The 68,564-nt window shown below is 45.3% G+C and overlaps 2 protein-coding genes across 5 annotated transcripts; both read right to left on the bottom strand.

The window, feature by feature from the left end:
- Window positions 1-11,238: 11,238 nt before the first annotated feature.
- On the bottom strand, window positions 11,239-20,865 carry LOC138446866 (3 beta-hydroxysteroid dehydrogenase/Delta 5-->4-isomerase). The gene is made up of 4 exons (XM_069602241.1): window positions 20,816-20,865; window positions 20,459-20,679; window positions 15,866-16,030; window positions 11,239-12,461 (listed from the first exon to the last, which is right to left on the bottom strand). The coding sequence occupies exons 2-4, from the start codon at window positions 20,601-20,603 to the stop codon at window positions 11,650-11,652; spliced, it is 1,122 nt and encodes a 373-aa protein (XP_069458342.1). The 5' UTR covers window positions 20,604-20,679; window positions 20,816-20,865; the 3' UTR covers window positions 11,239-11,649.
- A 16,752-nt stretch (window positions 20,866-37,617) lies between these two features.
- On the bottom strand, window positions 37,618-67,885 carry HAO2 (hydroxyacid oxidase 2). Of its 4 annotated transcripts, none has more exons than XM_069602200.1 (9): window positions 67,538-67,763; window positions 55,489-55,571; window positions 54,036-54,174; window positions 51,907-52,058; window positions 49,772-50,055; window positions 48,109-48,318; window positions 43,374-43,532; window positions 42,733-42,802; window positions 37,618-38,969 (listed from the first exon to the last, which is right to left on the bottom strand). In XM_069602200.1, exons 3-9 carry the CDS (start codon window positions 54,164-54,166, stop codon window positions 38,914-38,916), a joined length of 1,062 nt encoding a protein of 353 aa, XP_069458301.1. In that variant the 5' UTR covers window positions 54,167-54,174; window positions 55,489-55,571; window positions 67,538-67,763; the 3' UTR covers window positions 37,618-38,913. The 4 variants fall into 4 exon arrangements, with proteins under 4 accessions (XP_069458301.1, XP_069458292.1, XP_069458311.1 ...); XM_069602191.1 differs by having other exon boundaries at window positions 67,515-67,731; XM_069602210.1 differs by lacking the exon at window positions 55,489-55,571 and having other exon boundaries at window positions 67,538-67,885.
- Window positions 67,886-68,564: the final 679 nt, after the last annotated feature.

Here is a 68,564-nt window from a genome sequence, read left to right as displayed (position 1 = left end):
GCGATGTGACCCACGATCCCAAGATATCTACCATCTGAATCTTTACAGAAAATGTTTGTGCACTCCTGATTTAGAATGTCTAGGTGGACCCTAGATCATTCTGGAATTGGCTGATGTCTAAGTAGTCTGCCCATTCTAACCAATAATTCAGAGCAACATTTCTGCACTAACGTGGCTTTGGGCTGTTAGGAATGTGTTAATGTTATACTGTTGTTGCAGTTTCCACAGATTTGTCTTCATTCCTTGTAAGAAGCAATCTGTGGGGGATTTTGGCAGTAGGCAAGAGGACTACAGTGATGGAGGAGGGAAACAGCTTCAGGTCCAGCTTCCGACCTGTAAAAAGTGTATTCCTGAATCACACAACAAAGTATTTACTTCCACCCAGTTTTCAAAAATATAGCTTAATGACTCCAGATAATATGGAATGCAGCTTATCAGCTCGACTGAACTTTTGCTGAAAGTATTTTCTAGTTAGTCTCTGCCCGTGAAAACAATGACACAGCAGTTTGAAAAGAAGGGGTTCTCAAGTAATAGAAAAGAGCATGAAAGGCAGCCTAATTTCTTTTAGTGATCGCAACTGCCTCCTCAAGTGAATATCCACAGCCCTTGGGCTGCTGAGCAGGGCCAACAACTGCTGGGTTCTAGTCCCGTAAGGAGGCAGTCAGTTCTGTGACTGCAGCGTTTCTCACTGAGCCTGACTATTCCGGCTCGAAGCAACCACCAGTCTAACTTCTAGTCCCTGGGAAGCTATGTTAAACCAAGCATTTGAAGTACCTCTTCAGTGCCCTATGGGAACACAGCAGTAAACCTGGCCTTAGGTGCTGCCTGGTGAGGGGTGCTCAACCTGGACTTCAATTAGGGTAGCCTCTATCCATGTTCCAGTTAGAGAAAGTATGTCTAATCAACTTGGAATTCTCCAGGTTTGATTCATTTCAGACAGATTTTCTTAATACAACATTAACTGCACAGTAGGATTACCTTGTTAGTTGCTAAGTCATGTCTGACTCTCTGTGACCCCATGGACTACAGCATGCCAGGCTTCCCTGCCCTTCAGTATCTCCTGAAGTTTGCTCAAACTCATATTCATTGAATTGGTGATGCCACCCAACCATCTCATCCTCTGTCACCTCCTTCTCCTCCTGTTGTCCCTCTTTCCCAGCAGCAGGGTCTTTTCCAGTGAGTCAGCTCTTCCTATCAGGTGGCCAAAGTATTGGAGCTTCAGCTTCAGCATCAGTTCTTCCAATGAATATTTAGGGTTGATTTCCTTTAGAACTGACAGGTTTGATCTGGAGAGTTTTAAAAACAACCCTCTCCCAAACAAACAAAACTGTTCAAGGTACTGGTTAACTGGTCTGGGGTGATGTCCAAGTACCCATGATTTTATAAAGGCTTCCCAGGTGATTTTAATGGGTATTTCATGGAAACTGAGCCAGGATTGAGAGGTCTGTAGGATGAATTAAGCACCTCCTTTCTTCCTTGGGGATTATGGTTAGGTAAGACTCCTAAGCCACAAATCCTTTTGTCTGCCAGGGTGTACAGAGGGGACCGGTCAGATGCAAAGGGTGTTGTCAGATATAGCAGGCTCTGCCGCCTGTCTACTCTTGGTAGGCTTCTGTTTCACACATGCCTTCCCCAAATAGTTAAAGATAATAAGTCAGAATCAGGAAGAATGCCTGTCTTTGCTGTTCCTCAGATAATGCCCCAGGGGCATCGCTGGCTGCCACCAGCCCTCCTCTGTATTTGCCAGCTGCAGAAAGCCTGCCTTCCCTTCTTTCTGACCTTCATCCCTTGTCTCAGCTCACTTAACAAAGAAAAATTCCACACATTTCTCTTTTTCTCAGCTGCACTTGGCAGTCAAATTGCTTCCTAAATTTTGCCGCTGGAGGGAAAGAGGAGGAGGTCCCAGCTTGAGCAGATGAGTGTCGTGCTCGTCTTTCCCGGCCAGAGCTCGTGTCTGTAGTTCCCTGCTGCCTGCCTGTGTTTCAAGGTCACTTCTGCTAACCCCAGACACATTCCATTGGTTTTCAATTTCCAGCTTCCCCGATGGGATCCAAGTCACACTGTTCACAGCCCTCTGTAGCCTCATCACAGTGACCAAGATGCTCAGCTTTGAAAACCAAAGAGGTGGGTGGCAAAGTGTCCCACATACCAAGTTGTCCTATGCTTAAGAAGGTTGACAAAAAGGTATCAGTGTGTGTGCAGTGCTCAGGCTGGCATTCCCACATATGTATTTGGAGGGATTTCATCCTGACTGAAAGGTTCCAGGCCCCCCAAGTTGCTGGAGACTAGGCATTCAATGGAAGCAGTTCAGAACAGACATCTGCAGAAGATGCTCCTTTGATTTCCCCTGCAGGAGACAGCCTTTCCTGTATACCTATGATTAAGCAAGAGCTGTTTTGCCCACTGCTGAAAGACACGCTCCTAATCAGGGCTGGCTGTGTAATTTTCAGGGCTCTGCAAAATCAAAGGGGGGCCCTTGAGGCAGAGCATGAAGTCAAACACAGGTCACCTCGCAATCCACATGCTGGTGAAGATGCCCTGCTCATAACTACCAGTGACTTCACACTCCAGCTGGTAGGGGGAGGAATCTAGATCTCCGGCCGTGAGTAGGCTCTCCCTACCTTAAGGGCCAGGGTCTGTGCCAGGAGGGCCAGTAGTCTACCTCATGCCCACCCCTTGTCTCCAGCATCTATTGTGGAAGAAGGGCTGACTTTGCTGATACAGTTTCTTCTGTTTATGGTGGAAAGACTGCGTATGAGAAGCTTCAGTTTTCTAGGACAGACTGGTGACTGTACCCCAGTTTGTGACTAACCTTAGGGCCCCCTGGGCATCCCTTATGGCTCAGATGGTAAAGCATCTGCCTGCAATGCGGGATTCCTGGGTTCGATCCCTGGGTTGGGAAGATCCCCTGGAGAAGGAAATGGCAACCCACTCCAGTACTCTTGCCTGGAAAATTCCATGGACGCAGGAACCTGGTAGGGTTTAGCTCATGGAATCGCAGAGTCAGACACGACTGAGCAACTTCGCTTATCTCTTATCAGGGGCCCCTGCCCTTGGGAACAGAGTGATCAATCCACTTTTTCTTGGATTCCATCCCAACAGAGCCTCCATTCTGTCATAATGAACCTCTTTCCTGCCTTGAAATACCAGGTTCCCTCCCTGCTCAAGACCCCTGGGATCTTGGGCCGCAACAAAGGAAAAGGACTCCCCCATGAACTTGTCCCAGACACCCCCAGTGCTTTTTAAAATGACTCATTTATGGCTGCCCTGGGTCTTCGTTGCCACATGCGGCCTTTCTCTAGTCGGAGCGCGAGGGCTGCTCACTGTGGTGGTTTCTTTTGTGGAGCTCAGGCTGTAGGGGCCTGGGCTTTAGTAGCTGTGGGGCACGGGTTTAGTTGTCCCTTGGCATGTGGGATCTTTCCAAACCAGGGGTTGAACCCATGTTTCCTGCCTTGGCAGGTGGATTCTTAACCACTTGGACCACCAGGGAAGCCCCCTCGCTTTAGGAAGCACTTACTATAGCTTGAGGGATTGAGCTGTCCTCACCCTGAGTCACCTGGGCTTCCCGAGTGGCTCTGTGGTAAAGAATCCAGCTGCAATGCAGGAGACGCAGGTTTGACCCCTGAGTCAGGAAGATCCCATGGCAGAGGGCATGACCACCCACTGCGTATTCTTGCCTGGGAAATCCTATAGACAGAGGAGGCTGGTGGGCTACGGTCCTTGGGGTCGAAAAGAGTCACATGACTGAGCATGCACACATTCCAAGTCACTTAAGGGAATGGGAGATTTTCTTGTGAGTTCAGCTTTTCAGTAAAAGGATCCCCTTTTTTTCTGTAGCTCAAAAACTCTCTGGGCATGAGGGTGTTTCAGGTTGTGTGTCTAATGTCTAGAACCCTCAAAATCTTGGCAGCTGTTTTGCCTTCACAAAAGCCTCTTTCCTCTCATATTCTCTTCACTCATCACTCACTCACTCTTCATGTTTCTACCCCTAACCCCCCGAGAAGTGTGGCTTCTTCTCTTTTTCCTGATTCTCTAATGAAGGTCCAGCTTCTTCAGGTTCATTAATACCCTGACGTGTTCGCTGAATTCTTTCTAGAATTGTCATTTCTTCTGCCTCCCTGCCTCCCTTCGCTCCCCACCTCAGCAATTCAGTTGTTTGTGTGCGTTTTGTCTATTCATCCACCTGTCATCTGTCCATCGTGTGACTGTTTTGTGACAGACACAGGACCAGGCATAGGGGACACAGAGATGAAATGGTGAGTTCTCACCCTCAAGAATATAACTGTGTAGTGAGGGAGGCAGAATACGTGAATAGCAATTAGATACCCACACAGTGCAGAGGTGATAAAATGGGAAGCACTGGATGTTAAATAAGGAGTTGAGAAGGATGTGGCAGGAGTGGTGGGCGAACCCAAAGCAGAAGGAGCACCACACCATGGTACAGGAATATGCAAAAGATGATACATGCCAGCAGCTCCCAATTTGGGCCTGTTATTGGAGCATAAAGTTGGAGAATCTGGAGACAGGGCAGAGATTGGTGGGAATTTAGTCTGGAGAGGTAGGCAAGGGCTAGCTCTTAAGATTTTTTTCAAAAAAAAAAAAAAAAGATTTTTTTCTTTTAAAATTGAGGTGTAAAAAAAAAATAAATAAATAAAATAAAATTGAGGTGTAGTTGATTTATAAAGTTGTGTTAATTACTGCTATAGAGAAGTGATTCAGTTATGCACACATACATATATATCTGTGTATGTATATATATATGTATACATATACATACATACATATATCCCTGAAGGAGGAAATGGCAACCCACTCCAGTACTCTTGCCTGGAAAATCCCATGGACAAAGGAGCCTAGTGGGCTACAGTCCATGGGGTTGCAAACAGCTGGACACAACTGAGCGACTTAAGACTACTAATACATACATATATATATTTGCATGTATATATATATATAGGAGAAGGAAATGACAACCCACTCCAGTACTCTTGCCTAGAGAATCCCATGGATGGAGGAGCCTGGTAGGCTACAGTCCATGGGGTCGCAAAGAGTCGGACACGACTGAGTGACTTCACTTTCACTTTTCATATATATATATACCCACATAGAAATGTATATATGTATGTGTGCATAACTGAACCACTTCTATACAGCAGCCATTAACACAATGTTGTGTTAATATATCTATATATATATACACACACAGTCATCTTGAGACAAGCCTGGGACCTGGGACACTTTACTTCACTGTGGCAATGCTTGCACCTGGATACACCTCTCCTCAAGAAATAAAATAGAAAGGAACTATACAGGACTAGGGACTAAAAATAACTGTGGTTCAGTTGGGGCAAATTCTGGATCCAAAAGATACAAAGAAATAAAAAAAAACCTGCCACTTTTGAAGAGCCTGGAGGAAAAGTTGGGGGTGGGGAGCATGCCCCCTGCATGCAATACCACCAAAAGGGTGGGCAAAGCACCTAAGCCACCCCTTAAACCCGACCCCTGGACACACCCTACCCTCACCCCATAGAAGGAACAAGCTTGCCCTCCCAGCAGGGGAATGAGCAAGCAAGGGAACACGTTGTTTGTTCTTGTTCCCCTTTGCCGCAGCAGGGACCCCAATAAAGCCTTGCTTGAATTTCTCATCTGGCCTCTAGTCAATTTCTATTGATTGGGAAAGGCCAAGAACCCTGTTTGGTAGCAACAGGATATTGAATATAGTTCTCTGTGCTCTACAATAGGACCGTGTTGCTTATCCTTTCTATATATAAAGGCTTACATCTGCTAACCAGTTATCCTCCCCCTCCTCCTTCCATCTTGGCAACCACCAGTCTGTTGAGCAGCTTTCTATGTTGTCTTAAGACACTCAGGATTATCCTCAGAGTCCTGAGGCTCCTCCACTGGATGGTTTCACGGAAGAGAGTGACATGGTCAGTTTTTATGTTGGACGGATAACTCTGGCAAAACTACTGAGGATGAATTTCATACATAATGACTGAGGCAGGGAGGCCTGAACCAGGCTGGGTTACTAGGCAGACAACACCTCCGGGAGGTGTCTGGGAGGTGAAACCCATAAGACTGAATGATAGGCTGGAGGGAGAGTAAGGGAAGGACATCGAGGTCTCTGGCTTCAGGAAGTGGGTACATGGGGTGCTCTCACTCAGGCCTTGCCCAAAGTAGTGTCTGTTCTGCCTCAGGCTGGCCTCAGCTGCCCTGTGTGTTCCCTTTGTTAACACTACATAAATCAAGCCTTTATTTCTTGCCTACATTCTTGAAGTAGCCTTTTAATCTTTTCCAATCCATCCTACACATCACTGCCAAAGTAATCTTCCAGGGACAGCTGAACAAGAATCTTCAGTGGTTTCCCATTGCATATTGAATAATCTCTACATTCTATAGTCTGATTACTGATATTTGTTGTTGAGGGGCGTGGGGAGAGGGGGTAAGTATGGAGACAAGCTCCTTGTTCCTAAAAGAGCCTAATTTTCCAGAGATCGTGAGGCACGTGACATGTAGTTAAATGTCAAATGGTCTCTGGAAGGGGAAAGAAGGCAGTCTCCTACAGGTGACCCAAGGTAACCCATCAAGTTTTTCCAGGTGTGTTCTCCATTCTCTCCTGCATCTGGTCTTTCCATATTGGTCTCTTCGCTGCCTGAAAATGACTCCGCTTCTCACCTCTGTATCTTTCCTGTCTCTATCACCTCTGCCTGGCATACATTACCCCACATTTCTGCCTGTTGAAGTCCTACCCATCTGTCAACATTAAGCCCCAGTACAAGGGCTCTGTGGAGTACCCTACCCAGAGAGGACCCTCCAAAAACATTTTACCTTTCTAAGGGCACTTGGTACATTTTACTGTGCACAGAACTCACCATGCCTCATATTTTATTGCTTCCACTAGACTGAGAGCAGAGATGCAAAACCAGAAGCCTTAGGTGTCAGTCCAGCCCAGAGATGTGTTTTATTATTTTGAACTCTTTTTAAAAATCAAAATTAATGTATTAAAAATTATAACCTATATCAAACATACAGAAAAGTACAGAAGATAATGTTATGTATACTTGAGACCTAGCGCCAAAAAGGAACAGATTGCCTTCAACCCCTCACTGCCCATTTTTAAAGAAATAAGCTATTACACATAAAATTTGAGCACTAACCCACACTGGTCCCATTCCCAGAACTGGTCTTCACACTGTTTTTAAAATTTAGAATTACTTGACAGTATTTAGAAATCAAAAGATTTCACATAAAAAATTAGGAAACTTTGCTTTCCTTGTCAGAGAAGGCAATGGCGACCTACTCCAGTACTCTTGCCTGGAAAATCCCATGGGTGGAGGAGCCTGATAGGCTGTAGTCCATGGGGTCGCTAAGAGTCAGACACGACTGAGCAACTTCACTTTCACTCTTCACTTTCATGCATTGGAGAAGGACATGGCAACCCACTCCAGTGTTCTTGCCTGGAGAATCCCAGGGACAGAGGAACCTGGTGGGCTGCCGTCTATGGGGTCACACAGAGTCGGACACGACTGAAGAGACTTACCAGCAGCAGCAAGGAGACTTACCTTCTCCTTGAAGAGTCAGAAGGTCTGGTGACTTGGGGTATATTCCCACTTGAGTCATGGGAAGGGGGCTCTGTGACTGCTGCCCCCCAAGATGAAGTATGTGCTCCCCTGCACACCACACTCCCCACCATTCCCTGAGGCCTCTTAGCTCTTGCCTGCCTCATTTACACATGGTACCTGGCTCCTGCAGGCATGTGAGTTTGCCATCTTTATGAAAGATCTTTGAAGTCAAAAGCTTTTTATTACTGGAACTGAACCACAACTTGCTGGATGACTCTGAGCAAGTTATTGACCTCTCTGTCTCCATTTCCTTGAGTATCAGGCTAGGATAATAAGCGTACCTACTTTTGGATGTTGACTGAGTATTATTATATATACATGGGACTTCCCAGGTGGCACTGGTGGTAAAGAACCTGCCTGACAATGCAGGAGATGAAAGAGATGCAGGTTCGATCCCTGAGCTGGGAAGATTCACTGGAGGAGGGAATGGCAAGCCACCTCAGTGTTTTTGCTTGGAGAATCCTATGGGCAGAGAAGCCTGGTGTGCTATGGTTCATAGGTCCACACAGAGTCCAACATGACTGAAGCGACTCAGCAGGCACAGGCGGTGCTAGTGGTACAGGACCTGCCTGGCAATGCAGGAGACATAGGAGATGTGGTTTGATCCCCGGCTTGGGAAGATTCCCTGGAGGAGGAAGTGGCAACCCACTCCAGTATTCTTGCCTGGGAAATCCCACAGACAGAGGAGCCTGGCGGGCTGCAGTTCACGGGTCTGCAAAGAGTCAGACAGGACTGAACGACTGAGCACACACACACTCACAAAGTGTGTTAGAACCATCCTTCGTTCATAATTTTGCTGGTTGAGGTCCACCTTCTTTTCTCCAAAACCCTCAGGGCTGGATACATTTTGGAATTCAGATTTCTTTTGGATTTTAACAAGGTAATAAGGGTATGTATCATATATTACAGTACACCCCAGCAAGATCCAGGTTAGCCCCTTGTCATTAAACACACTGAAATTTCTGCAGAAAAAAACCTAGAGTACACATGAAGTGTGATCCAGACTTAAATTGCTCCATCCATTCTGGGGTGGGCCAGGCTGCCTACAAACATTCAGGCCTTCGGGGAGAAGGTAGGTCTCGATCCCAGAGCTCCCAGACTTGGACTCTTTTGGGGATATTTGGGATTTCTTAGCAGAAATTGTGAGGTTGGGTTTTGTCACTGTCCTCATCTGTTTGTTAATAAAGTAACAGAATATTGTAGCTGTCCTGCAGCTGCGGGGTCTGCCTTCCTCCAGCCCCTTTAGGTCCTTTGTCGCTTTTCTGCCCCTCCTTCCCCGGGCCAGCCACCCTCCTGCCAGCTCCACCTCGGCCCTCTGAGGCGTGCCTCCTCCAGCTTGGGGGGCAGTCTAAACTACCTAATCTCCCCGGGCAAACCCTTCTCACCTGGCGGACCTGTGTCCTCTCTGCTCTCCCCGCTCCTCCTCTCTCCCAGCCCCGCCCCCGCCTGGCCCCCACCACTGCTCAGCTTCTTCCCGCTGCCTGGACCCGCTCACTCACTTCCTGCCTAAGTCCCATCTCCCTCCTCCAAGACCTAGCTGCGGTCCCACCTCGTCCTTGAGGCTTTTCCCAATAGCTTCTGTTCAGCTCCGTTCTCCAGACTCAGTACCCAGAGCACTTAACCGGTGGCTGAGCACGTGCCTGGCTTTCGCTGACTCATTCAGCCGTACCCCACGCGGTCACCCAGGTGTGTGTGGCGGGGGGCGGGGGCGGGGGCGGGGAGGGGAGAGGCGCTGCGGGGCGGTTTCCTTCTTCCCTCCGGGTCTCTGCTGCCCCCGTGCGGTGCTTTCCCTGTAGTGCACCTGGGGCTCCTGTGCACGAGCTCGGACCACCCCGCGCGGGAGTCAGGGAGCATAGTGTCAGTAAGGACGCGGCTTCGTTGGTCAAAGCATTCCCAGGTCTTTATGCTTATTCAGTAGAGACCAACAGTCGGGCAGATCCGCTCTCCTCTTTCTTCTCTCACATCAACCCCCGCTTGCCCTTTGGTGACAACGCCACCTCCCTCCCCTGGGAGAACAGCTCTGAAGGGTTTATGTTTGTGGGATTTCACTAGACTAAAAACGGCTGGAGGGAACTTTTGTCTCAGCCTCCACCACCCTCCTTTCCTTCCTTCCTTATCGGCATAAACATATGAGGGTTTGCACATCACCAGGCTGGACAGAGGCTGCCTCTTGTGTTTTGTGTACTGGAGGAAGCGGGTGTTCCATCTCTCACTTTGTCTCACCCCTGGGACCATTTACTGATCTCCCAGGGCTGATCCTCTGTCCCTTGTCCCCCCCACCCCCATCCCCCTTTGGGGTTTTGAAGGTGATGGAAACCTGTTCCTCCGGGCCAGAGTGCTTTTTCCCTTTTCTCCTTAAGAGTGAATACTTAAACAATCTCCTTTGCATCAAATTCAACTGAATTCATAATCTGTAAATTCCCTGGGTAAGAGAGAGGCCATCTTGGTGTTGCGTACGACTCTTGTTGTGGCCGTGGCTCACAAAGACAGGCGACTCCCTGGTGTAGAAGAGACAGCCGCACCTCCCCTCCAACGACCCCTTCCCCGCCCCGCCCCCCCAACCTCACCCCGGGCTTCGGTTGCACGGTCCTGGTTGATCTGACAGTGTCTCTTTTGAATGCTTGTCCTCCACTCAGTTAATGGACGTGTCATCATTTAAGTCCCCAAACATGTCTCAATTGGTCTCCCTTCCTTGAAGACACTGAGAAGGATGAGAGGGCTAGTGGTTAGGGAGCGATGGAGGGAAGGGAAAGAGGCTGAGAAGGAGAGAGGGAAGGGAAGAGAGGGGGCGGGGTGAGGGAGAGATGGGAGGAGGAAGGAGGAGGAGGAGGAGCAGGAGCTAAATCTGGAGGAGCTAAATCTCTACTTTTGCACCGAGTGGGAGAGACATTTCAGGGACGTTCACATCTGTTCCCTTTACTTGCCTAGGAACCCATCATGTGGCTTCACCGAGATTTGAAAGAACGTTGAATTACTGGCTTCTGAGTTACCGGAGGGGCCAACGCGCACATCCATCCAAGTGTGTTCTAGGGACCTTCGAGGGCACTGGTACTGGCAGCGGGGCTGGCTGCAGCTCTGCTTCTCCCTCTCCTCTCGGCTGGCGAGGGTAGGAGAACCTCCCAGATTCCGTGAGGGGCTCTCCTCAGTCCTGGGGTGTTTCCTGCCCAGGAGCGGGCAAGGAGGAGGTGACCCAAGAGATCTGGGCTCTCTCAAGAATCAATACCCTATGTCCAGTTCTCCCGCCGCACCCTGGCAGCTCATTCACCAGCAGCAGACGCAATTCAGTGGCAGATAAGGGTTTTCAAGTTTATCTGGGTTAAATGTCCCGGTCTCTCACTAGTTAGTGTGATTGTGAACATGTTTCCTTATTCATAAAAGGGAATAGTCAGTCATCCCTACCTCGTAGGTTTCTGGTGAGGGTTAAATAAGTGTTATATGTGAGTCATTCAGTGGGTTCCTGAAACATAGTAAGTCCTAGTCAATCCCATTGTCCACCTCCCCAGCACTCTGCCCAACCCGGTCCCATGCTGCTTCTCTGAATAGAAAAGGCTGATATCTGGAAATGGAGGGGAAAACACAAGAGACTGTATTCACGTAAACCACAGCTTCCTCCAGATTAGTCATGAAAACGATCATTTTTATTGAGCTACATGAAGGAATATGAACTTTTAAAAGAAATGCTTCCACATTTAACAAAGAAAGTGGAACTAAGAGGCAAAACTCAAAGTTACAAGAAGCCCAAATAACTCAGAATCTGCCACTGAGATTTTGGTACCAGCAGCTGCAGCAAATCACCTTGTCTGTCCCCTGGAGGCAGGTAGGGAAGAAAGCTTCCACTTGGGCCAGTGACCGACACGGTTTCTGGTAGCAGAAGGCAGATAGTAAGATGAGCATCTTCTAAAAGGGAGGCAGGAGGACCCAGGCTTGTGTCTATGTTACTTTCTGTATGAAGCCTCAAGGGAAGTGCTTGATCGACATTTACTAACTATACCCACATGTCCACGTCCCCATCATTGTCACTCCTAGGTCAGTGAATCTTTGTTTTCAGGGTCTCTTTGTGCTGTTTCACCAGGGAGCCAATCCATTCCTTGGTTTTCTGCTTGGCTTCCTCCCAAGTGTAGAGGGGCTCATACCCCAGATCTTGCTGAGCTTTCTTATAGGAGAAGGTGAACACACTGTTGCAAAGAGTCACTAGGTGGCGGTTGAAGCAGGGGTGGTATTTGTAAATTGGACTGAGCAGGAAGCTCACTATTTCCAGCAGGAAGGCAAGCCAGTACTGCAGAGAAATAGGAAGGCTCATCCGGGAATCCAGGCAGAAGCCCCATTCTTTGCTCAAAGTGTAATTGAGGTCATCGTAGCTTTGGTGTGGTGTGTCATCTGAGATGTAGTAGAACTGTCCTTGGATGTTCGGGACCTTTTTGGGGTCCCGCAGGGCCCTCAAGGCCAGAATGTGGGCCCAGGCCACATTGCCAACATAGACTGGGTTGACTCTGGAAAACTTGCAGTAATTGGTCAGGATGCCGTTGTTCTTCAAGGCTCCATGCATGTAGGCAGAAAGGAATGGGCTCCCCTCCCCGTAGATGTACATGGGCCTCAAGGCACAAGTGTACAAGGTGCTGCCATTCTTCAGAGCCCACCCATTAGCTTCCAGCACAGCCTTCTCGGCAAGCTTCTTGCTGTATGGGTATGGAGAGAACCATGCCGATTCATGATGCTCTTCTTCATGGCCGTCTTGGATGATCTCCCTGTAGGAGTTGGGCCCAGCCACCTCTATGGTGCTGGTGTGGATAAAGACTGGCACGCTAGCCTGGACACAGGCCTCCAGCAGCAGCTGGGTACCTGCCCGAAGGAAGCACACCATCAGTGTCAGGACACAGCCCAGGGCCAGCCCGGCCATGGGCCGTGTCTGCGCCTCGTCCTGAAGTGCAGTGGCCATTACCTCTGAGCAGCGCATTGTCTCTCGCTAAGATTCAACCATGCTAAAGCCATAGGACAAGAGTGAAAATGAAGCAATGAAAGGGGAACGAGACTTGGGTTCTGGACTGCACGCATTTGGGTTCCATGGACTTTGGGGATTTACACGGAACATGTTTGCACTTTTAATGTTGGAAAAGAATGAGTTGCCACTTTATATTTTGCAGAGTAAAGAGATTTTAAAGTGATCATTTGTCATCTCCAGCACCTCATTAAAGGTGGGCTGAAATGAAAAAGTGAAAGTGTTAGTTGCTGAGTCGTGTCTGACTCTGAGACCCCATGGACTGTAGCCTACCGGGCTCCTCTGTCCATGGAATTCTCCAGGCAAGAATACTGGAGTGGGTGCCATTTCATTTTCCAGGGGATCTTCCCTTCCGGGGTTGAACCTGGGTTTCCTGCATTGCAGGCGGATTCTTTACCATCTGAGCCACCTGGGAAGTCCTGAAGACAGCTGTTGTAAACTTAAAAAATTAGGATGCCATACTTTAGAGTAGGGACAACTCTGGTCCATAGGAGGACAGTTGAAGGACTCACATCACACACACACACACACACACACACACAGAGTTGTATGTAAGTAATGCGAGCGTGCATGCTAAGTTGTTTCAGTTGTGTCCAGCTCTTTGTGATCCTATGGACTGTAGCCCACCAGCCTCCCTGTCCAGGGGATACTCCAGGGAAGATGCAAGTAATACTCTTAAATATACATTGAATTGTTGATATTATCTTTTTTTTTTGAAGACCAATAAAAAATTGTCACAAGGACTTTTTGTCACTGAGCAAATGAATGGTGGGTTCTGGGGAGAAGCTGGAGATCCGGACTGTGTCTCTGATTTTGCTTCTTGCAAAGACAACTCCTAATTCTGGTTATGACTCCTTTTACCGAAGTATGAAAAACGGGTGGTAAACCTTTTATCAATACTAGTCTTCTGGAGCCTGGCAATGGCCTTATATGTTGAGCCTGGTGAAGAACCAGAAAGGAGTGCGCCCTCTGCTGGTAATATCTGTCATGGAGGATCTCGTAGAATTCCTTAACCTGGGGAGAATTTTAGCTCCTAGAGGTAACCCAGAGTCTTCCCTACAGGAAAGAAGTGATTTCCTGGAAAAAACATCATTTTGGAGTGGTATTTTTTAAAAAAAAACCCTCATAATGTCTTTGTGCAATTTGATTTTCAGGAAAGACAGCCTTGTTAAAAAAATTTAAATCTAAAAGCAAAGATAATTCAGAGCTAATGGTAAAGAATCTCCTGCCAATGCAGGAGGTGAAGGAGACACAGATTTGATCCCTGGGTCAGGAAGATCCCCTGGAGAAGGAAATGGCAACCCACTCCAGTACTGTTGCCTGGAGAACCCCATGGACATAGGGGCCTGGTGGGCTGTGGTCCATGGGGCCAAAGAGTCAGACCTGACTGAGCCACTGAGCATGCGCTCAGGTAAACTGCACAAGAAGAAATGCCCGTGACTGTGAAGCGTTTTCTAAACCAGAGGGTGATGCAGTGATACTAGTTTTAGTCGATGGAGGCCTCTAACCCTTCCCAGGGAGCCGTGGAGAGTAGGAAATCATGAAGTCGAGGAGCTGAGAACTCAAGACCCCTTACTGCACTCTTGGCAGAGTGGGTGTAACCAGGGACATGGCTAAGGCAAAACTAGAAAGGGTCTTTTTTTGAGACTGTGATTTTAGGCCAGAGATGCAAAAACAAAGAGTTGCTTTAGAAAAAATTCTCTGTGTAGAGTAATTCTGGTGGGCAGGGTGTGGAAGGTAGATGCGCTGGGGGTTGGGATGCTGTGGTCCTAGAGAGACTGGCCTCCAGGAATCAGAGGAGGATACTACACAGCAAGCCAATAAGGGATTTAAGCTAATCCCTTGAGTGAAGTGTCTAGATTTAAAGTAGATTGGAAAGTCACAGTTCAGAGAGAGCCAGGAAGCATTTAAGTGATAAGGATCTTAAGATGCTATACTTTGGACACCTGACTAGGAGCTACTCTTCAATAATAGACCTGGTGGGACTTCCCTGGTGGTCCACTTCTAAAGCAGGAGGGCATGGGTTTGATCCCTGGATAGGGAACTAAGATTCCATATGCCATGTGGCACAGCCAAAAAAAATGAACGGAAAAAAAAAAAAAAAAGACCTGGTAGTGAACTGAAGCTGAAGCGCCAGTACTCTGGTGACCTGATGTGAAGAGGTAACTCACTGGAAAAGACCCTTATGCTGGAAAGATAGAGGGCAGGAGGAGAAGGGGGTGACAGAGGATGAGATGGTTGGACAGCATCATTGATTCAGTGGACATGAGTTCGAGCAAACTCTGGGAAATAGTGAAGGACAGGGAGACCTGGCGTGCTGCAGTCCAAGGGGTTGCAAAGAGTCAGACACGACTGAGCAACTGCATAACAAGTAAACTGAAGAGATGGTGTTACGGATAATGTGAACTAGTCTTGTTAAGAAGATATTACAGGAAGACCAGAGCTGGCTAATTCTGTACTGCCAGACCACTGTGAGCCAGCTTTGGTAGTTTTCTTGTGAGGAACTCTTCTCGGGGGTGAGCAGAAATTCTCTCAACATTCTCACTCCCCCTATGATCCTTCCTTTGCAGGAAGTCTTGCCTGAAGGAAACCAGCCCAGAGCTGTGGCCCATCACTCCTGACCTGGGGGCACCTCGTATCACAAAGCTGTTAGTTAGTTCTTGGCCGTACTGTGACTCCCACCTTGTAACCACACAGAAGAGCTAATGGGATGACTAAACACTTGTGAATTCTGGTTCCAATGCAGTGGAGGCAGGAGGTGGTCGGAGAACAAGAGTTTGAGGTTGGGGTTGAGTCAGCACTTGACTGGACCAGCAGAAAGGTTATTGTGGCCTTTGGACTTACAGAGGCGTGCATTTAAATTCTAGCCCTTTCACTCCTCTCCAAAGGGCCTTAGACAAGTTATTTAGCCTGTCTAAGCCCCAGTTTCCTCATCTAAAAAACTGAGGATGATGGCTGTGAATCTCGGCTGATTGGAAGAAAGTGTGAAAGCTTTAATCGTTCAGTCATATCTGACTGTTTGCGACCCCACAGGCTGTAGCCCACCAGGCTCCTCTGTCCACGGAATTCTCCAGGCAAGAATAGTGGAGTGGGTTGACCTGTCCTCCTCCAGGGGATCTTCCCGACCCAGGGATTGAACCCCGGTCTCCCAAGTTGCAGGCAGGTGTTCACCAGGTGCCCTCCCCCTTATCCTGGCCTCTGATCCTCACTGGCCCGCCTCCCTCCAGCTCCTCCCAGGATCCTGTACCTTTCACATTGACGTTCATGATGGTCTCTCGAGGGACAGCATTCCTGACGTCAATGACAGAGGCGGTGTGGATGACCACCGAGATGCCCTGGAAGGCCCTCTTCAGGCACTGCTCATCCAGAATGTCTCCTTCCAGCAGGGTCAGCTTGATCTTGCTCTGGAGCTCTGTGTGAACAGGAGGCAGGTCACTGGAAAGCTCTCTGAATCTGAAAGTTTCCTGATAAAGGTGGCATTTTACGTAGGTCTTCAAGGACAGGTAGACTGAGGGGAAGGAGAGATAGGGAGGAGAGGTGAGCAGCCCATGGAAGAAGCAAGTCAACAAGGACATAGCAATCAATGTGCAGCATTTCTTGAGAAGGAGCAAACATCTCTTTTCATCCCATCTCCTTCCAAAAAAGATAAAAAAGAGAGTTTGAGCTATGAGGACTCAAGAGTGTCTGGAACACGAAATTGTGAAAGAGACTCATGGGGCCAGTATAAAATTCATTAAGGAAAGAATTTGCATTTAATTCAAATTAAATGCAATGGGGAATCAGGTATGGATTTGGAATTAAAAGAGAAATGTAAGCAAAAGTTGTGGTGTAGGAAGCAAACCCTGGCTGAAGTATTCTAAAGTGGATCAAGGTGGGGGGTGGCTAAGAGAAAGCAAGGTGATTGAGGGATTAATCAGGCTATGGCACCACAGTTCCTATGAGGAGGACTGGAACCAGGGATCCGGCAGAGGGAGCTGAGAAGAGAAGAAGTCCACAAGGTTTGACTTTCAGATCTTACCTTCCAGGTCCTGGTTCTTACTGGAGATAGGCTGAGAGGAAGAGTCAAAGGCGGCCTGGGTTTTTTCCACTTGAGTGATTAAGAGGATGGTGGTGCTTTTTAACAGGAATTTACAATGGGCCCCAATGGTTAACTGAACTGCACGAGCTCTTATTAGATATCATCAAAAGCAGATATCAGTGCTGAAAATGAGCCAGTCACCAAGGGACTAACATTCTGGCTATCTTAGCCAAGGGTCACAGAGATGTTATCAGGGTCTCTGGCTCCTCTGAAGCTCACTGGAGGCTGCACAGCATCATCACCTCAGATTAGTGTTGTTGCTCAGCTGTGTCCTACTCTGTGCGACCCCACAGACTGTAGCCTGCCAGGCTCCTCTGTCCATGGGATTCTCCAGGCAAGAATACTCCAGTGGGTAGCCTTCCCTTTCTCCAAGGAATCTTCCCAACCCGGGGGTCGAACCCGGGTCTCCTGCATTGCAGCCAGGTTCTTTACTGTCTGAACTACCAGGGAAGCCCCACCTTAGATTAGCCCATGAAATAAATGCCACACAAAGAGCTTGGCTAAGTACCCTGCACTTATTTTGTGCTATTTATTTCACACATGACTTTCAGCTTTCTAATTTTCTTTTCCAGCCATCTCATGAGACAGGGATTCCGATTTCCACTTTACAGGCAAGGACATCCAGGCTCAGAGGAATAGTCTTAAGTCATACTTCCAATGAAGGCTCCAGCCTGCCCACCTGCCTTCAAGCCTTGCTTGCTGTCCCATCACCCACTTGCAGGACTGCAGAGCAGTTTAGGATCAGTCAATTTAAATGAAATGGGCAGCGGAGGCCAGAGAACAGTGAGAGAGAAATCCAGAGTGAAAAATCTCCTGCATTGCAGTAGATTCTTTACCACTGAGCCACGAGGGGAGCCAGCCAGACAGCCTGGGTTCAAATCCAGTTTTGCCATTTTCCAGGTGTGGGACCTTGAACAAGTTAATTAACTTCTGCTACATCTGGTCCGTATGTTTGTGTCCCCTCAGATCCATTGTTGAAATCCTAATGTGATGTGTTAGGAGTTAGGGGCCTTTGGGAGGTTATTAGATCGTGAAGGTGGAGACCTCATAGACTGAATTTTCTTCTTAGGTTACAACTTGATAAAACCATCTGCGCTCCTTTAAGCCTCTTTGAGATTAGCTCCACCCCAGCCCCTTCCACTCCCAAAAGGCCACAGAGTGGGAGAAAGGCAGAGGAGTTAGCTGGAGGGCAGAATTTTCTGATTGTGTCTCCACCTCTGCCCTGCCTGTCCCTTCCACTTCCTCTCTTTCAAGGCTGACTTCAGCAGACTGGCTCAAAGGCCAAGTGAGGAAAGACCGCTCACCCGTTAGTCTGCAGGGATGCAGAGTGACGAGCAGAGGGCGCTGTAGATGCCTCAGCGGGATCCCCTAGCTCCCTCCCAGTGTTTTGCATAGACTGAATATGTGATGTAAGCTACCCGTTGTGAGCGGGGTTGGAGGGAGGCCCAGAGAGAAGCTACTAGACAGACTAGCAGTTGAGAGCACAGATACTGCAGCCAGACCCTGCGTGACTCTTTGTAACCCTATGGACTGTTGCCTCCAGGCTCCTATGTCCGTGAGATTCTCCGGGCAAGAATACTGGATTGGGTTGCCATGACCTCCTCCAGGGGGCCTCCCTGACCCAGGGATGGAACCAGTGTCTCCTGAGGTGGGACCCTGAACAAGTCAGTCAACCCCTGCTATGTCTGCATGTTTCTGTTGAAATCCTAGTGTGATGGTGTTAGGAGTTGGGGCATTTGGGAGCTTATTAGATCATGAAGGTAGAGCATGGAGAGGGTTAATGTTCTTATAGAAAAGACCCCAGAGAGACCCCTCATGCCTTCCACTGGGAGAGGGCACAGCAAGATGGTGCAGCCATGAACCAGGAAGAGACCTCTGACAAGAACTTGACCTTGCCTTGATTCTGGACTTCCAGACTTCAGATGGCTCAGTGGATAAATAATTCATCTACAGTGCAGGAGACACGGGGAGTGCAGGTTCGATCCCCAGGTTGGGAAGGTCCCCTGGAGGAGGAAATGGCAACCCACTCCAGTATTCTTGCCTGGAAAATCCCACGGGACAGAGAAGCCTGGTGGGCTACAGTCCATGGGGTCACAAAGAGTTGGACATGACTGAGAGACTAAGCACACACCCACACACAGACTTCAGAACTGTGACCCATACATTTCAAAGTATAAGATTCCCAGCCTGCAGCATTTTGTTATAGCAGCCCCGAATCGACTGGATTCTTCTATGCCTGTATTCTCATTAAAAAAAAAAAAAGAAGAAAATAAACTGCAGACACTGTTACCCATCCCAGAGAGAGGGTTGTGATGACGAGCGAATGAGTTGACACGCATAAAATGCTGGGCACAGCGCCTGGCACAAAAGGAACCTTGTGAGTATTCTCTATCATTATCTTGACGGAGGCCCCTGCCCACCCACAACAGCACCTGACTTATTCACCTTGGGAGCTGTTCTGCTAGGTTGAGCATCCCTCTCTCTGGGCATAAGTCATCAGCCTACATATATTGCTGGGATGTAGGGATTGGGATTGCCAAAGATTGGTGTTAATCATTTGTGAGTTTTGTGTTTTTTTTTTAATCAAAGACACTGTTGAAGCAGAGGGTAGAGGAAACAGGATGTTTGCAGAGGTCGGGTAGGGGAAAGGAGAAGAGAGTGATGGGCAGGGTCCAGGAGAGTGAGCTAGGGAGGGGGACTTTAAGTGGGGAGGGGGGTCCTGGGCAGGACCTTCCTCACAAGGTTATTTTGAGGATCCGGGAGCAAAGCAGGTTGGAAAATACACTATAAATCAAGCATTTGCCTTGGCACTATGGGCAGCAATCAGGAAAGAGAGCCATGAGCTGCTTTAGCAGATTCTGTAGTCACGTCCTTGTGATGTGAAAGTGAAGTCGCTCAGTTGTGCCCGACTCTTTGTGACCCCATGGATAGTAGCCTGCACCAAGCTCCTTCGTCCATGGGATTTTCAAGGCAAGAAGTACTGGAGTGGGTTGCCATTTCCTTCTCCAGGGAATCTTCCCAACCCAGGGATCGAACCCAGGTCTCTCACACTGTAGACAGATGCTTACCATCTGAGCCACCAGGGAAGTCCTGTGATGATGAGGAGAGAGGCAAATAGTACAAAGAGACGCACAGGGAATCCCCTCGAGGCGTGTCTCCATTCACGCTGCCTCTGGTCCTATTGCTGGCTCCCTTGTTGCATGCCTGTGCGTCCTCTCCTCCCCCCTCTTTCTGGCTCCTTCTCTAATTCCCTCTCTCTCATTCACACACACACACTCACAGACACACACACTCACACACTTCACCCTCTCTTCCTTCTATTTCACCTGCAACAGAGATGCTCAGTGAAGCCACAGAAAGATAAGGGCAATCAAGAAGCTCTGGAACTCACTGGTGGCATCTCCAGGCTAACAGCCCTGGCTCACTCTTTGCAGACAGTACACAACAAGTACCAAGCTGAAACACTGAAGACTCGTGGACAGGGAGAAAATGGAAACGTGAGTTTCTAGATGAGAAGGACAGACTCGAAGTGTTGGGGCCCCTGACCCATCTGGGACTGCACCATGTATTACCCTACCCCATCTTCTGACACTGTTTGTGATTACACCATGGTATTACCCCATCTGTGATCTTTCTTTCTGATAACAGGATTAGCCTTGATTTGGCTACAATTTTCCTTAAGCTGCTAGACAAGAACCCCCTCCCGCACACCCACATAGGTCTTCAAAGGGAGCTACACATCCATGACTCGAGCTTACTTACTAGAAAATTCCTCCCGAACTTCTGGTCTGAAGACTTTGTCTAGCACCCGGATTTCCTGCAGATCCTTCTCCTCCACCAACAGGCAGATGATCCTCCGGCCCAGAAATCCTCCTCCTCCAGTCACAAGGCAGCTCCACCCCGCCATGGCCAAATCTGAGCCCTGAGAAACGCTCACCAGGAACCAGAAAGCACTGGGGGGCAGATTGGGCGAGAGGACGATGCTGGAGAGAGCCACAAAGAGAGTTCAAGTGATTCCGTGCTCGTAAAGACACACTGTGTTCCTTCTATTCCATTTTTGCAAAAATCCCTTGTGCCCCCCTCCCAAGAATAGCAGAAAGAAAGTGAAAAAGCTCTAACCGGTCAGATTGTGGTAAGCCAGATGAAAGCTCCTGGGTTCTGATCTCCAGATCTCCAAAAGACGGGACTGGAGAGAGCTTTATAGAGCTGCTGCCTCTGACTCAGCCCACTCAGCCTTGAACTCTTACAGTGTACTCATTGCTCACATCTCCTCACTTCCCCTCCAAGCAATAGTGACCTTTACCTTGTAGCTCTCACTCCTCCAAGGCATAGGAAGAGAGAACAAGCTTCGAGGCCACAGCGCGATAAAGATTCTTGATTCTACCCTCAACAGGACTCCTGGCAGTCAGTGTCTGCTGCCTGGGATCCACAATCTGTGAACTTAAATTGGGCGGGGCGAAATCTCCAGCAATGGGAACTGTTTCCTCGTACAGCAAATACAGCTGGAGGGTGTGGGGGTGAGGTGGATCCACTGTAGCCCATTATCTCCTCTGTCAGAGTGTTTTTTGAAGTGTTGCTGTTTTGCAGAGTTTAGAGTTTAGAAATTTGCAGTGATGGAAGCTCCAATCACTAAATTCTGTGGAAGGCAATTTTCTTTCCCACCCAATATATCTGGATCCTCAGTTTCTTTCCCCCTGCAGAGGTCTGGGTTTCTGGAGGAAGAGCACCATTGAAGGGAAGCTATCTGGTGATAACTGTCTAGTTCTATGACCTGTACAACTTGAGTAGGTGTATGGCTGTTAGCATAACTGTCTCCACCTTGGTCCCTTGCAGTTTCTCCTGCCCTTTCACTAAGCCTACCCAGGACTGTACAGTGAATCACTTCTCTGTCATCAAGGGTTTCTTTAAAAGGTATTAGTTGTTGTTGTTATTTGGTCACTAAATGGTGTGCGACTCTTTGTGAACCCATGGACTGTAGTCCAACAGGCTCCTCAGTCGATGAGATTCTCCAAGCAAGAATGCTGGACTGGGTTGCCATTTTCTTCTCCAGGGGATCTTCCTGACCCAGGGATAGAACCTGAGTTTCTTGTGTCTCCTTCACTGGCAGGAGGATTCTTTACCACTGAGTCACCTGGGAGGTGCAATAGATATTGCTTAATAACTGTTAGGACCAAACAGCCTCTACGCTCTGTTAGTCCCAAACGACAATGAAACTATTTGTATTCTTGGCACCCATGAAACTAGTTACCCTTTCATAAATACTAATTTAGGAATGTATGTATGCAGGTGTTCCTAGCACCTAACCTCATACCCTAGGTTAGTTGTAAAATTGTCCCCAAGGCCCCTCAGCAATGCTGAGTACATGTGTGAATGCTTCTGGGTCATTATCCACCAAACCCTACTCTGTGAGTTACACTCTGATAAACTGATCCAATGATTACATGGAGCTACCTGCTTCATTTTTCCTTCCCAAGATGTCTTCTCAGTTTGATGGGCATGCCTCCAACAGTAGGGGTCTGAAGCTGTGGGCCATAGTAGCTTTTATTATGAATGTTTGCACTCAATCCACATTTTGTTTGCAAAAACACTCTCAGTAGATTCTTGAACAGAGGATGCTTATATGGTTCAGAAGCCTATACCCCAGGGATGTCCAAATACCACTGCCATCAGCATCTCAAGATACTGTCAAAAGATTGAGGTATAATTTATGTGCATTAAAATGTCCAGATCTTAAATGTTAGTTCAATGAACCATTGCAATTATGTACAGCTATGTAAGAAACCACTCAAAACAAGATCTAGAATTTTTTTCCCTGCAGAAAATTCTTTCGTGCCCATTTTCAGTCAATTCCCACCCTTCCAACCTACCCAGGAAACAGCTGCACTCTGATATTTAGTGGATAGATACTCTCCTAACTTTTCTTCTAAAGTCTTCATCATTCTGGATGTATATTTAAATATAGAATTCATCTAAAATCAAGTTTTATACACTGCAGACAGGAAATTTTACTATTGTATTCCTCTATTGTCTATCCATTTTCTCTCATTAATGTCTCTTGTTTTGATTATTTTCTTGCTTTTATGTACTTTGTGTTTAATTTATACTTTTCAAGTTTCTTGTGGTCAAAGATTAGATACTTGATTTCTTCTTTTTGACAATGGGCATTTGCATTTAAAGCTACATATTTCTGTCTAAGCACCATATTACCTGCAACCAGCAGTGTTTTTTTTGTGGGAGGGGGCGGTGGGGGCATATTGAAGGCATGTGGGATCTTAGTTCCCCGACCAGAGGCTGAACCTGCAGACTACAGTGGAAGCACAGGGTCTTACCCACTGGACCACCAGGGAAGTCCCTTAACAGTTTTGATACCATTCAGATAAAAATATTTTCTGACTCACCTGTGATTTCTTCCTTAATGCATGAGTTATTCATAAGCATGTTGTTAAATGTCAAAAACCAGAGGTTTTCTAGATAATGTCATCAATTTCTAATTTAACACTATAGTGGTCAGAGAATATAGTCTGTATGGTTTTGATTTTCAGATGTTTATTGAAAGTTGTTTGGTGGCTCAGTACAAATGGTCTGTCTTAGTGAAATGCCACATGCACTTGAAAAGGATTCTTTAAATTGCCAACAGTTGCTGAGAGTGATGCTTTATAAGAGTGGGTTTGACACCTTCCTTCAGGTCTCACCCTCCTCCTGTGTTGTGGAGGAGGGTGACTTGACTCTTGTCACTTGGGACTTGACTCCCAATTCCTCAAACGCCCTTGCTTGGGAAAGGCACTGAGCTACAGCATCTTGTTCTCTCAGCACTGACTAAAGGTCCTCGGTCTCACTGAGACCCATGGTGCCTATCTGAGATCATCAAAATGCATCGTACAGCTTTGCCTGCTGTAGGGATGCTGTAAGTGGGCATTTATACCTCCTATCCCCTCCAAGGCTGGGGTTGAAGAGCTAATTCCCCCAGCTCTTGGAAATGTTGGAGGCTGGTAGACTTTATCTAGTGTCTCTGAAGACTGCCTTCAGCCAAAGAAGTAGTAGAACAAGAGTTTAGAGTCGATGAGTGGAACTGATGAACCATGTAGACAGAGAAATAAAGGGGAAGGCAGATGGGGGCCAGAACATTACTTTTGTTTTATTTTCAAACATCTTTGCTGTAAAACAAATTTACGTGTCATAAAATTAACTTATTTTAAGTATACAATTCAACTATCTTAAGTAAAATTATGAACTTGTATAACCATCACCATAGTCCTATTTTGGAACATTTCTGTGTTTGTGTATGTACATGTGTGTTTGTGTTAAGTTCCTTCAATCGTGCCCAACTTTTTGCAACCCTGTGGTCTATAACCTGCCAGGCTCCTCTGTCCATGGGATTTCCCAGGAGAGAATGCTGGAGCGGGTTGTCTTGTCCTCTTCCAGGGGACCTTCCTGACCCAGGGATGGAAGGTGAGTTTCTTACATCCCCTGCATTGGCAGATGGGTTCTTTACCACTAGTGTTACCTGGGAAGCCCTGGGACATTTCCATTCCCACTAAAATATCTCCGGCACCCATTAGCAGCAACTCCTCATTCACGCTCGCCAGCTACGTCAAAGCCGCTCAGTCATGTCCAACTCTTTGTGACACCATGGACTATACGGTCCGTGGAATACATCAGTATTTCATTCCTTTTGGGTGTCGAATACTATTTCATTGTAGTGATCTCCCATTGTCTGTTTATTCTTTTACCAGCTGATAGTTGGGATGTTTCCACTTTTTGTACTATTGTGGATAAAGCTGTTAGGAAAATTCACATCCAAGTGTTCGTGTGGATGTATGTTTTCATTTCTTTTGGGTGGATAGCTAGGAGTGAAGCTGTTGGGTCATATGGTAAATTTATCTTTAACTTAAGAAATTGCCTAACTGTTTTCCAAAGTGGTTGTGCTCTCTACCAGTACTGAGTGAATATTTCAGTTTTCCCACATTATTGTTTCTTCATATTCTTCAACTGACATTCTCTATTTTTAAAAAAAATCATTTACTTTTGGTTGCGCTGGGTCTTCATTGCTCTGCACAGGCTTTTTCTGGTGGTGGCAAGTAGGGGTTACTCCTTCTGGTGCATGGGCATCTCGCTGCGGTGACTTCTCTTGTTGGAGAGCATGAGCTCTAGGCGCACAGGCTTCAGTAGTTGCAGCACGTGGGCTCCGAAGTTGGGGCTCATGGATTCTGGAGCATGGGCTCGGTAGCTGCAGACATGCGTTTCGTTGCTTCGCAGCACGCGGAATCTTCCTAGACCAGGGGCTGAACCCAGGTTCCCCGCATCGGCAGATGGGCTTTTATCCACTGCGCCACCAACGAAGTCCAATGTTATCTATTTTTAAAACCATAGCCATTCTTGTGGGTAAGAAGTCGTATCTCATCTTGGTTTTGATTTGTATTTCACTAATAATGAGTGATGCTAAGCATGTTTTCATATGCTTATTAAACATTCCTATAGCTTTTCGGTGAAAAAATCTATGTGGTTCTTTGACCATTTTAAAACTGGGTTATTTATCTTTTTGTTTTGATTTGTAAAGTGTTTTATATTCTGTATCAAGTTCTTTCATAGATACACGATTTGAAAATATTTTTCCAAGCCTATAACCTGTCTTACCATTTTATTGATAATGTCTTTTGTTTTAATACTTAAAACATTTTTTTACAATGTTGTGTTGGTTTCTGCCATACAACAGTGCAAATCATGCCTAATGACACATACACCCCTCCCCTCCCTGGCCTCCCTCCTCCCCCCTCCCATCCCTCCAGGTCGTCACAGAGTGTCAGCCTGGGCTCCCTGTGCTGTGCAGAAACTTCTCGCCAGTTGTCCATCTTACACCCCATAATGTGTATATGTTGATGCTGCTTTCTCCACTCTTCTTGCTCTCTCCCTCCCCGCTGTGTCCACAGCCCATTCTCTACACCTATGTCTCCTTTCCTTCCCTGCAAATGCTGGAGAGAATATGGGGGAAAGGGAACCCTTCTGCACTGTCAGTGGGGATGTAAACTGATACAGCCATTATGGAGAAATGTAAGGCGATTCCTTAAAAAACTAAGAATAAATCTACCGTATGACCCAGCAACTCCACTACTGGGCATATACTCTGATCCAAAAAGACACATGTGCCCCAGTGTTTACAGCAGCACTGTTTACAATAGCCAGGACACAGAAGCAACCTAGATGTCCACTGACTGATGAATGGATAAGGAAGATGTGGTGCATACATACAATGGAATATTACTCAGCCATAAAAAAGAATGCATTTGAGTCAGTTCTAGTGAGGTGGGTGAACCTAGAGCCTATAATTCAGAGTGAAGTAAGTCAGAAAGAGAAAAGCAAATATAGTATATTAATGCATATGTACGGAATCTAGAAAAATGATATTGATAATGTCTTTTGAAGAATAAATATTTTTAATTTAGTCTCATTTTTCAATTTTTTTTCTTTTACCACTTGTGTTTTTGTCTAACTCAATGTCAAGATGTCAGGAAGATTTTTACTTCTAAGGAAGTGTATGGTTTTAGCCTTTACATTTATGTCTATGATTGATTTTGAGGGGATTTTTGCATGTGGTGTGAGTTAATGGTCTAGTTCAGATGGCCAATTGAAAAGATGTTGAGTAACTTCAGTGGGAGAAAATGATAGCCTTTAAACAAATGCCAATGGGACAACTGGATTGTCCTCCGTCCCCTTCAAGACTGAGATTTGTACCTGTTCGGGGAAGGTCAGAGCATGTTAAGTAAGGCCGGGCCCATCTGGGTTACCACCTGTTGGCATTGGAGGTTGGGAAGAACTCCTCAATATGACACAGCATGGGCTGAATAATATGCTGCATCAGGGACACTCACAAAGGCCAAAGGTCAGCAAAGGAACAGAGGGCATGATTCCCCCATCCTTCTATCTTACACTGATTGATGCATAAATGTTCAGGAAACTGCTAGGCCTACCGTATGGGTCTGTATTCTAGTGTAGGGACACAAGCTTCCTTTATTCTTTTTTTTTTTTTTTTTTAATATCCTGTTAGTATAAGAAAGTCGGCTAATCAATAGAGGAACATGCATACTGTTGGTGCTAAGCAGTCTGGATTTGGAGTGCCAGCTATTTATAAGTTATATGAGGGGACTTCCCTGATGGTCCAGTGGCTAAGACTCTGTGCTCCCAATACAGGGGACCTGGGTTCGGTCCCTGATCAGGAAACTAGATCCCACATGCTGCAACTAAAGATCCTGCATGCCACAAGGAAGACAGAAGATCCCATATGCCGCAGCTAAGATATGGTGTAGACAAATAAATAAATATTTTTAAAATAAAAAGTACTAATTAAAAATAATTAATTTTGAAAAAGAGTTGTATGGGAAAGTCAACTGCCCGGCACCTAGAGTCCATGGGGCTCATAGGAAGTGTTTCTCTCTCTTCGGAAAGAAGCCACTGTTTCCATGGGATCTATTCATGGTACAGTCTCTCATGCTGGGAAGACCTTTGCTTGGATAAGTTGTGAAAGTCCTGGGCCACTTAGGACAATTAAGTTCCTTGTGCCACAGTTCTAGAGAGGCAAATTTGGAAAGAGAAAGCTGATGATAATTTTTTAAGCCACAGGATTAGGTGAGATGTTATACGGAAAGAAGGATAAAAGGAAAAGCCTCAGAACCGAAACCCAGGAAAAACTTAACAACATATAGAGGTTGAGCAGAGGAGGAAGAGCCAGCTACGGTGATTGAGCAGGAGTGGTGTAAGGCAGGAGGAAAATCAGGAGAGTATGACGTTAGGAAAATCACATGAGGGAAGTACTTGAAGAAGGAAAACATGGCCAACTGTTTTGGATGTTGCTGAAGCATCAAGTGCGATGAAGAAAATAATTGTCCATTGGTTTCGACAACATGGAGTTCATAAGTAACTTGGTAAGAGCAATTTCCATGGATTTCGAGATTCTAATTGGAGTATATTGAGGAATAGATGAAAAGAAATCAACGGAGTGACTACAAAAACACACTGGGTCTTGTTTTTTGACCCACTCTGACAGTCTCTGTTTTTTAAATCTTATTTGGTGTATTTAGACCATTGATGCTTAAAGGAAGTATTTATATAGCTGGGTTAATATCTATCATATCATAAGAAATAACAAGTGTTGGTAAGGATATGGAGAAGAGGGAACACCTCCATTGTGTATTATTTGTGGGCATGTAAATTGCACCCACTACAGAAAATAGTATGGAGGCTCCTTGAAAAAATAAAAATAGAACTACCATATGATCCATCAGTTCCACTTTTGAGTGTTTATCCAAAGAGAATGAAAACACTAACTTGAAAAGCTTTATGCATCTCCCATGTTCATTGCAGCATTCTATACAATAAACAAGACATGCAAATAACCTAAATGTCCATCAGTGGGTAAACAGAAAAAGAAATGGAGAGTTCGTATATACGGAGAGTTAGTTCAAGGAACTGAACAATACAAGTGTGTGTCTGAAACACAAGAATCTGGGAGAGGGTGGGATTAGATGAGGTTGTCAAGGTGAGCTGGGCCTTGACATGCATAGTCTTGAAGTCGTGATAATGATTTTGGCTTTCTCCTAAGAGCAATGTGAAGTCAAAGAATTTGAGTCATGCAGTGGCATGAGGAGAATTACATTTTTGAAAGATCACTTTGGCTCCTGTGTGTAGAACAGAGGAGTGAGAGCTAAGAAGACTCAGAGAAATCCACTGGGAAAGGAGCTTAGAAGTGTAAGACAAAGGATGGTAACTCACTCTCAAGTAGTGATATGGAGACAGAGAAAAGGTGACAGGCTCATTAGAAATAGAAGGGAACACTGCGGTCCTTCTAAAGCACATGCCAGGTACACATGTTATGGTCTGTCTGAGTACAGCCACCGGCTGGTATGTGATACTCCCTGGAAATCCACGATTATTAGCTTTAAGTAGAATGTGCTAGTTCAGATTCATACCCCATGTTCTATGCTGTGTTAGTTGATTTTGTAAGAGGCAGGAGATGGACAGTTTGTAATAATGTCACAAGGTATGTGTTTTGCCTCCTGGAGCCAGCAGATGACAGGCAGCGTAAGGGGTGTAAGCAGGTCAAGAATGCAGGGGAAAGGCTCACCCACTCCCTGCAGGCCCATTGATTTCAAAGGTTAAACGTCAGTCAAACCTGTAGCCTTATCTAGTCTAGCTGAGCCACTCTTTCTACTCACTTGACAGGACTGTTAACCGTCATTAAACATATTTGATTAGTGAAAACTTGCCTCTAAACAGTCCCATGAAATGTACCACATTATTGAAAGAATGCATTAATCCTTCTAAATTCAGTACCAATAGCTCAACACAGAACCCAGTGTAAATATACCCCAAGTATATGATAACAAGGAGGGTTACCAGATAGGCAAAAGGAGAAGCAGTATGAGAACAAACAGTTTGTCTGCTCTACTCAAGTCTGATGTCATAGCATGAAAGCTACGAGTATCAAAAATTAAGTAGATGCCACAGACTGTGTGGTCTGCAGTGCCTAAAATTTTACCGTCTGGCCCTTTAGAGAGAAAAGTGGTCTGTCTCGAAACAGAATCTGTTTAAGAGAGTAGTAGGCTTCTTTTTTATTAGTAGTTTATTTATTTTTGGCTGTGCTGGGTCTTCCTTCCTGCGCAGGCTTCTCATTGCAGTGGCTTCTCTTGTGGAACACAGGCTCTAGGGCACGTGGGTGTCTGTAGTTGTAAGACGGGGGCTCAGTAGTTTCGGCTCTAGGGCTTTACAGCACAGGCTTGGTAGTTGGGGCATATGGGCTTAGTTGCTCCGAGGCATGTGGAACCTTCCTGAACCTGGCATTAAACTGGCATCCCTTGCACTGCAAAGAAGATTCTTATCCATTGGACCACCAATGGGAAGCCCTGCAAGTTCTTGATGTCCATGCATATATGTAGTTACTACTGTTTACAGAAACCTTTGAATAGAAATTCTATTTGGCATTAGTGACAAATGGAAATGGAATTGTTCATTGTTATTGAAGTGTAAAGCCAGACATGATGTACTGGGTAAGAGGAACTCCAGTCAATAGGCCTGTAGTGATGTGGTGGTAAGGTCTGTGTTAGGGAAAGTGTTTTCTAGTCCTGTGGTTAGTCTTGGTCTTTTGATGAGCCTGTAACCATGGACTGTGAATTTTACCAGTGCTTCTTGGTCTCGCCTTGCCCCCTTAAGTGGGACCAGGTGACTAGAGGGGGCTGGAGTTGGGTATTTCCCATCTCCCAAGTTGGTTTCGAAAAACTAAGATCACGGCATCTGGTCCCATCACTTCATGGCAAATATATGAGAAAACAATGGAAACAGTGACACACTTTATTTTCTTGGGCTCCAAAATCACTGCAGATGGTGACTACAGCTATGAAATTAAGACACTTGCTCCTTGGAAGAAAAGCTATGGCAAACCTAGATAGCATATTAAAAAGCAGAGACATTACTTTGCCACTAAAGGTCCACCTTTAGTGGACCATAGTCAAAGCTATGGTTTTTCCAGTAATCCTGTATGGGTATGAGAGTTGGACCATAAAGAAGACTGAGGGCCAAAGAATTGATGCTTTTGAGCTGTGTTGTTGGAGAAGACTCTTGAGAGTCCCTTGCATTGCAAGGAGATCAAACCAGTTCATCCTAAAGGAGATCATCCCTGAATATTCATTGGAAGGACTGATGCTGAAGCTGAAGCTCCAATGATTTGGCCACCTGATGAGAAGAGCTGATTCATTAGAAAAGACCCTGATGCTGGGAAAGGTTGAAGGCAGGAGAAGAAGGGGATGACAGAGAATGAGATGGTTGGATGGTACCACCAATTCAATGGACATGAGTTTGAGCAAGCTCTGAGAGATGGTGATGGACAGGGAAGTCTGGTGTGCTGCAGTCCATGGGATCTCAAAGAATCAGACATGACCGAGAGACTGAACAATAACAAGTTGGTTCAGTTCAGTTCAGTCGCTCAGTCGTGTCTGACTCTTTGCGACCCCATGAATTGCAACACGTCAGGCCTCCCTGTCCATCACCAACTCCCAGAGTTCACTCAAACTCATGTCCATTGAGTCGGTGATGCCATTCAGCCATCTCATCCTCTGTCATCCCCTTCTCCTCCTGCCCCCAATCCCTCCCAGCATCAGAGTCTTTTCCAATGAGTCAGTTCTTTTCATGAGGTGGCCAAAGTACTGGAGCTTCAGCTTTAGCATCATTCCTTCCAAAGAATTCCCAGGGCTGATCTCCTTTAGAATGGACTGGTTGGATCTCCTTGCAGTCCAAGGGACTCTCATTAGTCTTCTCCAACACCACAGTTCAAAAGCATCAATTCTTTGGCGCTCAGCTTTCTTCACAGTCCAAATCTCACATCCATACATGACTACTGGAAAAACCATAGCCTTGACTAGATGGACCTTTGTTGGCAAAGTAATGTCTCTGCTTTTGAATATGCTATCTAGGTTGGTCATAACTTTCTAGGTTGTGATAAAATCCTAGTACGTGAGGGTCTGGTAAAGTGGTTTCTCTTGAGGGCATGCTCATGTTCAGTCACTCAGTCATGTCTGACTCTTTGCGACCCCCATGGACTATAGTCTGCCAGGCTCTTCTGTCCATGGGATTAAATCAGCAAGAATACTGGAGTGTCTTGCCATTTCCTCCTCCAGGGTATCTCCCTGACCTAGGGATCCAACTCGCATCTCCTGGGCTCCTGCATTGGCAGGCTCTTTACCACTGCACCATCCGGGAAGTCTCTCTTGAGGGCAGGCCTAGTTAAGAACAGAACATACTAGTGGGACTTCCCTGGTGGTCTAGTGGCTAAAACTCCAGGCTCCCAATGAAAGGGGTCCGGGTTTGATCCCTGGTCAGGGAACTAGATCCTACATGCTACAACTACAACCCACTGCAGCCAAATAAATAGATAATAAATATTTTTTTTAAAAAAGAACAGAATTCACTGGAGTGCTTCAAAATGGTTACTTTCCCCTCCCAGTGGAAGCTCTGTGGGATTTTTCTGATATTCACTGTGAGAACCTAGTAGAGCTCCTGTTGGTAAAACTAAAGTATGGGGCAGAGTCTCCCCTGACTGTTTCCTCCTGGAATTTTTAATTCTCAGATTTGTCCACACTGAGCCTCCAGCTATTCATCAGTTACAGTTAAGGTTTTCTAACGTCAGGGCTGGTTTTCATGGAGGCTTCTGCTCATGGATTTCTGCTCAGACAAATTATAGTTCTCTGTATCTACTAGTTCTTCCAATCTGAGGGGCAGTGGTGTGCCCCATGACCTCACTTTTCTGGAGGAACTAGAGGAGCTGTCGATTTTTCAGTTTGTTCAACATTTTGCTTGTTTTTGGGATGGACTGGCAACTTCCAGGCTCCCTATATCTTATATTGGGAATCAGAAGTCCCCTATAGTGTTTAATTTTCACAGTGAGAATCCAAGGAGATTGGTATTATTTAGTAGAAGAAGCAAAAGATGTTTTGGGTCTTGCTAAGTGTCTTGAAGATAGTGGAGTCAGAATCTGAATCCAGATAGCCTGACCCTGGAGTGACTCAAAAGCTGATCCTCTTTATCAGAACACATTTCTTTTACATACTCAGTGTTCTATTCAATTGTTGAAACTTTCTAGTGGGGAGGATTTCTCTGCCTTCTTTACAAATATATTCTAGTGGCGCTAGTGGGAAAGAACCCACGTGCAATGCAGGAGACATAAAAGCTGCAGATTCAGTCCCTGGGTTGGGAAGATCCCCTGAAGGAGGGCATGGCAACCCACTCCAATATTCTTGCCTGGAGAATCCCATGGACAGAGGAGTCTGCTGGGCTACGTCTGTAGGGTCACAAAGAGTTGGACACAACTGAAGAGAGTGAATATGGAGGCACATAGGACATCTTTAGAGGCCAAGAAGTCCCTTCTGATGTTTCATATGTATCCCTCCATGTAACTGAGGACGTTCTGTTTTCCACACTTTTGATTCATTGGACACTCTATAACATCTTTGCCCATTTCCCTTTGAATCTTAGATCCATCCCTCTGAGTCCAGAAGGAAAAGCAACTAAAAAAATAACACACACATGTGTCCAGGAACAAAAAAAAAAAAAAAAAAAAGAGTACGGTTATCACCCAAGTAGATGTGCCCAGGGAGAACTTATATCAGATTCTCTCCTAAAGTAAGCTAACTCCATTATCTGCACACCAAGTTACCTTCATGCCACATGCTATTATGATTTATTTCTCTTTTACCCCAAACCAGTCTGGACGACTCGGTCAAGATTTCAGCTGGTGATTTCAGGACTGAAGAGAATTCCTGGCCATCATGCCTACTTAGAAGGTGCAGTAGGCAGTGTACCCTGTAATAAGTACAGTTATTACAGAGAAACTTGGCCAATTTTACTGCATGTTCATCAGCCATCAAGATAATCTTAGTATGAAAATAAAAAACCTGATTTATGAGATTGTGGTGAGGTGGCTAGCGGCGTGGATGTTCTCCTACCAGTGATTTCTCTGGTTTCAAACCTTACTGTCAAGGCTGCCTATTTATTCTTTTGGACCACAAAGGACAATGTGGTACTGCGATACTCTCATCTGGTTTCTGACATAAGAGAATCATGAGACCAGAGTCACAGACTTAACACAAATTGGAAGAGACTTCAACAAGTGGTATTTGAGGCATAGTTCTGTGATCCAGAAGTGGAATTCTAGAGAGTGAATTTCTACAAAATGCACTAAGCCCCAGGGGATGCGATGCTGAGTTGTAATGGGCAACGGGGATATGGGGGCTGAGGAACAGGGCAGAGAAGAGCAAAGTCCATCTAGACATGATGTGGCTGGGCTATCCAGTTCTCTCAGGAGTCTGCCCAAAGCCTATCGACTGTCAGAGTCCATGTTCTTGGGGACCCCTGTGTAAGAGATTACTTTTTAGACTTTAATCTGTTTAGTTGGTTGAGCACTCTGTGGAGAAAGCCTACATCTATCCAGTAAAACTAAAATATGAGTGCAATAAAGGCCTCTCCTTTCTCATGTACTGGTCAAGAAGTGATGCCTGTGTGCATGCTCAGCTTCCCAGTCATGTGTGATACTTTGCAACCCCAGGTTCCTCTGTCCATGGGATTATCCCGGCAAGAATACTGCAGTGGGTTGCCATTTCCCCCTCCTGGGGATATTCCCAACCCAGGGATCTAACCCTCATCTCCTGCATTGGCAGGTGGATTCTTTACAACTGAGCCACCCCGGGAAGCTCTCCAAGGACTGATACAGTCAATTTTAATTTGTGTCCAGAGTCCCCGAAGCTCTTGTCTGAAAACTCCTTACTACCTCTCCTGGAGGTCAGTGTGCTACACAGAACAGGTATACTTAATGGGCCATTAGGTCCTGTAGCATCCTAGGTCACAAGCACAGATGTTTTATGCTTTCTCTTGCCTTTCTGTTCTCTCATGTGTTTGGCCTTGGCTCTGTGAACTAAAGTAAAAAACATTCTGGAAGATTCCCGCAGCAGTGTATGAATTAGTCTACACTGTGACCACCCCTGCATCATAACCCTTTTAGATCCTGTGAACCTTCCACGTGTTTCTTCTCCAGTCTGTGTGTTGAGGGCCTTCTTCAAACCCATGGTCATTTAGGCCTCCTGTCCCACAGCTGTGTAACTGTGATTGCAGTGTCAGCCAGGCGGGTGCCCTTGGACATGGCACTTCCTTGGTATGTCCGTAAGCTTTGGGCACAAGCACCTATTCTTGCTGCCAAATTAAGACCCCCTCCTTGGCTTCAAACTGACCATGAGCCTGACAATGAAGGAGCCAATTTTAACTTTTAATTGAATAAAAAGATAGGGTCTAGCACAAGGGTCACAGTCAATTACCTTTTTCCTTTTAAAACCCATTAACAGTGCCATCTAACTCACTCTCCTGGGCATCTTTTCAAAGACCACAATTCTATAAAGAGGCTACTGCTCTTTAAGTATTCTAGCTGCAGTAACTTTCCTTTCCTTCTTTCTTCTGGTTCATCTGTTCTGCCCTGTCTGATAGATAGGGAGTATGATTCTTGTTGGGGAATATTTTATGTGGATAGCTCTCTGTCCAGAGTCCAAATTTCCACAGTTACGTCATAAAGATATAGCAGATGTACAAAAAGTAGAGCTATTTCCGTCATTGCTGATCTGCCCTTTAAAGATCTTTTATTCAGAGAAGAATCAAAGGAATCGATGATTTGGGAGTCTGGGTGTTCACATCTCCTATATTCTGGGTTCTGAATACACCCCAGTATAGGCAAACAAGATTCTCTAATGCCACCATAGTTTAATTTCTCTTTACAAATATGTAGGTGGCATATACTCCATACCTTTGGGTAGGCAGATGGTTAGAGTGTTAAGAGTTATGATCAGGGAGGCTACCACAGGACTGCTTTCTCTTTCTGTCTTTCCCACGCTATCTAATGTTCCCTTGATCTTGGTTATATGCAATAAGCTGGGCAACAGAGTGAAGGGTTAATAGGGTAGCAGAGATGTGCCTGCAAACGGGTCTCTCTGCTCAGGCTGAGCGTCCTTGCATACGAGGCGTTCTGCCAAAGAGTCTGGACACAGCCTTGAGGTTAATGGTCCCTTGCAAACGAGGGAGCATTCCCTTCTTGAGATAAGAAGGAGATGAGGGCTTTGTGCAGACTCTTCAGTAGACAGAGATTTCACTCCCCTTTGCTGTACGATAACATGTATGCACCTGCACTGTGCTGAAAAGGCTTATTCTTACAGTCTGGAACTCTGCCTAAGGAGGGCTTTATAATAATAAACGGCAATTAGTTTGCCCAGTTGTTCCTCTGGCTAGAGTGGTGTACTGTCTGTCTTTTGTATGTCTTGTATGTTTTATGTCATTTCACTCGTAATCTCCAGAAATCTCCTACACAGAGGACCTTTGTTACAGCAGGAGTTCGTGCAGAAAAGTGTTGGCCTAGTGCTGATAGGAGACTTTCTGTGTCTATTGGCTTAGATAGTGATTGATCCAGCTTCTTTCTGTTGGGAACTAACTGTGTTCCCTCTGGGACCACTGTATTTCTCCATATGTGGCAACACAGTTTGATCCAGCTTTGTCTTTTTGGATTAATTCATTTAACACATATTTACTGAAAGCCTTCCATGGAGCTGGGCCTGGTTCATGCTCTGGGAATGAAGAGGTGACTACAGCTGATAAAGGGTGCTGTGCTAGTTCAGATGAGCAATAAATAAAGGATAAGTTAATTGCCAATGTATTAAGTGCTGGGAGGCGAAAACACAGGGTGATCTGGTGAGTAAAGGAGAGACTATTCTAGATGGGATGGTCAGGGAACTCTCATCTGATTGGGGTGGTGGCATTTAAGTGTAGTTAGTTGCTCAGTCTTGTTCGACTCTTTACAACCCCATGGACTGTAACCTGCCTGACTCCCCCTGTCCATGGGATTCTCCAGGCAAAAATACCGGAGTGGGTTGCCATTCCCTTCTGCAGGGAAATCTTCCCAACCCAAGGATTGAACTCAGGTCTCCTGCATTGAAGGCAGATTCTTTACCATCTGAGCTAAGCTGAGATCTAACTATAGGGAAAGAGCCATTCATGGGAAGAGGATGGGGAAGGACATTTTATGTAGAGGGAATAATAAGGATGAAAGTCCAGAGGCAAGAGTTTTACTTATTTAAGAAACAGGGATGTAGATGTAGAGAACGGACTTGTGGGCACAGAGGGGGAAGAAGGTGGGAAGAACTGGGAGAGCAGCATTGAAATACATACATTACCATGTGTAAAATAGACAGCTAGTGGGAAGCTGCTATATAGCACAAGGAGCTCAGCCTTGTGCTCAGTGATGACCTAGATGGGTGGGATGGGGTGGGAGTGGGTGGGAAGGAGGTTCAAGAGGGAGGGAATATGAGTATATTTATAGCTGATCCACTTTGTCATACAGCAGAAACCAACAATTGTAAAGTGATTATCCTCCAATTAGAAATAAAAATAAATTTAAAAAAAAGGAATAGAAAGGATGCATTTTGGCTAAGGCATGATGAGGGAAGGGGAGAATGAAGGCTGAGGGAAGAATCAGGAAGAACCAGATCATGCAATCTCCTGGACAGCTGATGCTCAGTGTAGAATTGATACTGAATGGAATAGGAAACAATAGAAAAGGCTTAAACAGGTAAGGTATAGGATTTGCCTATCAGAGATCATGGCACCCAGTCCCATCATTTCATGACAAATAGATGGGGAAACAATGGAAACAGTGACACACTTTATTTTCTTGGACTCCAAAATCACTGTAGATGGTGACTGCAGCCATGAAATTAAAAGACGCTTGCTCCTTGAAAGAAAAGCTATGACAAACCTAGACAGCATATTAAAAAACAGAGACATTACTTTGCCAACAAAGGTTTGTCTAGTCAAAGCTATGGTTTTTCCAGTAATCCTGTATGGGTGTGAGAGATGGACCATAAAGAAAGCTGAGCGCTGAAGAATTGATGCTTTCAAACTGTGTTGTTGGAGAAGACTCTTGAGTGTCCCTTGGACTGCAAGGAAATCAAACCAGTCCATCCTAAAGGAAATCAGTCCTGAATAATCATTGGAGGGACTGATGCTGAAGCTGAAGCTCCAATACTCTGGCCACCTGATGCGAAGAACCCACTCATTAGAAAGGACCCTGATGCTGGGAAAGGTTGAAGGCATGAGAAAGGGACAACAGAGAAGGAGATGGTTGGATGGCATCATCAACTCAATGGACATGAGTTTGAGCAAGCTCTGGGAGTTGGTGATGGACAAGAAAGGCTGGCATGCTACAGTCCATGGGGTTGCAAAGAGTAGGACATGACTGAGCAACTGAATTAAGCACTAAACTAGTAGGATTTGCTTGCACTTAAAAACGTCAATGACTGTTGTATAGAAAACAGACTAAAACAAGGACCAAGACAGAACATGAACACCAGTTATGAAATTATCAATATTTATTTAGGATATCGGGAATTTATCCTTAACTTCCTTAATGTCTTCAAGTGTCAGATCTTATTCAGCCAAGTGCCCCTGCTCTAGAAGTCTGTTCTTGCTGACTGCTGGTCTGGGGAGTTTTTACTCTGATAGGGCATTTATTCATTTTCCCATCTCCCTTTTCACCCTTTCCAGTCCATCTACCCATCTATCCATCCTACAAATGTTTCTTGAGATGCTGCTATATGCCAAACCCAGTACCAAGCATATAGTTTCTTGCTCAGGGACATGTAAAGTCTATTTATGGAGAGAGACAAATAAACATAACACATTATAATAAGGATTGTAATACTGTAATGTGCAAAGCACAATAGGAAACCTTTAGCAAGTAGCCAGGTAAGAATAGGTGATATTTGAACAAGATACTAAAAGATAAATAGGAATTTGCCAAATAATAATCATAAAAGCTACTAGCTCTTTATTTTTTAAGAGGAATTTTACAAGTTTTATTTCTGTATTTTAATTTTTGGCCACATCCTGCAGCATGTGGTAACTTAATTCCCTCACCATAGCTTGAACCCACACCCCCTACATTAGAAGGTGAAGTCTTAACCACTGGACCACTAGGGAAGTCCAAAAGCTACTCTTTCTTAAACTTGGCGGCTAAGCATTGTGCTCTGAATGTTATGTATGTTATCTCTCTTAATCTTTCTCCCAACCTAATAGGCTAGGTATTATAAACCTCATTTTATACACAAAGACATGGAAGAACAGAGATCAAAAAACATTCTCAAGTCTCAGTAACAGTCCTGGAAATCCTATGTCTGTAGGACTCCAAAGCTTATGTTTTTACCTATATAATTTCTCTGTTGTCTACAGATGGGAGTATGATTTTTGTTGAGGAATATTTTATAGGTATAGCTCTTCTGTTTCTGGGTACAGATTTCCATAGTTATTTCATAAAAACATAGTATATTCAAATAGTTTTCATCACTGGCTATTTCAGCCATTGCTGATCTGCTCTTTCAAGATCTCTGCTTTCAGAGGAGGATTTCGGGCAAGAGAGCAACATATACAAGGCAGTGAGGCAAAGAAGAGCATTGGCGTATTTGAGGAAGATGAGGGATTTGGGGTGGAGTGATTTAGGGTGCAGGAATAAGCTGCTGGCCAGGATGGGACTCAGGCAAGAGATAAGCTGCTAGCCAGGATGGGACTGAGGCAAGAGGGCATCACACACCCTACTGTGATTTTGTCTTCCTCCTATGGGCAAACTCTGCAGTCAGGCCATCGGCTCTCTTTCTTTACAACCTGGAGAACTGGATCAGGTCCTGATTGATCTCAGCAACCGATCGGCAACCTAAAAATTAAAAAAAAAATGTAGTTTGAAAGCTCATTTCTCTGAAACCCCAGTCACCACCCCACCATGGGGATAGAAACAAGCCTTGACCCTTGTCCTCACCCTGATAAAATGTTACATATACAGAATTCATATCACGTAATTCTGATTACACTGGGAATTGTTTTGTAAACCTGTGGTTGTGTCCTCTTTTAAAACATCCATGGCAAAATGGCACGGTAAAAAACTTAAAAGCAGTATTTCAGCCTTTTGAAAAGTCAGTTTGTGTGCAGTGAATACACCTGACTACTGAACCACTGGGGAAGCCCCTGGTGTTGATGATAGGTGACAGGAATGACAGGTGAGGGATGCATAAATAACTCATAAATGAACTAAGTCAGCAGAAGCAGGAATTTGGAGGCAGAGGTGCTCTCATCAGAAGTGACAATGGTTTTGACAGCTCTGGGTTTCCACGGGGCAGACAGAATAGTGCAGCTTTGGAGAGGGTAGACTTCCTCAAGGAGCACAGAGATGCCAGAATAGAAACTGCTGATACATTGTAGTAGAAATAAATATTTAAACTATGCAAAAATATCTCAGTAGTTGCATCAAAGTGTGTGATACCATTCTGAGACACTTTGAAGCATCTGTTCCCATCTAAGCCCTGGTGCTATTTGTGTACTTGTTCTGCTTATCAGTATAAGCTCATCAGATGGAGTCTTGGTCCACATGGTACCAGGGACACTGCCTTGTTCTTGGTAGAGGTTCACTAAAGGTTTAACAACGAATTCATGATTACAATGTATTCCTGTTTTTTCATTACTGTAAATTAGGTGGATATTCACACTAAAACACTTTGGCCAAATTAAAACAAAGTGAGTAATTTCGAGCAATAAAACTCAAGAAGATTCAGCCCCTGTTGAATCTTCTGTTTCAGCCCCTGTCCCTTACAAGAGATGAGACTTAAGTGAGGTCTGTGCACACATGATTTGTATGGGCACAGTTTCGTCTTCCAAGACAAACTGGGATTGTAACATTCCTATATACAGTTTTGGCGTATGGTCTCACAATTAGGAAAAGATGATTTCTAAGCTCATTTTCATTTCACAATAGTGCAAATAGGGTACTCTTCTCAGGGCTGCGATGTCACCAGGTTACAGAGGAAAAATGTCACACATCTCCAGGAGGTTTAGGATAGAGAAGTCATACTGACTGATCACCTCCTGGGTGCTGGTTTTGTGTCAAGTATCTTACATGCATTGTGCAGGGAAGGGCTAATCTTGGACTGCAAGGAGATCCAACCAGTCCATCCTAAAGGAGATCAGTCCTGGGTGTTCATTGGAAGGACTGATGTTGAAGCTGAAACTCCAATACTTTGACCACCTGATGCGAAGAGCTGACTCATTGGAAAAGACCCTGATGCTGGGAAAGATTGAGGGCAGGAGGAGAAGGGGCTGACAGAGGATGAGATGGTTGGATGGCATCACTGACTCAATGGACATGGGTCTGGGTGGACTGTGGGAGTTGGTGATGGACAGGGAGGCCTGGCGTGCTGCGGTTCATGGGGTTGCAAAGAGTCAGACTTGACTGAGCGACTGAACTGAATTGAACTGAATGTGAAACTCTGTGGGGTTTCACATTATGGTTTTCTACTTGAGTGAGTTCCACCGAAAACACAGCCCTCCTCACCTGAGACCCCTTTCTCCCCAGGGATCAGCTTGGGGAGTCTTCCCTGCGGGACCGATGCCCACAGAGAATGCTGAGGGGTGCCCTTCAGCCTGGGTTTTCTCTTCTTTCCCTTCTTCCCCAAACCCTCCTGCCCATCCCACATTTGGTTGTTGATTAGTCATTTTTCTCTGCATTTAAACAACACATTCTCATTGGAGAACAATTAGAAGGAAAGGAATATAAAAAGTTAGGCACAAAAGTATTCGTCATCCTGTTTTCTCTTTCTTTTTTTCCTGACCCCATTTAAAAAGAGTGCTCTCTACCCTTTGTTTCAGAAAAAGATTTTCCAGTCTCTATTTCCATTCCAATGGTTGTTAAGTATAAACTTTTGGTGGAATGAAAAAGCTTTGTTATTGTGAATCCCCCCACCAGGCTTCTGTTTTAAAAGTTCAGACATAATGTCACAAAGACAGGAGAAAATATTTGGGGGAGCAAGAGAAGTCACCTCAATCTCTTGGAACCTGCAGAACTCATAGATCTTTCCATCTCTCTCCCTCCCAAGGGCAAAAGACATCAACACGATATCTATTCACACTTGTGCCTTCCTTGCCCTCATGGGAGAGACTTAGTAACCTTGGGTTATTTATTGACTTATCTTCATAGGCATTGGCCTCAAATGGACAGTCCTGGTCCTTGATGCCTTAATCCACTCCCCAAGGTTTTTTTTTTTTTTCCCTATTAATCTACTCAGTTGAAAGGGACTGGCATTAATTCTGGTCTAAGTTTTCTAGCTTAAACTACTTAAGCCCAAAAGGCTGAGTTCACAGCCCCAGTGAACACTATGTAGCTTGGATGCTGAGTACAAGATACTTGTCTAAATAGCTGGTGAAAACCAGGCTAGGAAAGACCTGGACACCTTGCCTTGTGCCTGGCAGATGGCAGACACTTGGTAGCATCATCTGTGGAAATAAGTCAATGCCACAAAAATGGTCTTGACTCCACTTCAGAGCTCTTGATTCATTATTTTGTTACTTCTGGAGGAAGTGTCTGTTATTACCAAATTTTAGAGTTGAGGCCTGAATGGAGGTCTTATTTGGGTTTATCTTGTCTGCCTCTCACATTACAATCTGTTACCATCTACAGCAGACAAAGGCAAGCAGAGACAGAGCTACCGGTGACTGACTTTGGGCAGGCCAATTTTCTAGGAGACAGCTCCAAGCATTTTAGGACATTTAACATCCTTGATCCCTGAGTACTGAACACCTCCAATACCAACCCTGCATCACTGTGCCAATGAGAAAAAAAAGATAAGCCCCCCCACCTCCAAACCAAAGGATTCGGAAGAAGGAAGTTCCCATCATTAGCCGAGAATCACTATTTCACAGGATCCCTGGATTCCAGCGATCACATGGATTTGCTGAACACATACAAGTTTTTCTGAGCGCTGCTTTACAGTTACCTCATTTTTGCCTGATACCTGCCCGTGTGTAACTCTGAGACATTCAGGCCTGTCTTGCTGCCTGTGGTTATGCAGGATGATGTTTCTCCTTCTCTCTGTTCTGTCATCCTGCTTGCTCCCACCTCCCCAGTTCCTCCATGCTTTCCCGGTGACTTAATTTCTCTACTCTTCACAATCCATGAATCTTACTTAAAGATCACCCCTAGAACTACATCTGACAAGTCTGATGGGATCTGAGCAGGCCAAAGTGAAATGGGACCCTCTTTACCACCATCTGCAATTGCATCTGCTTTTGTATCACATTCGGAGTTTGTGCTTGACTGGCTCAGATGGTAGAGAATCCGCCTGTAATGCAGGAGACCCAGGCTCAATCCCTGGGTCGGGAAGATCCCTTGGAGAAGGAAATGGTGCCCACTCCAATGCTCTTGCCAGCGAAATCCCACGGACAGAGGAACCTGGCGGGTTTACAGTCCAGGCGGTCACGAAGAGTCAGACATGACTGAGCGACTAACACCTTCATTTCACTTTTGTGTCGGGCATTTCCTCTGTGCTCTCTCTGGGTTTGGGGGAGGCAAGTGAGAAGGAAGGGCCTGAGCTTCTCTTCTTCAGACAGCCTGCTTTCAGCTCTGAGTTAGGAAAAGAATGGTAAAAACTTACCTGCCAGCGTCATGGAAGTGTGGAATTCATTTTTTAAAATGTCCAAAACTTCCTTAACACCATGTTCACCCTGCTCACAAGACAGAGAAAAGAGGAGACACAAAGCGGCGTGAAGGAACATCCAGACCACAGACTGAGTTTCAATACTAAGTGCGGGGACTTCCCTGGTGGTCCAGGGGTGAAGACTCCATGCTGTCAATGCAGGGGCCTGGGTTTCATCCTTGGTCAGGAAACTAGATCCCATACACCTTGACTAAGAGTTCGTGTGCCTCCACTAAAGAACCCATATGCCACAACAAAACTGAAGATCCTGTGTGATGCAGCTAAGATCTGGCACAGCAAAGTAAATAAACATTAAAAAATATTTCTAAGTGAGCTCAGAGCTGTGGTGGGGAGGATGGGGGCAATCTGTGAAATTTGAACTATGTTGGGAATAAGAGGAAAAAGGTGGGGCTGAGAGCTCTTGAAAATTTACAACATGCTATGGAAGAAGTGTGGAGGGGCAGGTGAGGTGTCACTGTCCTTCAGGATCTGTGGCACCTCCAAAAACTGGTTAAACTTGGGGATGAAACCACAGAAGCACATGGAAACAAATGAGAGGTGGGGTGCCTTCCGGTTGGTTTTCATTTTAGCACTCTCACCTTGCAGGCAAGACCCCACAGGATGGGTCTCCCCACAAAAACGCACTTAGCCCCGAGGGCTAGAGCCTTCAGCACATCGTTGCCAGTCCGGATCCCACCATCCAGGTACACTTCAACCTTCCCTTTCACAGCGGCCACCACTTCTGTCAGGGCATCGATCTGAAAGCAAGAGACAAGTGTGGCTCAGAGACTTCCCTCTGGACTCTCAGGGCGTCACGGGACGGCACTGCCCCCCAGGTTTGGCCGGCTCCAGGAGGTCTAAGCTGGGGGCAACGCCTCGTGGTTCTACGCTTGAGGCTGCAGGTGCTGTCAAAGCAGGGTAGCTACATTCCCAAGGCCCAGGGATTCTTTCCAGGCTACCCTCTCCTGCCGTTTCCTGCTCTGACAGAGTTCAGGTGTTTACAACTTGGAAGAAATTCTTGGTATCTCTTAACATCCCCACGGGGGCATTTTCCATTTGTAGTGTTCGATTTTGTGTGCTGAGTCACTCACTTGTGTCTGACTCTTTTCTGCCCTGTGACTGTAGCCCTCCAGGCTCCTCTGTCCAGGGGATTCTCCAGGCAAGAATTCTGGAGCAGGTTGCCATGCCCTCCTCCAGGGGATCTTCCCAAGCCAGGGACTGAACCCAGGTTTCTTGTTTCTCCTGCATTGGCAGGGAGATTCTTCAGCACTAGTGCCGCCTGTTCTTTCTATTTCATTTTATTTTTTTACAAACATTTTATATTGGGGTATAGCCAATTAGCAATGTGATAGTTTCAAGGAGACAGCAAAAGGATTCAGGCATACATATACATGTATCCATTCACCCCCAAACTCCCCTCCCATCCAGGCTGCACACAACATTTTAATGTTCTTCTTTTTAAAGGACATTTTGACTTTTGATTCTCTTCCACCTTCTCTGCTTCTAAGGCGGCACAATTAGAAATGTTCTCCATTGCTAAGGCCCTAAGTCTTTTTGGCCAAACAAATGTGATCAACTGTGACCCTCGTGTCTGAACCACAGCCTGTTCCATATACCTGGGCTGTAACTTATTTCTGACACAACACATCTGAGCAACTTCTTCCTGACTCCCTTACGAGTTATCTGAGACGTGGGAGAGAAAGACAGCGGTGACAATGTAAGAGCGGGGTTGAAGCCTTAGAAAGACAAAACAAAAACACCTGATCACTCTGGCTGCCTCTCTCCAGCGGATCTTTTCTCCCGCCTTTTCTCTTTCATTCCCAGCTGTGTGGTCAACAGCCCTGTGGACTTAAGGTGCCCCAGACAGAGCCATGTTCCTGAGCACTTCCAAGTCAGTAAGGAGGGGTGAGGGCAGAGTCTGGGGGGAGGGTCCTGCAGGAAACATTTCTGGAACTGCCTCAGGGCTCCTGTTCTGTCTCTTTGAGGAATGACTGAAAAGGAGGAGTAGAATCTGCAACGGAAGGAGTCGATTGAATTCTGCCTGAATGAGATCCTTTGGTGAGACCGAGCAGAGTATGAAATCAGGGAGGAAAGAGCTTTGTACTTTCCAAGTGGGTGGGGGAGAATTGAACATTTTGTTAACCTACATGTAAAGACTGGAGAGAATGTGCATTTAAATCAGGGTATTTTTACAGTCCCACCATGGTATTATGAGAAACATTTCTACAAAAGGCTCAATAGCTGTGGCACTTGGGCTTAGTTGGTCTGTGGCCTGTGGGATCTTCCTGATCCAGGGATCGAACCTGTCTCCTGTACTGGCATGCTGTGAGAAAGAAAGAAATGTACTTGTGCAAACTCTTCGGCCCTGTGCACTTAGTTACTCAGTCATGTCCAACTCTTTGCAACCCCATAAACTGCACCCTGCCAGCCTCCTCTGTCCATGGGGATTCTCCAAGCAAGTATCCTGGAATGGGTAGCCATGCCCTCCTCCAGGGGATTTTCCCAACCCAGGGATTCAACCCAGGTCTCCCGCATTCCAGGGGGATTCCTTACTGTCTGGGCTGCCAGGAAAGCCCTTCTAGTGAGCCATATTGGACGATGGAACTGACAGTAGTTTAAGAAGCACGATAGGGGGTGAATTTCAGCCTAGGGTTCATGCAGTACGGCTTGAGAGTTAACGTTTGATAAGCCACAATAGGGCATTCATTAGAGCTTTCTGGGGCCAAAGCTAGCTCTCCCCTGGTTCTGGAAGGAAGCACAGGAGTGTTAGATATGGGACATTACAGAGATGGACTATCACTGAGACAGTCACACCCCTCACAAGGAGGGACTGGGTAGAGAAGAGTGAGCAACTTACCCCAGGCACAAAATTTAAAGGGTGTCAAAAATATAAAGAATATTTGAATACAACGTTTACAAAAATCAAATGGCAAACTTTGACCTGCAAGCTGGGGGCTTGTTTTTATAAATAAAACTTTATTGGAACCAGGGCCAGGGTTACAGTGAAATGAGTGAGGCAACGTTATGCAAGTGCAGGATCAGATCCTATCTTTATTAAAACTGTTGCTATTCACTGTGGGTTTTTCTGCATTAATTTTCATTTTTCAAACAGTGCATGAAACTATTATTCCTAATTCAGTTTTTTTAGCATCTTCTTGAATTTTGAGCCAAGTGTGGGTCTCTCACTAGCCTCCCACTAATCTTGGTACTGTTCCTGGGTGATCTTGGGTTTGGCTATTAGGTCAGATGGCTTGGGAGAACAGTGTGTTGATCAGTGTGATGGGGCAGAAGAAACTCTTTTTGTTCTGGTACCTTCCTTCATCACTGCTCATTCTTTATTGAGGAAGTGCAATTGGAAAATTAGTGGGCTACTCATCCCCACTCCTCTCTAAGAACTCCGTGAGGGAGCAAGACTAGCTAAACTGATTAATGAGAGACAGCCGATTATATACTGTTTTATTAGAGTTATTCCAAAAGTCAGTATTCTACCCTGTTTGCTGCTGGTTGGTGAGGGGCTCTTTGCTTTCTGTTCTTATTGTCAGCACAGTTGGGTCAGGTCAGGACATGCTATGCTCTGCACCCTCTATTATGTCAATTACTGGATGCGTGAGAGATGGCTTTATGGGTATCCTTGAAGGACTTGGGTGAGAGAGCTCAGCGCATGTTCTGAAGACCTGCTACTGCTAAGTCACTTCAGTCGTGTCCGACTCTATGTGACCCCATAGATGGCAGCCCACCAGGCTCTCTCTCTTCCCTGGGATTCTCCAGGCAAGAACACTGGAGTGGCTTGCCGTTTCCTTCTCCAATGTACGAAAGTGAAAAGTGAAAGTGAAGTTGCTCAGTCCTGTCCGACCCTTAGCGACCCCATGGACTGCAGCCCACCAGGCTCCTCCATCCATGGGATTTTCCAGGCAAGAGTACTGGAGTGGGGTGCCATTGCCATCTCCGTCTGAAGACCTACATTCTCCTAAAGTCTTAGGTCAAGAGTTGGGATGGGAAGTAGGAGGCTTGACCATTCCCTGTAGTTCAATCCATGCTTATTTGCCATGAGGTAGAACCTGGTAGAGAGGAGGAGGCCAGTGATTGGCATTTGAAACCTCCAAGTTTCATAAGCCTTGAAATGTATAAACTGGCTGGTGTAGCTCTTTCTATTTCCTGTAGTTCTTTTTAAAGGAGAAATTGAGAATGTGCTAAAGATTTCAGGATGGTCACTGATGTATTGTTTAAAAGAGTGAACCCTTGGAAGCAATCCAGATGTTAAACAATAGGAAGTTGGTCATATAAATTGTCCATTCATACTATATACCATTAAAAAGAAAAGCGAATTTATTGAAGTAAAATGATGCTCTTGATATATTGATAAATGAAGAGAAGAAAATTGCACAATATAATATATAGTTTTCAAACCTAAAATGTTACATTTACATTAAGTTGATTACCAAATTATTGTCATTAATGATTTTTATCTTAATTATTTTTGTTTAGGTATATTTTACAGTTTACTTGCAGTGAATATGTCCTACTTAAAAGACAAAAAAAAAAAGACACAAAACCTTAAGAGGAAAAAAACTCACTTGCATTTCTCAGAATGAGTCAAGCAGCACAGAAGAGTCCCTTGAAAAATACAAGCTATCAATCTCCATGAACATCAGTGAACTTCCTTTAAAAATTATTTCCCTGCCTCCCTCCTTTTCATTTTCTTTCCCCAGAGTCCATCTCTAATGGACAAATTCATAAGTTAGGGGAAAATTTAGACTGTCTTGGATTTTTAGCAAAGGATTCATAAGGCATTTTGAAGTTTTACTGTGAAAGTTATTTATTAGCTTAAGTGAGGCACCATTTCTTCCTGGGATGTGTCATATGAGAAAATATTAGGTTCCAATCCATGCAGACAGGCAAGCTTCCAGCTGAATGCTTCTTCCAGAAGGCAGGTGACCTTTATGCCTTGGGAACAACTCTTCTATCAAATTTCACCTTAACCACTTATTAACTGTGTGAACTCACAAGTTACTGAACATCTCTACATCTTACACCATCCTCATCTGTTAAGTAGGGATAATAATGCAGGACTGTTGTGTGCTTTAGAGATGACATATGTTGAGTTTGTAAAAATAGCCTGGCACACACTAGACTATTATTAATGATTAGAAGTCCTCCATATATATGTATACACACATACACACATACACAGACATATAACCAACATAGTCGGTTAGGGAGAGGGGAATGAGCACCAAATATCACAGAGTGCCTTGCTGTGGACACACACGTACAAACGCATGGGCACGTACACAGCACTTACAAACACACCCACTCTGAAGTCATTCTACTTACAGAAGCAGGAACCTCATCAAGCTGCCTCCCTCCGTGGTTGGAAACAATGATGCCCTGGACGTTGTGCTTCACAGCTAACTCTGCGTCCTCTTTTGTCAAGATCCCCTTAAGGATGATGGGCAATCGAGTCATGCTTTGAAACCAGGAGAGATCTTCCCAGCAGATGGATGGGTCAATTGGAGACATTTGGAAATAAGGCGTTACATTTCCCTGTGGGGAAAAAGAGAACCTTAGCCTTGAATTCCTTTGAGACTCTCATTCCAAAGATGAGGCACATTTGAAAAGCTGCCATTTGTAAGCTTGAAAAGAGGAACCATACAAGCCAACACTACTTCTAGGTCCTTTCCAAACACAACTTTTGTTAAAGAATTTCTACTCCCATTGCTTATTTGTTAACCATTACTTGTGTCACGGCTCAATAATTTTGCTAAGACCTGGGAACACAAAAACAAATGAGACACAGTCCTTACTTTCAAAAAACCCCCCAAAATCTCAGAGTTCATTAAGTGAGATAGATAAGCAAAAACATTTATAGGCCCATGTGATTGTTGTGACTGAGATATGTACAAGGTAACAATAACTAAGCAAAACTTCAATAATCTTAAGTCAGATATTGTGTGCCTGCTCAGTCATGTCGACTCTTTGTGACCCTCTGAACCATAGCCTGCCAGGCTCCTCTCTCCATGGAATTTCCCAGGCAAGAATACTGGAGTGGGTTTTCATTCCCTTTTCCAGTGGCTCTTCCCCATCCAAGTATCAAACTCACATCTCCTGTGTCTCCTGCATTGGCAGGCAGATTCTTTACCAATGGGAAGAATGGGAAGAATGGGAAGCCCAAGTCAGATATTACCCAATATTTATCTTGGCTTACCACGTGAAGCAAATATCTATAGGCCCCAAGGTGTCCCTGGAGTCTGAGCTAAGATTCCAGAAACCCTCAAGGCCAGTTTGTGGCTAAAGGGTAGAACTATTGAGTCACTTGGCTGGATATCACAGCTGCTCATTGGCTGAAAAGGCTGGTATCATTATTTCTAATGCAGTCAAGGGATTCCAACTTTACCACAGCTTTCTCTCTCTGGGACACTTCATCCCATTGGACTAAAGGATTTTAATGGAGGAAGTGCCCTTGTAGTCACCTTGTTCAAAAAACTACGCTGTGGCTCTCTGGTGCCCCATGGATGAGTTCCAGGTGTGCAGAGATATTGCTGCCCAGTTTTCAAGGCAGTCCTGCTCCATAGGCATTCACCTTGAATAGGAGCATCTTCTTCAGATGGTCCATTTATCTATGTGTGATCTTTTTCTAAGTGTGCGATAAAGTAGAAAATGTTGGAAGGAACTTTTACTCTCCTGTCTCATGAAAAACAAAAAAACAAAAAACTGCTTTCCCTAGCTTTCTTGTTTCCTAACACCCAGCCCTGCCCAGAACTCTTCTGGGGACAGACTGGCCAGCTCCAGAGGTGAGAACAATTTGTCTTATATTCTGCTTGTCTGGAAGTTCTGAGCAGCAGGAACTCCATCTGCTTTTTGAACTGTGGCATCCCTAGTGCCTGGCATAGAACAGGTACAGAACAATGACGTCTTGAGGAAAGAAAGAAGAGAGGACAGAGGGATGGAAATCTGCCTCCTGTTACACCTGCCCTCCCGGCTCTGGTATCTTTCCTACCATCTCAGGTGATCCGAGATCTTTCAACAATAAATTCTTCATCAAGTCCACTTGGTTTTTAAAGTCATGTCGTCTGTTGCCAACTTTGGGTACGTCCACAGTGATGACCAGAGCTTTGAAACCCAGGGATTCCACCTTTTGGATCATCTGTTTGTTTATCTGCCGGTTTAGGTGCACATACAGTTGGAACCACCGCAGGCCCCTGGGGGCAGCTGCAACGATATCTTCAAGGCTACAGCTGGCATACGTGCTGGTGATGTAGCAGATACTGGCTGCTTGTGCAGCTGTAAAGAAAATGAGCTCAGGTTGGAGGACAGTGACATTCTGAACTGGGGTGAAATGCCTTATAAGTCTCTGTCCCCTCTGGCCAGTTTGCCTGTGAGTGAAGATAAAGCTTGACTTCATTCTTCTTCCCTATCAGGCAGGCATCAGAGGTATTTGATCAGACTGCCTGGGTCCTCCACTGTATAACTGGTCTTATAAACTCTGTATTCCATTAAAATATTTCAGGCTAGAGATGACATTGGGTCCCCAGAACCATTTCCCCAAACCATTTGAACATGTTGCAGCTTTCAGATAGGAAACGGACATCTTATCAACCCATTAATGAAGCAGAAAGGAGCTAAAGAAGGCGAAGGTTGAGAACATAATTCCAAGGAGAAGACTGAGCTTTGCAGTAGAAAAAGCATGCTCTCTGGAGTTAGAAGAAAACTAGTTCTACCACTTCTTAGCTGTGTGGCCTTGAGTCTCTTTTTCTTTATCTGTAAAGGGGGAAAATGATAATATCACTCTTATAGGGTTGTTGCAAGATTAAATAGGATACCAGCTAGGGAAGTATTTTTTTTTTAAAGCTATGAAGTGAGGTACTGTACAAATGCTAGTAATAATGTTGTTGGTGATGGTGATGATGATGATGATGGTGACAATGATGTGCCAATTGCATCTTTCTCATTTCCCACTTTAATCATTTTCAGGGGATTCCCTAAGAGGTTAATGTCACTACCCTTCTACAACTCACGGGTAAAGAATTTGACCTAATCACAGTTAATATTTTCAGTTCCTAACATCAACAGGAGATATCGCTTTCTCCTGCCCCAAACAACCCAACACCCTCAACCATGAAGATTTAGTAAAGCAGTCATATTCATACAGGGTATTCATATTTCAACTCAGCCAAATTTGTTCCTAACCAGATGGATGTCACTTTAGCTCTGGAATTCTTGGATTCATCACTTCCTATATCACAGGGTCAAAGGAAAAGACCCCAGGGAAGCCTTGGGCAACTTGAGAAAAAAAGATTTGGTTTCAGTTGAAGATGGCAAATGAATCCCAGGAATATTTTTGCCCCCTGCCCTTCCCATCTCCTCTCTTCTTATTTTTTGGTGGTGGCAAATGAGGGAAGAGACTGAGATGGGACTAGGAAGAAGACAAATCCCAGCGGAAAACTTTTTGTCAAATAAGATGATCAAATCAACTGTGGTTTTTCGGTCATTAAGTTGTGTCCAGTTCTTTGCAACCCATGGACTGCAGCACACCAGGTTTCCCTATTCTTCATTATCACCTTGAGTTTGCTCAAACTCATGTCCACTGAATCAGTGATACCATCCAACCATCTCATCCTCTGTCATTCCCTTCTTTTCCTGCCCTCAACCTTTCCCAGAAGATAAGAGAAATGGAACATTTGGACAAAAGCACCTGCCAGGACCTTGTGTTAGAAGTAATGTCATGACTTTCTCCTCGACCTGAATTCAGAGACTCGGCATTTAGCCCCAGCCCTGGCCCACGAGGGTTCAAAGAAAGGCCTCCCACTTCTGGCCACACTAAGCAGTCCTTACCCCACAGGACCAGTGCCCCTTTCTTGGCATGGCTTGGTGGGGTTTTCATACTCTGCTATTCATCTGTAGCTCCCTCCCACCCTAACCATTCTTTATAATGGAAAACTGGTATTTCCTCAATCTTAGGTGAAATGTCAGGCAAATGTAGCTTTAACCATTCCTTTTCCTACCCTTGATTCCAACCAGGTTCATGTCCCTAAGCCCCTTCCATAGAGAAGCTGGTTGCCCCTGCCCTGAAGGACACGTCTGCACGCCTAAAGGGCCTTGGGAGGGGAGCCTCAGGGTGGGGGCAGCTCACACCTCTGGCTGTGCTCATTTCTCCATCAGGCCAGGCGAGGCGGTGGAAACCTGTGGGTGCGATACAAATGGGAGCGCTGATCTCTGCTCCTTGGATGGTGGTCCGCATGTCCACCTTAGACACATCTTTCAGGTACCGAGGACGGAGGCGGATTCTGTGCTGGACAACAAAGAGATGTTCTGTTGGTGGGATCATTCTCCAGCATGAAGAAGCTGCTGGGACCTCCAGGTTCCTGGCACAGGTCTAGGACCTCACTGGGTCCCAAGAAATCACTCTTGGGGTCAGTTGGCTGGTGAGGCAGTATAGACAACCAGGAGGCTCCTTTATTCTGGAAAGCCTCTCCCAACCCCCCATTCCACATTAACCTGGCCTTCCCTGAACTCCCACTGCACATATGATTTTTCTGTTCCCTGCCTGCTCAATCAGAGGTCTGTGTCTTGGAGCCATGCCTCCATGACCAGACTCTCAGCATGTGGAGGCTTTGATTGATGCATCACAACAAGAACTAGAATGGATATAAATGAGCAGGGCATAGTTCTAGGCTCTTCTCTCTTAGGTTAAACACAAGTCTGTGTGTGTGTGTGTGTGTGTGTGTGTGTGTGTTGCTCAAATGTCCGACTCTGTGTGACCCTGTGGATGCAGCATGCCAAGCTCCTCTGGAAATCTTGCCAAGATTTCCCAGGCAAGAATACTGGAGGGGGTTGCCATTTCCTCCTTCAGGGATCATCATGACCCAGGAAACAAACCCAGGTCTCCTGCATTACAGGCAGATTCTTTACTATCTGAGCCACTAAGGAAGCCCAGACACAAGTCTCTTTAAGGCAAGAAAAAGTCATTGCAAGAGGACAAATCCCAGAGAATGATCACAGGTTGTTTTTTTTTTTTTTTTTTTCCGGTTAGAGGCTAATTCATTGAAGATCTGACTTAAACACTACTTTAGAAGAAGGAAGGAAAATTAACAAGTATTAATTATATGAAACACATTTGTAAGCCCCAACAGAGACTTAGTTAGCTTCAGGGTCCAAAAGTGCTTGTTTTCCACAAAATACTATTATTCCTGTACATAAACTCAGAAAAATTTTTCTGGAAATGTTGACCATGCAAACTTGGGTCAGAGAGCCCCAGTTACTTTATCTTTTAAATAGGAGTAATAATTCGACTTTGCTAATAGTCTTGTGAAGACACATGAGAGGAGGCAATTAAAGTGCTTAATATAGTGTTCAATAAGCATGAAAACACAGAAGACAGTGTTCACCTTGCATCCCATTTTCCAGTTTTTTCTGGCCTCAGTATCACAGAGGTCAGCAAACAATTTCTGTAAAGGGTTAGATGGTATATGTTTTAGGCTTAGTGCCATGAGGTCTTTGTCACAGTTACTTGGCTCTGCTGTTGTAACATCACAGCAACCACTGATAAGATGTAGATGACTGAGCATGGCTGTGTTCCAATAAAATTTTATTTATGGACATTGAAATTGAAATTTCATAGAATTTTGACATATTGCAATTCCTCTTTTGATTTTTGTCAATGATTTAAAAATGAAAAAAAGCCCAGCCTTAGCTTGTGGGCCATCCACAAACAGTGGGCCTGACCTGACCATCCAGAAATTGGCAGTGGGCCTGACCTGACCTGACCTGTTTACTGACCCCTACTTTACCACTGTTGTGCCAGCCCAGCTCTTCTCTCTTGAATCAATCTCCTGTTCTCCCCAAGACTCCTTGGGTCTCCATATTTCCTCCCTCTCTCCTGTTATACCTCCAAGCCAGAGGTTCAGGCATTCAGGAGATTTAGGCTTACTCAGCTGGCTTCTCCTCCCTGCCCAGGATCCTGGAGACCCTGAGACTGTTGTGCTATCTTTTCAAGCGGCGGAGTCACCATGTTTAGCAGAGGGTGACTCACTTGCGCTAGTTGTGCAGAGGCACTGAGATTAAAGGTCTCTCCACCCATCTTATCCCCATTTACCCACTCACCTGTGGAGAAAAACCCCCCAAATCCCCACCACCACCAAAATCCCATTATGATGTTTTGAATACTCTCTTCTTTGGAGGCAGAAACCAGGACTGCTACCTTCCCAGGAGCTTTCAACCTGGGCACCTTAGCTTAGCAATAGAAAGGATACGGAAGACCAGACTTTTTAAACGCTGCCATGTTGTCATCCCGCGTGCAGCAGTCATCAGCTCCTCCTTCGATAAAATCCCAGGTTGACTTAGATAGGTGCTCCCGTGCATGCGCCTGAAAGTCTGTCAAACACACCAAGGGCATTTCTGGACCTTTAAAGGAAAAACCAAAACCGACCAAACAGAACTCAATGAGAATTCTTCAGATAGTTGAGGTGGGTGAAGGGGTAAGGGTGGACTATAGCACATCCCCTCATGTTTGGATTCAACATGAACCCCCGTGTAATCTTCATCTCCAAGGAGGGGCTGCCAGAGATGCTGATTCCCAGACTGAGAGCAGGGAGTCATGCTGCCCTCCTCTGCTCTCCCAACCCCGGCTCCCACTCCAGGTTGTTGGGTCTCCTAACTGTCCCTCAGGTCTGTCCCCTGTTTCTAGGCCTGCTGCCTCAGATCTTATTGAGGCCCACCGCCTCTTATAAGATTATTGTGAAAATTTCTTATCTTATCTCTTAGTCTCCATCTTGTCTCCCTCCAGCTGCCTGGGACCTTTCTAAAATGCAAGTCTGGTCGTGGCTGTTGGCTTTCAAGTGCCCATAGTGTGGCATTTGCACCTTTCTAGGACCTGGCTCCTGACACACCAGCTTAATTTCTTGGTGGCTTTTTCTTGTCAGCTGAGTCACTATAAACAGCTTCTGAACATTCTGGAAGGTTATTTCTATCTCTGCCTGTCAGGAAGGAGATCCACCAGGGCAAGAAAACTGGGTCTGAACAGAAATCAATATGTGGGAGTTCCTAGGAGCCTCTGAGTGTGTGAAGACATGGAGTAGTTAGTTCACCATCTGGTAGGAAGCTGACTCTTTTCAACTCTTTGGCTGGGTCATTGAACATGGTGCCAATTTTGAGCCAAAGAAAATGATACCTGCTCTCTCCATTCATTCCTATCCCCTTATTTGAACCTCGTAAATACCTGGAGCTTGGTACTTCTGCTATGACCATCCCTGAAAGAGGAAAGAGGGCAGGATCAGGGGGCAAATCTCTCTAGTAGGAGCAAGTATCTACAGAGATGCTGAAGGCACTGGTTATGATCAGTCTCAGCATGTAGAGCTTCTACATAAGAAGGTTCCACTCTGAAGGGTGATGAAATCTGTAGTACATAGCTCGGCACATCTCCCCAGCAGTTGGCCATGGGGTGAAAGTTACCCAAAGGCTGTGGGTAGAAACTAAGTGCCTACCAAGTTATCATCTGAAGGATGAGGCTAAGACCCAGGGACTAGGGCTTTCAACACTAATGAGGCAACTCCCTTAATGAATGATGGGACCAGAGAGGCCAGATGAAATGTGGGGTGTTGGGAATCTCGGTGGAGGTGGGGCTGTGCCAGAATCCAGTTAAGTCAAAGAGGAAAGTAGCCTAAACACCAGCCGGAAAGGCTAAGCAGAAAGAAGTTATACAACAGGCAGGAAGCACACCTGGGATGTGCCGTGAGTTCTGCAAGGAGGCCTGGAGGTGGACTTTGGAGCACAATCACAGAGCTTTTTGTGGATGGCACAACCTGTCATGGGCAGAGAGCAATTGGGTGCTGAGTTGAGTTTGGCAAAGTGTAGCAACAATGTCTAATTGATCTCATTCCTATCTGACCCTTGAAGGCTCAGTGACTTTCAGTGAATGAATTCATCATTGTATTTATCCAACTGTATTGCAATCAATTATTTAAACCTCTCTGTGCATAAAAGGGTTAATTAAGCAGACCCGAGAATGCTAGGCCTCGAAAAGCTTGCATAAAGTTTGGACCTTGGCTGAAGTCTGGGAACTTGGATTTCAAGCGGGTTCCCACCATTTCCTGATAAGAATGTCTCTCTGTGTCTAAACTATTTGTGCAAACAATGTGCTCTATGCTGAACATCTGCTTTCCCTCTGAAAGTCCAGAATTTTGGTACGGGTTAGGCAGACAGGGTCCCTATGACCAGCTCCCAGCAAAAAGCCTTGGGCATCAACTTTCTAAACAAGCTTCTCAGGTAGTCAACATCTCACAAAGTGCCGTCACAGCTCATTTTGGGAGGAATTAACTACATCGTGTGTGATTCTACCGAGAGAGGACTCATGGGAGCTTATGCCTGTTTTCCTCTAGATTTTGCCCTTTGTCCCTCGCTGATTTTGCTTTGCATTCTTTCACTGTAATGAATCATAGCCTCAACTGTCTACTGTGTCCTGTAGATCTTCCTCGTGAATCACTGAACCTGAGACCTCCAACACACTTTGCCTCCCCAAGCAGTGGGACACTATGTGATGCTGAGTTGCTGTTCATAAGTGTTTATTCCTTGAATTTACCGTTCCCCTGTGTATCATCTCTCTGCTTTGTGGGCTGAGAATTCATCATCAAGTTTCAGCTCCCAGTGTCTCAACAAATCCCCACATCCTACACATTACCCGCTCACAGAAATGTTCTGCAGACTTTTAGCATTAAAATGTAACAGGATTTGCTTCTAATCTAAAGGAAATGGTACAGCCTCACTCAGAATCACTTGCCTGGAATAATGTGAATAAAGCTGCTTGGAAATAAATAACGCAGCATCTTTACATATAGCAAACACAATTTAATCGAACGTCTATCTACTGTTTCCTTTCTCACCTACTATTTCCTTTTTGCTTCCTAGTGAAGTGGATGGAGAAGGTATTAGTTTCCTCTGAAGAGAATGGAGCCTGGGAAACAAAATACCTTGTGAAGGTTTAGACAGTAAATTATTACAGAGGAAGGCTCAGAATCATATCTTCTGGTAGTTTCTAAAGGTAGACAGTTTCCATTTTCAATTTCATGGTATGGAGCAAAGTAGTTGGTTTACCTAAATTACTTGTTATACTGAATTTGGAAGAGTTTTGTAGGGTGAAAGTATAATGATGATGCTTCTTTATTTTCTTTTCATAGCATATGTAAAGGTTAGTAGAGTCCTGAGCCCGTAATTTTTAGTAGAGATCCAACATAAGGTTTATAATTGAAGAGAAGGACAACTGTGTTGTTTCAGCATTTTCGTCTCTACCCCAGTCATGCAAGAGGAAGAGAAAATGGAGAAAAGGATGAAAGTCTTTTGCTCGCTGATCAGCAGCTTAGCTCATTTTAGCTCATTTCATCTGTTTAGCTTTTTTTGTCTAGGGTAAAAAAAAGATGAGGTGCAACTTACATACCAGTAATAAGGAAACTAAAACCTAAGAGTAAGGATGCTCAGTGGTACCTGTTATTAATGATCTGAAGTTCAAATCTTCCCGAGTGAGGGAAAGGGGAAGGTCATAGACTGGGGCTGGTTGGCATTTCAAGGCAGATTTTGCTGTCTTCAAAATTGCCAAGTCCCTACCAGATTAGGCTAGATAACAACCTGTCTTCCTCTGGAGTCTCATATGCCTCATATGTTGCTGTCTCTTCAGGAATACTTCGACTTGTATGCACTCCGTAAGAAATCTCGGGGTGGGGGGACATCGTGGTACAGGTGGCTGAGATTCAAGGGAGAATCTCAGGGCTATCTCAGATGACCTGCCTCCAGGATCAAATGCTTGGTGTCCTTTAAGACCATGTGGCCTTGTCCCCTAGGCGCTTAGGCTCCCCAGTTTCCCAATGGAGTGGTAGAGATAACATCAAGGCTACATGTTGGGAGCCTTGTTTGAGACATTACTCTGTTCAAGGTTGGCTGAGAGTGCTTTAATCTCTTTGTGAGTGACTGTCTTAAGGACAGTGGCTGCAAAGCCTGGAACCATTGCCATAGCAACAGTGGCCTTGGAACCAGAGAAGCTGTAGCAGGAGGAGGCCCTGGGAGTGGAAGGTGTGGGCAGGGGAAGGAGGGGTCCTGGTGTTGCTGGAGCCACAGGCAGTGTCAGGACCAGGAGATGGGAGTCAACAACACCCAAAACTGAGGTAGGCGAGCCCCCAGGGAACCCTGAAGTGAGGAGGAAAGGTCAAGGTCAGGGACTCAGATTCCTCTGTTGATGGATATCAGATGAATGGATAAGTAAGTTGTGGTAAATGGAATATTACTTGTCACAGAAAAAAAGGAACGGAACTGGGTCATTTGCAGAGATGTGGGTGGACCTTGAGATTATCATACAGAATGAAGTCAGAAAGAGAAAAACAAATACCATATATTAACGCATGTATGTGGAATCTAGAAATATGGCATAGATGATAGTATTTGCAAAACAGAAATAGAGACACAGACATAGAGAGCAAACATATGGACGCCAAGGGGGAAAGTGGGGGTGGGATGAATTGGGAGATTGGGATTAACATATATACTCTATTAATACTATGTATAAAATAGATAACTGAAGAGAACCTACTGTATAGCTCAGGGAACCCTATGCAGTGGTCTGTGGTAACCTAAATGGGAAGGAAATCCAAAAAGGAGAGGGTATATGTATGCGAATAGCAGATTGACTTTGCTGTACAGCAGAAATTAACACAACACTGTAAAGCAACTAAACTCCGATAAACTGTAATAACAAAAACAGGACTGGGGCTCTCAGGAACTTAAGGTCAGATATCAGAGTAAAGATGGCATGGAAGTGTCCCTAACATTGGAGTGCCTTGAGGAACCAAGGATGGCATTTATATGGCGGCCTGGAGGCAGAGGGCCCAGTGCGGGTCTGACGGGTGCCGGGAGTCTAATGCTCCAAGAAGGTACCCAGGGTTCTGTCAGCCCAGGGTCAGCTCTGGCCTTTTCCCTGAGGCTTCCCACACTGAACCGAGGATCAGGACCCCTTCCAGGACAAGAGGGCCGTGGTTTTGTTTTATTCTGTTTGTGCAATAATAATCTGTCCTCTCCAGCCACCACCCCATCATCCTTTCTCATTAGCTCGTTTTTCTTCCCAGTCATTAAAACTCTGCTCTTGACCTGTGGGCATATCCTCCTATGAAAAGTCGTACATGTGGGCTCTTCAGAACCTATTCTGCCATTAACTATGGAGACTGTCTTTGTTTTACTCTAGGATCTCTGTTTAAGGAGATTGTGAGGTTGTGAGGGGAGGTACATTTATATTAATGCTCATTCTGGAGCTGTGGTGACCTAGCTAGGTCATTAGTGACCCAGTGTCCCACCTCTGCTGATGGTAATGATTGCAAATCCTGCCTGGTGAGAATGAGAAGACAGAGCGGCTGTGCTTGATGGAGCTGAGAGGGACTTTAGAGAGATGGAGGGACGTCCACAAGCTCACAGCGCAGCAGAATTAAAAAATGAGCCTGGGTCTCCTGTCTCCATGCCCAGTGCTCTTTCTGATGTAGTATGTGACTCAGAATTTCCCTGAAGAGCCTGGCGAAATTACCTGGAATTTGCTTCTTCTTACACGGGCATTAGTTTCTAGCATAGACCTGAGGTTTCTAGAGACTGAACTTATCTACACTGGATTTTATCACTCCAACTCCTTCTGACCCTGCTTGGTTAGCTAATATCAGCAAAAAGGGGTGAAGCTGGAGGAATAGAATAGACTCTTGCTTGTGTAGTCAGTGGACCCACACTTGTGGGGGATGGAGAAGGAGGCCGCTTCAGAGGAGGTTACTGACACTTAGCTCTATGAGCAGAGGTAAGTTACTTCCCCTCTTTGGACCTCAGTTCCTCATTGGAGAAACTACGGGTTTTATATATTTAGGTATAATCTCTACCAGATTTGGGGGGCTTCCCAGATGGCACTGGGGCTTCCCAGGTGGTGCTAGTGGTAAAGAACCCTGCCAATACAGGTGACGTAAGAGATGCAGGTTCCATCCCTGGTTTGGGAAGATTCCCTGGAGTAGGAAACAGCAACCCACTCCAGTATTCTTGCCTGGACAATCTCATGGACCAAGGAGCCTGGCAGGCTACAGTTCATGGGGTTGCAAAGAGTTGGACATGACTGGGTGACTGAACAACAGTAATACCAGATTGAAGCCACTAGAAATTAAAGGTTGGGCTCATGTTCATGAGGTCCTCATTCTGTGCTTCCTTTGCCCATAAAAATGCAAAGACCTCTGTTTAGATGGATCACGTTAGCATTCTTGTTCAGCACTTCTTCACGGTGATAAAGCGCAGAACAGGGAACAGCCTTGTTTCCTGCAGAACAGCCCTTATCTGGGCTGGTTCCTGACACCAATCAGCTGGAAGCTCACAGACCTCCTTTGCTCTTCCTCACCAGCCTTGAGGCTGGTTTTTACAATCTCTTCTGACCCTGTGGTGCAACCAGAGGCTTCAGCGGGAACACTTTCACCAGCCAGGGCACTGTTTCCCTTTTACAGGCGGGTTCTCACCTCACCTGGGTTCCCAGACGGCCCACCAGCTAATCCATCATTCTACACACATATCCTCTTGTTTCCCTGATTACTCCAAACTATTGGTTGATTTTTCTTTCAGGAAACCTTTCTCACTTTTTTCCTTTCCCTAGTTTCTCCCGTCTCCTTCCCTTTTCCATTTGCAAACCAAAAATAACCCCCTCGAGGTGGATGAGACTGGTGTGGAGTTCCTTGGATTACGAACAAAGTGAAAAAGTTCTGAAGTCATGTTAGACTTGGTTAAAGAAAACCTCCAAAGCCTTTGAATATACCCTCAGGGGCACAAGATTTCTACCCTCTGTCACCACAGAGTTCTTTCTTTGTCTAATTAAGCCTGCTTGTCCTCTTCATCAGCATTTACAAAAACAAAAGAAACTATTTAGTACCCAACTTCTTCCTTTTCAGTTTTAGCCTATTAGTAGCCCTACAGGACTCTATACTCATTTGCATTGCAAATATGCTAATTTTCTGCTACTCTGGAAATCACGTGGGTATTTTCAGTAACCTAGGAATCCAGCCACTATCTTAAGAGCTTTCTTTCTATGGGAAAATATGCACTGAGTTCCAAACAAATGACCTAGTAGAGCTTTGGAGCGCAAGCCTCGTGAATAGTGTGCTTTCTATGGGGTGTTGGCTATCATTTAGGACATACTGGGAGACCTTGATCCAAGGGTTCACAGGGTGTTTGCAGAGACTGGGAATTTTCTTCTCTTGAGCAGTGGAATCATTTGATTACACAAAGACCTTTGGAGACAGTGTGGTGGCTCCTTAATAACAAGAATAGTGACAATAAATGCGCAACAATTTATGGAATGCTTCATAACGTGCCATGTGCTGTGTAACTTATTTTAGGTGCATTAATGTGTAATCTCCAAACACAAATATTATTATCCTCATTTTGCAGATGAGAAACTGGAGGTTCAGAGAGATTAAAATATTTTGCCCAGCATCACATATCTAGTCGTATACTCTGACTCCTGTGGCTTGGCTCTTAAGCATTATGAAAAGAAGCAAATATCTGCAGCCAAGTGTGGTTTGTAGGGTGAGAGCTGGCATCGAAAATGGTGAGAGTCCCATTTTATAGATGAAAAAATTAAAACTCAGAAAATTCCAATAAGTTGTCTCTATTCACACGATGAGGATGGCAGGGCCTGACTAGGAATTCCTCTGGTTTGCTCTGAATATTGTTTAGTTGGCCAGTACATGGTGTTAGTGGTTTGCTAGGCTTCCCGGATGGCGCTAGTTGCAAAGAAGCTGTCTGCCAATGCAGGAGGCATAAGAGACGTGGATTCAATCAGGAAGATTCCCTGGTGGAGGGACTGGCAAATGGCAAACCCACTCCAGTATTCTTGCCTGGAGAATCCCATGGATAGAGGAGCCTGACGGGCTATAGTCCATGGGGTGCCAAAAGAGCTGGACACGACTGAAGCGAATTAGCACAGATGCACAAGATCAGTTCAGGTCTCTGCTCTATAGGGTCAGAAGAGTTGCACAGGGACTTGCCTGTTGATCCAGTGGTTAAGACTCTGAGCTTCCAACACACGGGTTGTGGGTTCAATCCCTGGTCAGGGAATTAAGATCCCACACGCCTTGTGGCGTGGCAGAAAATAAAAGAGCTGCACAAAGTGAGCTTGATCAGTTCCACAAAATCTAGGCCACTGGGAAAGGTGTCCTGGGTGGAGATCACGGCCCTGCACCTTCATTTGCTCAGAAAGGGTGAAGGGCACTAAACAGATGTCAGAAATGACACAAAGGTTCAGAACAAGCTCTGAACTCTATTTTCACTCCTGACTTGAGGTCTTGTAGGCGTAGCTCTACGCAGGAGTGGCAGCTCCTGAGAGGTGGCAGGAGAGGAGTGAGAAGACAGAGAAGCTGCTCACGATACGCCATGAGACATTAGTAAGTAGCTGAGGGAGTGCATGGAGCGGGGAGGACAGGACCTCATAAGTGTTATGTCTTGGGAAACATGGGCTCAAACTCAGCTCTGCTGCTTGTTCACCAGGTGCCATGAACAGGTTCTTTGTAAAAGAAGATTATTAATGCCTGTCCCACAGGGCCTCATGAGGACTACAGTCCACATAACGTTCCTAGAGCAGTGCCTTGTATAGACTAAAGTGAAAGTGGAAGTGTTAGTCGCTCAGCCATGTCTGACTCTTTGTGACTTCCTGGACTGTGGTCCATCCTTCAGAGGACCAGGCTCCTCTGTCCATGGGATTCTCCAGGCAAGAATACTGGAGTGGGTTGCCGTGCTCTTCACCAGGGGATCTTCCTGACCCAGGGATTGAACCCAGGCCTCTGCATTGCAGGCAGATTTTTTACTGTCTGAGCCACCAGGGAAGCTCTTGTATAGACTAGACTATCCTTAAATGGTAGAACCATTGGCATTCTTTCTCTTGTTGATGACATTCTCCTCTGAGGCTCTGGAGGTTGAAAGTGGATTTCACCTTCGAGTAATTCTGTGATGGTATAATTTATTTCTTTCCCTCTTTATTGGAATATAATTGCCTTACAATGTTATGTTAGTTTCTGCTGTACAAGAAAGTGAATTGGCTGTATGCATACATATATCCCCTCCCTCTTGGACCTCTTCCTTCTACCCCCTTACCATCCCACCCATCTAGGTCATCACAGAACACTGAGCTGAGCTTCCTGCGCAATGCAGCAGCTTCCCACTAGCTAGCTATTTTACAAATGGTAGTTTATATTTGTCAGTCCCAATTTCCCAATTTGTCCCACCCTCCCCTCCCGCTCCTGTGTCTGCATGTCCATTCTCTAAGTCTGCCTCTCTATTCCTGCCTTGGAAGTTGGTTCATCTGTACCATTTTTCTAGATTCCATGTATATGCATTAACATGCAATATTTGTTTTTCTCTTTCTGACTTACTTTACCCTGTGTGACAGACTCCAGGTCCTTGTGATGGTATAATTCAAACCGAGTTGGAATTACTCATTGGTTAATCCCACAAGGCTTGTTTAGTGCACACTGTCAGCTAGGACGAGCAGAGGCAGTCACTGTTCCGCACGTGCTCCTCGGTGGTTCCCAGCTGCTTATAGGTAGGCAGGCTTTATATGACTACTTCTGGTCAATGGGCTAGGAGCGGAAGTGACATGTGTTCATTTTGGGCCAAGAATTTAAGAACTTCTATGTGACTCTCCATCTTTTTTTTTTTTTTTCTCCTGTTACAACACTCCAGGGGCCATGTCCATCGGGAGGTATTGCTATAGGATAAAGGTAGCTTCGATCCCTGAATCATCACCTGAAAAGAAGGAACCCTGGAGATCAGCTGATTTTTTGTGAGTAAGAAATAGATGTTTGAATGTTAAACCACAAAGAATTCAGGGTTTATTCCTTACCACAGCAAAGCCAAACCCAACCTATTATATCTAGGCATCGTGCCAAACACTACAGGTTTTTAACACTACAGGTTAAAAAAAGAGCTACATGATGTTAGTCTCCATTCCCAAGAAGCTTACAGTCAAAAGAGAAGATGTATTTCAACAGCTAATTCTCTTTTAGTCGATACGATGTTGCCTATAACAGAAATCCTTTTCTAGGAAGGGTTACCCAGGAATGTGGGAATATTCCCATTGCTTCTCAAATGGTAGCTGATAAGTGATGTTCCACTCCATCTAGTCTAGACAAGCTCCAATTTTCATCTATCTATAAAGTTAGGTTATGGCTGTCTATCCCACAGAGCTCTTGTGAGAATCAAAGGATCTTGTCAAATGCAGAATAGCCTAATGATAATAGCAAGCTATCATTTAAATAATAGTAATGAAGAGTTCCAAAGAATAGCAAGAAGAGATAAGAAAGCCTTCCTCAGCGATCAATGCAAAGAAATAGAGGAAAACAACAGAATGGGAAAGACTAGAGATCTCTTCAAGAAAATTAGAGATACCAAGGGAACATTTCATGCAAAGATGGGCTCAATAAAGGACAGAAATGGTATGGACCTAACAGAAGCAGAAGATATTAAGAAGAGGGGGAAAGAATACATGGAAGAACTGTACAAAAAGATCTTCACGACCCAGATAATCATGATGATGTGATCACTAATCTAGAGCCAGACATCTTGGAATATGAAGTCAAGTGAGCCTTAGAAAGCATCACTACGAACAAAGCTAGTGGAGGTGATAGAATTCCAGTTGAGCTATTTCAAATCCTGAAAGATGATGCTGTGAAAGTGCTGCACTCAATATGCCAGCAAATTTGGAAAGCTCAGCAGTGGCCACAGGACTGGAAAAGGTCAGTTTTCATTCCAATCCCAAAGAAAGGCAATGCCAAAGAATGCTCAAACTACCACACAATTGCACTCATCTCACACGCTAGTAAAGTAATGCTCAAAATTCTCCAAGCCAGGCTTCAGCAATATGTGAACTGTGAACTTCCAGATGTTCAAGCTGGTTTTAGAAAAGGCAGAGGAGCCAGAGATCAAATTGCCAACATCCACTGGATCATGGAAAAACAAGAGAGTTCCAGAAAAACATCTATTTCTGCTTTATTGATTATGCCAAAGCTTTTGACTGTGTGGATCAGAATAAACTGTGGAAAATTCTGAAAGAGATGGGAATACCAGACCACTTGACCTTCTTCTTGAGAAATCTATATGCAGGTCAGGAAGCAACAGTTAGACCAGGACATAGAACAACAGACTGGTTCCAAATAGGAAAAGGAGTACATCAAGCCTGTATATTGTCACCCTGCTCATTTAACTTCTATGCAGAGTACATCATCAGAAACGCTGGGCTGGAAAGAAGCACAAGCTGGAATCAAGACTGCCAAGAGAAATATCAATAACGTCAGATATGCAGATGACACCACCCTTATGGCAGAGAGTGAAGAGGAACTCAAAAGCCTCTTGAAAGTGAAAGAGAAGAGTGAAAAAGTTGGCTTAAAGCTCAACATTCAGAAAACGAAGATCATGGCATCTGGTCTCATCACTTCAAGGCAAATAGATGGGGAAACAGTGAAAACAGTGTCAGACTTTCTTTTTTTGGGCTCCAAAATCACTGCAGATGGTGATTGCAGCCATGAAATTAAAAGATGCTTACTCCTTGGAAGTTATGACCAACCTAGATAGCATATTCAAAAGCAGAGACATTACTTTGCCAACAAAGGTCCATCTAGTCAAGGCTAAGGTTTTTCCAGTGGTCATGTATGGATGTGAGAGTTGGACTGTGAAAAAGGCTGAGTGCCGAAGAATTGATGCTTTTGAGCTGTAGTGTTGGAGAAGACTCTTGAGAGTCCCTTGGACTGCAAGGAGATCCAACCAGTCCGTTCTGAAGGAGATCAGCCCTGGGATTTCTTTGGAAGGAATGATGTTGAAGCTGAAACTCCAGTACTTTGGCCACCTCATGCGAAGAGTTGACTCATTGGAAAAGACTCTGATGCTGGGAAGGATTGGGGGCAGGAGTGAAGGGGACGACAGAGGATGAGATGGCTGGATGGCATCACGGACTCGATGGACGTGAGTCTGAGTGAACTCTGGGAGTTGGTGATGGACAGGGAGGCCTGGAGTGCTGCAATTCATGGGGTCGCAAAGAGTTGGACACAACTGAGTAACTGAACTGAGCTGAATGATAATAGTAAATTATCATAGTAAATTATTACTATTACTTCAATAGTAAAGACTTTGGAGTTTTGCCTCCTGTTAGGAGGTAGGATATCACAAAAAGCAATTTCTCCCTTGATCCTGTTTCCAGACTCTCTACTACAATCCACTGATCTGGGTATCTTTCTCCCAATACCACCCTGACTTGATCACTGTTGAGGGCAGTTCTTCCCAGACTGATCCATCGATTCAACTTGCGTGCATGCATGCTCAGTCTCTGGAAACTTATGAATTATAGCCCGCCAGGCTCCTCTGTTCATGGGATTCTCCAAGCAAGAATACTAGAGTGGGTTGCCATGCTCTTCTCCAGGGGATCTTCCTGACCCAGGGATCGAACCTGCATCCCCTGTGTTGCAAGCAGATTTTTTTACTGCTGAGCCACTGGGGAAGCCAGACTCTGCTTGACCCAATCATAATTTCAAGAGGCTATACACTAGAGGGAATTGTTACCCAGTTCCAAGCAAACTTACTCCCCAAAGAAACTACACCAGCCCGACTGTCTGACAAACATTAACTTTTATGCTTTTTAGAAGCAGTCGCTGCATCACTTATCCTCTGTCTGTGGCCACGAAGCAGTGGTCAAGTGACAAAGTAGACCCCCGAGGGCAGAAACTGTGACTTTTAGATTTTCCAGAACCCTTTCAAGTGGACATCTGTTAAGCTATCTCCCCTCCTAAAGACATCCATAAATACTCCCTCGGGGCTGTTCCTTGGTGGCCTAGCAGTTAGGATTTCAGGCTTTCATTGCTAGGGCCAGGGTTCAATCCCAGGCCTGAGAACTGAGATCCTGCAAGTTGCTTGGTATGGCCAAAAAAAAAAAAAAAAAAATTACTCCCTCAGGTGGTTCTAAAACTTAACTTCCCTAGACATAACCTCTCTATCTATAGTTTTTTTTTTTTTTTTTGAGTATTATTGTATCACAATGTTGTGTCAGTTTCTGTTGTACAGCATAGTGAATCAGCTATTTATGTACATATATCCCTTCTTTTTTGATTTTCTTCCCATTTAGGTCATGACACAGCATTGGGTACATTAGGTTCTCATGAGTTACCTAGTTTATATACACTACTATGTATATAAACTATATACTATTATATACACTATATGTATATAAACTATGTAGATTTTATAAAATGGGACTTCCCTGTTGGCTCAGGGGTAAAGAATCTGCCTGCAATGCAGGAGACACGGGTTGGATCCCAGGGTCAGGAAGATCCCCTGCAGAAGGGAATGGCTACCTCCTCCAGTATTCTAGCCTGGAGAATTCCATGGACAGAGGAGCCTGGTGGGCTAAAGTCCATGGGGTCGCAAAGAGCTGGACACGACTGAATGACTAACACTTGCACTTTTTAACTTTTTTGTATATAATAGATAACTCATGGGAACCGACGGAGTGACTTTGCAGCAAAGCCTTCCTTTGCTAGGCCCCTCAGTGTCCTACTCCCTGCATCCACATGGCATCTTTCTGCCAAGACTCTTCCTTTGAAGACTCACATTTGAGCACCTCCAGTGCCTCCTGAAGTCTCTAGCCTCTCTTCTCGTCCCACCTGCCACCTGCTCTCCCACCCCAGTTCCAAGCACACGGGAGACAACCAGCAACACACCTGGTATTAGCCTCTTCCAGTACCTGGGATAGTGGTGTCCGGCGGCAGTCACCCCGATCTTGGCTCACAGCTGGCTGTGGTGGGAATAGCAGGTCTCCATCCACAGCCCCCTGAAGACAGAAGAGGTTCAAAGTTACAGGTTAATCTTTAATGGGAACAACATCTAGCTTGGCAGCCAGTGAGCAAGTGGGCCAAAGCATGTTAACCAGGAAATGAACTTTGCCAAGTTACATCACATTCAAGTGACATTCGTTACCAAACTCAACCTCAAAATAAAATAGTTGCTAATTTGCTCAAGCCATATATTTCTCCCCTTGGGCAGCAAGGAGATCAAACCAGTCAGTCCTAAGAGAAATCAACCCTGCATGTTCATTGGAAGGACTGGGGCAGAAGCTGAAGCTCCAATACTTAGGCCACCTGATGTAAAGAGCTAACTCAATGGAAGACAGTTGACTGGGAAAGATTGAGGGCAGGAGGAGAAGGGGATGAGAGGATGAGATGGTTCGATGGCATCACGGATGCCATGGACATGAGTTTGAGCAAACTCCTGGAGATGCTGAAGGGCAGGGAAGCTTGGCGTGCTGCAGTCATGGGGTTGCAAAGAGTAGGACACGACTTAGTGACTGAACAACAATGTATTTTCCCAGTGCTTCAAAGATGGCTAAAGGAAGAGAATCGGTGATTTCGGGGGAGAATTACAAAACCCCCCGTGTTGTAAAGGAAAGGCTTGTCTGGGGAAGTGCTGAGGGGATGGATAAGGAACAGTCACGCCTGGTAACTGGAACACAGGCAGCTGTCACCCAGCCAGGATGGACTGAGGGCTGTGCTGTTGAGCCCTCCAGGCCTGAACAGAGACGAATAAGGGAAGCAGGGAGAACCACCGACACTTCTGAGTGGGAGAATGACTCAGTAATCAGGTGGAAGGCTGAGGAAGCCAACACAAGTGTTGTTGTTCAATCGCTCAGACTCTTTGCAACCCCATGGACTGCAGCACCCTAGGCTTCCCTGTCCTTCACCATCTCCCAGAGCTTCCTCAAACCCACGTCCATT

The sequence above is a fragment of the Ovis canadensis genome, chromosome 1 (genome assembly GCF_042477335.2).
Source record: "Ovis canadensis isolate MfBH-ARS-UI-01 breed Bighorn chromosome 1, ARS-UI_OviCan_v2, whole genome shotgun sequence".
Taxonomy (NCBI): Eukaryota; Metazoa; Chordata; class Mammalia; order Artiodactyla; family Bovidae; genus Ovis; species Ovis canadensis.
Note: the sequence above shows the minus strand (reverse complement) of the source record. Positions and strands in the feature narration are given on the sequence as shown.

Bases quoted from the DNA above. Each gene is read 5' to 3' on its own strand.
- LOC138446866 (XM_069602241.1), bottom strand. From the start codon at position 20,603: ATGGCGGGGTGGAGCTGCCTTGTGACTGGAGGAGGAGGATTTCTGGGC. The intron at 16,031-20,458 runs GTAAGTAAGCTC...CTGTTCACACAG, and splicing joins AGTTCGGGAGGAATTTTCTA to AGCTCCAGAGCAAGATCAAG. The intron at 12,462-15,865 runs GTACAGGATCCT...TCCTTCGGGCAG, and splicing joins CATGAACGTCAATGTGAAAG to GTACCCAGCTGCTGCTGGAG.
- HAO2 (XM_069602210.1), bottom strand. From the start codon at position 54,166: ATGCCCTTGGTGTGTTTGACAGACTTTCAGGCGCATGCACGGGAGCAC. The intron at 52,059-54,035 runs GTCTGGTCTTCC...TGTCCAGCACAG, and splicing joins AACATGGCAGCGTTTAAAAA to AATCCGCCTCCGTCCTCGGT. The intron at 38,970-42,732 runs GTAAGTTTTTAC...TTTAATTTTTAG, and splicing joins CACTTCCATGACGCTGGCAG to GTTGCCGATCGGTTGCTGAG.